Source organism: Danio aesculapii, chromosome 1 (assembly GCF_903798145.1).
Source record: "Danio aesculapii chromosome 1, fDanAes4.1, whole genome shotgun sequence".
NCBI classification, from domain to species: domain Eukaryota; kingdom Metazoa; phylum Chordata; class Actinopteri; order Cypriniformes; family Danionidae; genus Danio; species Danio aesculapii.
This window is the reverse complement of record NC_079435.1, coordinates 52,540,745-52,603,145: the sequence shown is the minus strand read 5'-3', so window position 1 is coordinate 52,603,145 and position 62,401 is coordinate 52,540,745. Positions and strand designations below refer to the sequence as shown.

Genomic DNA, 62,401 nt, shown 5'->3' with positions numbered 1-62,401 from the left:
TAAAAAATGTCACATTTTGCTTGTGGCTTTATATTGTGACAACTTAGAAGAGTATGAAGTACTTAATGTAATATTTAATTATTAAAAGAAATGCTTTGTTGCCTTATTGGAGATGAGAAAAATTTATTTCTTGTTTCTTCTTCGCCCTTCTCCATATGCTCGTATACTATTTCCCTCTGAATTCCCGCCACATCGACCTTGGAGATTTTCCAAGAGTTTTTACGCTGACAGTGTGGCTCTGGGTCTGAATGTAACTCAAGGAGACTGCACTACACACACACACACACACACACACACACGGAGATAATATCTAACAGATGTGACTATTTTATGTGGATATAACACAGAAATGTCTGCAGCTGCTTTCTGTGAGATGAAGACACACGAGCAAAAACGAGGACAAAGAACACGACAGATTTCACTTTAAAAGTTGAGCTGAAAGTTCAAGAGGCCTAAAGCCAGTATAAATGACTTCAGTTTGAATTTTGGAGTTATAATTTGAACTTGCTTGAATAGCATTTTCCTCAATGTGGAAATATACTGGTACATATGCTATAGGGCTCCTTTAATAGACATAAAAATATTATTTCAAGTCTCTTTCAAACTATGAACATGTCGAGGGACAATGTCATTGTTCAAACATCCAAAACGCAGACATAAATAGTTCATATTAGGGCAGAGGAAGACATTGGGGAGCATGCGCGATTCGTCACAGTAATTCAGTGATTCAGAGCGGTGCTGCCATCTAGCGGTTGCCCCTCATCATAACGCTGCAAATGTGTTCACGTTTTTCATTCATTTTCCTTCGGCTTAGTCCCTTAACTTAATCAGGGGTCGCCACAGCGGAATGAACCGCCAACTTATCAAGCATATGTTATACACAGCGGATGTACTTCTGGAACCTAATACTGGGAAACATCCATACACACTCATGCACACACATACATTTCAATTCATCTGTACTGCATGTCTTTGGAGGAAACCGAAGGAAACCCACGCGAACACGGGGAAAACATGCAAACCTCACACAGAAACGTCAACTGGCCCAGCCAGGGCTTGAACCAGCGACCTCCTTGCTATGAGGCGACAGTGCTAACCACGTTTTTGCCGCATTTTTTACTTTAATTTTAATACAATATCATAAATTAACCATTTTCATCTAAAATGATACCGTATGTGATAAGCAGCTCCTCAGTCAATGTGAAAATATTTTCACAGTTGTTTACTATGTTATTACTGTATTTCCCACATTTTTAAAATACAAAAATAGAGAAATAAGTTGCATTTAAAAAACAGATGAGTCCATTTATTTGATTATATAACTGTTTATCAGAACATATTATCTGAGAATTAAATAATAATCAATAATTAAAAGACATTTCTTCTAATTAACATTAACCCATAGCTCAAAACTGTTCATAAAAGTGTATATAATAATGTACATACTTATTTCTAACAAAATGACATGAAGATAACAAATATTAATCCGTAAAGTTTTTAAATAAAATACATCTATTTTTATAAGTTTATATATAAACTTTCACTTTCAGATGATAAAAATGTGCAATGGATGGTCAATACTAACAATACATGCAGTCATATGCATCCTTATCCAATTCAGTCCAAGATAGGTGAGATATAGGGAAAGGGCTAAACATATTTTACAAAAATAGTTTTGATACCCCGAGTGAAATGAGCTGAACTGAGAAATACGAAAACATTTTTTAAAGGTTAAGTCTCAAACATATTGTGCATTTGGAGGTGTTATAAAGCATTTGCATAATTTGTTTCTTTATTAAGGGATATACATTTTAAAGAAGCATTTATATATCATCTTTGACTCAAAATAGACCTCAATGGATTAATTTACTCACTAATAGGCGACACATTGTAATAACAAACAAACATATTGTTCATTATACACACACACACACACACACATATATATATATATATATATATATATATATATATATATACACACACACACACACACACACATATATATACATATATATATATATATATGTGTGTGTGTGTGTGTGTTCAAATTGTAATTAAGCTAGACAAAATGTATAACCATACATTTTTTTGCAGTGCATCATACATTCCCCATGAAGACTTGAGAACATTTATTTTTTACTTCACACTATATCTCAGTAACTTTTTTTTTTGCGTGAAAAAATTGTGATTTTGGCAGAAAAATAATAAAATAGTTATTTAACAATTAACTAATCATTCTTTCACTACTTCAATTTGGCATTAAACATTAAATAACTTAATGTAATAATTTTTTAAAAACAAAAATATATATAATTTAGTAATTGTAGTTTACAAAATAAGTCAAGAGTGGCTATTAAATTCAAGTATTAGAATGTACATAACAAACAGTGAATCAGAGATACAACAGAAATGGAGCAGGTTTACAAAAATAAACATTTGAGGAAATTACAGTGGATGAGTGTCGGTTATTGGCTTGGCTTGTTCGTTATTTCCAGCGATTGATCCTGCGTAACTGTATGTATGCAAATGTCATACACACCAGTATAATTCCCAGAAGCGCCACCTCATTCTGCCAGAAACCCCACACACTGTAGTCGATCCCCTGAGACTCTAGATACAGCTCTCCTGGCAGTCTGAACATGAACAGGAAGACAACAAACAAACAGACAAGCAAACAAACAAACCGAAGATGTAAACAATTATAGTAGTTGCTATAAATGTACACTACCTGACAAATATCTTGTCATATATCCAAGTTTTAGGAACAACAAATAATAACTTGACTTCTAGTTGATCATTTGGTATCAGAAGTGGCTTATATGAAAGGAGAAGGCCTCTAGATTATGCTTATTTTACCAAAATAAAATATGATCATGCCTTGATTTTTAATTATTTAATTAGGACAGTAAGATCTGACTTTACTTAGACAGAAGTCTTGTCACTTAACAGAAATAATGTCCAGTATAGAATATAAAGTCATGGTGCAGTGGAAACAGAATGAATATTGTGTATGACTCCCATGAGCTTGGAGGACTGCATCCATACATCTCTGCAATGACTCAAATAACTTATTAATAAAGTCATCTGGAATGGCAGATCTTTCATTCCAATCATTTAATTCAATAAAAACCCATCTCATACTAATGCCATGTTTTGATCAGTCGTGTGCTTATCTGTTATGATATGGAGAAGGTCATCCAGTTAAGTTATAAAACTCTGAACTTTCAGTGAACTGCCATTACGTTATCTTAATACAGTTTAACCAACTTACGTAGCATTGCCACTGTGGAGGACCAGCCCTTTCATTTCATTTATAGTCACAGCCTACACAAAAAAGCAGCACATAATCATGTTATAATCAGTGCTGCTTATGTAATCTCAGAATGTGTAAACATACATTAAAAAGCAAGCTCTGCACTCTTATTTATATCATGCATTGTACTTTATGCATTCACTTTGTAATGTCTCTTACATCGAGTCCATATTTGAAGATACTGATCCACTTGAGCCAGGACAGCCAGTTGAGCATGGAGTTCAGATTCACTAGAAACCCTCCGAACACCTGAAAGAGAGAAAGAAAGACTGTAAAAAAATTGGGACAACATAAAGAAATTAAGTTAACTCAAAGTTTTACAGATTTAAGTGGATTGAACATAAAACAATTAAGTTGTAGCAAAAAAATAAATAAATCAAGAATTGTGTTGTTTCAGCTCATTTTAAATAAGTAGTTTGAACAAACAGCAAACATTATTTTTGAGTGAAAAAGAAAGAAACACACTCAACACACTCAAAACAGTGAAGATAATAGTGGACTTCAAAAGAAACCCCCCTGCTCTCCCCCCACTGAGTATCATGGACAGCATTGTGGCAGCAGTGGAGTCATTCAAGTTCCTAGACACCACCATCTCTCAGGACCTGAAGTGGGACACTCACATTGACTCCATTGTCAAAAAAGCTCAACAGAGGCTGTACTTTCTTCATTAGCTGAGGAAATTCAACCTTCCAAAGGAGCTGCTGAAACAGTTCTACACCTCCATCATTGAATCAGTCATCTGTACATCAATAACTGTCTGGTTTAACTCAGCTACTAAATCCGACCTCCGAAGTCTACGTCGAATAGTTTGGACTACTGAGCGAATCATTGATACATCCCTCCCTACTCTCCAAGACTATACTTGTCCAGAGTGAGCAGGAGGGCTGCCAAAATCACTCTGGACCCCTCACACCCAGCACACTGCCTCTTTGAACTTTTACCTTCTGGTCGACGCTACAGAGCACTGCGCACCAGAACAGCCTGAGACAGAAACAGTTGCGTAAAACATATGCTGGATAAGTTGGCGGTTCATTCTGCTGTGGCAGCCCCAGATTAATAAAAGGGACTAAGTCGAAAAGGGAATGAATGAATGAATGAATACACTTGTCAATTTGTATATTTGCATTCACTACTTACTTCTATTATTAAAATATAATAAAATATAATATATTTATTATCTGCTTATTGTCCTGTCTCTGTAATTCTGTTGCACTGTAGAAGCTCTGTCACCAAAACAAATTCCTTGTATGTGTGAACATACCTGGCAATAAAGCTCTTTCAGATTCTGATTCTGATATTTAAGCAAGCATAAGTAACTGTATATAAATTACCTTAACCTGAAAAGTAATCCCTCACTTCACATTTACAATTTTCATTTTAAATTTTCAATGAATAAAGTAATTTGATAACAGTAACTAATTACTTTGTAACTAATTAAACACAAAACTGAACAGAATTAAAGGGACCTATTATGTAAAATTAATTTTATAAGGGGTTTAAACACAGTTGTGTGACAAAAGTCAGTGAATTTCACCGGTTTCTAATGGTAAATAAGTATTCATTTTATTTTTTATAATTAAACTTGATAAAAACAGACTGCAGAAACACTTTGATTGATATTTTCCCTTTGTATGTGTCATCAGAGGGGGAAAGCCCCGCCTATTAGTGACAATCTATCCCTCATTAGCATAGAACCTTGGTCTTGTTTTTGAATCTGTCACTATACTGACACACAGACATTTCTAGCTTTGCACTCTTTTGAAAGAAGCACAATCTTATTTGAATTTAAAGCGACAGTCACCAAAATCAAAAGAGATAAATAAAACATTATCGGTGTGGTATTTTGAGCTGAAACCTCACATACACACATCATAGACTTAAATGACATATTGTAAAAATGGGCATAATAAGTGCCCTTTAAAGAAAACACAAGCTTATGAGCAAGTGGGTGTTGAAATCTGACCATCATGAAGACGAAAGGCAAGGCGATGAGGATGTTGGCCATGGCGAAAGTGCTCACGCTGGCACTGACCAGAAAGGCCAAACTCACTCCTGCTAGACTGACTAGAGACATGGTCAACGCGAAGCAGAGGAAGGATGTGAATGCTGGATTCAACCCTGTATACAAATACATATATTCATTTACTGTGCATATTTGTTAAATTTAGAGTACAGCATGTGCTGATGTTGATGTTTATCACAGTATTATGTGAAACAGAGTGTGTTTTTACCCATCATGTAGTAGGAAATGCTGGAGAAGATTAAAATCGGTACAATGCGATTTGGTAACAGATCCACAAACACCTTGGAGAGGAAATACACAGATGTACGGTAATATCCTCCAGAGTTTTCATGCCTAAAACACACACACACAGAATTGTTTTTTTTTAAGTAAGGTAAATGAACAAGTGAAGTTTGTTTACATACATAACATGCACATATAATCCAGACACATAAATGTAAGTGTTATTATTACTATTCAATCTGTCATCCTGAAAAATATCTGAATTAATGCTTAAAATAAAATGCCCAAACGATCAAATATAAAATGAAAAGCTAATTCAGAAATATTCATATCTACTATAATGTTGTATCAATGAAATATCTGAAACATCAAATACAATTATAAGGAAGTTGATAATATCATACTCACACAAAAATTGCTCGCTCATTAATGAAGAGCTCTACTGCTGATAAGTTGCCAAAAACCATGTTGATGATGAGAAAGAAGAAAGCACCAATCCTGCAAACACACAGAAATGAAGAACGGATAGATAGATGAGTGATTTGATAAATGAATGGATGAGAAGATTGAACAATGAATACGGTTTTGCATGGTTATGTGGCTGGATAAATGGATGAGTGGATGGATTAATGACTCGATGAATGTACGAGTGAACGGGTGGATGGGCAGATGAGTGGATGAACGGATGAGTGGATAAGGGATGCACAGATGAATGGTGCCTAGATGGATGAATGAATGAATGTATACATGACCGGACCTATGGAGAAGTCATTGGATAAGTAGATGGACAAATGAATGGATGAGTGAACAACTGCATTGGTGAATGGATGGATAGATAAATGTTTGGTTGGATGAGTGGGGGTCTGAATGGACGGATTTGTGGCTGGATCTATGTATAAGTAATTGGATGAGCATATGGATAAATGAATGGATGAGTGAACACATGAATGGGTGGATGAACCGATGAGTAGATGGATGAATGAGTGGGTGTCTGGATGGATGAATGGATAGATGTGTGGCTGAACCCATGTATAAGTCATTGGATGAGTAGATGGATAAAAGGATGGATGAGTGAACAACTGATTTGGTGAATGGATGGATGAATGAATAAGTGGATGGATAGATGGATGAGTGGGAGTCTGAATGGATGATTGAATTCATTTGTGGCTGGATCTATGTATAAGTAATTGGGTGAGTCGATGGAAAAATGGATGGATGAGTGAACACATGAATTGGTGAATGGATGGATGAGTGGGTGTCTGGATGGATGAATGGATAGATGTGTGGCTGGATCCATGTCTAAATCATTGAATGAGTAGATGGATAAATGGATGGATGAGTGAACAACTGATTTGGTGAGTGGATGGATGAATGAATAGTTGGATGGATGGATGGATGGATGGATGGATGGATGAGTGGGAGTCTGAATGGATGAATGAATGTGTGGCTGGATCTATGTATAAGTAATTGGGTGAGTCGATGGATAAATGGATGGATGAGTGAACACATGAATGGGTGGATGAATGGATGAGTAGATGGATGGATGAGTGGGTGTCTGAATGGAATAATGGATAGATGTTTGGCTGGATCTATGTAGTTCATTAAATGAATAGATGGATAATTGGATGGATGAGTGAACAACTGCATTGGTGAATGGATGGATGGATTAATAGTTGGATGTATGGATGGATGGATGGATGGATGAGTGGGAGTATGAATGGATGAATGAATGTGTGGCTGGATCTATGTATAGGTAATTGGATGAGTAGATGGATAAATGAAAAGATGAGTGAACGCATGAATGGGTGAATGAACGAATGAGTAGATGGATGGATGAGTGGGCTGGAATGTGGCTGGATCTATGTAGGTCATTGGATGAGTAGATGGATAAATGGATGGATGAGTGAACAACTGCATTGGTGAATGGATGGATGAGTGGGAGTATGAATGGATGAATGTGTGGCTGGATCTATCTATAAGTAATTGGGTGAGTCGATGGATAAATGGATGGATGAGTGAACACATGAATGGATGGATGGACGGATGAGTAGATGGATGGATGAGTGGGTGTCTGGATGGATGAATGGATAGATGTGTGGCTGGATCCATGTATAAGTCACTGGATGAGTAGTTGGATAAATGGATGGATGAGTGAACAACTGATTTGGTGAATGGATGGATGGATGGATGGATGGATGGATTGATGGATGGAAGAATGGTTGGATGGACGGACGGATGAGTGGGAATCTGAATGAATGAATGGATAGGTGTGTGGCTGTATCTATGTATAAGTAATTTGATGAGTATGGATAAATGAATGGATGAGTGAACAACTGATTTGGTGAATGGATGAATGGAAGAATTGAATGAATAAATAGTTGAGTGGATGAATGGATAAGCGGGTGTCTGAATGGATGATGTCTGGCTAGATCCATGTTTAAGAAATGAATGGTTGGATGGATAAATTGATGAGTGGATGATGTTTGAACAGGTGAGTGGGTGAGTGGATGGATCGATAGATAAATAAAGGATGGCTAGACAGATTAGTGGATGGATGAATGGATTGATGAATGAATGATAGGGGTGGATGATGGACTGATGGATTGATGATGAGTAGAAGGATGAGTAGATGGATGGATTGATGGATGGATGGGAGAATGGGTGGATGGATAGATGGATGGATGGATTGATGTTTAGGTGGGAGAATTTAAAGACGCATGGGTGGATGGACGAGTGGGTGGGTGGACGGATGCATGGTGGATAAATCCTAATGTGTAAATGTATGAGTGGATGAATGTGTGGGTAAATGGATGGATGCATGGCTATATGGATGGATGTGTGTTTGTACAGCTAGATGAGTGTATGCATGGAGAGTCAGATGAATGGACAGATAGACAGTGAATGTGGCAGCACCTGTTCTGTAGGGCTTCAGGAAGAGTTAAAGGCATCTGATAGTAGATGAGTCCAATCAGCAGAGCAAAGAGGATGTTCATTCCAATCTGAGCATACGACGTCTGAGGATTCCTGACAACATTCAGGCCTGTCCTCCAACACACCACCTTTAACTACAAAAAATATTTAATTATATAATTTACACAAGCAGACACATGTAAAAAGGCATAAAAACAATTATAAAGGTTTATGACTCTCTGTTCGTTTCACCCATAGCTGACCTGATAACAGCAGTGAGCTGAAGGTGAACAGCGGGTCAAGTTAGCATACTGGTTAACCATTTACTTAGTAAGCAGACACGCTGAAGGGTTTTTTATGAAACAAACCTGGTAGCAAAAGGACGTGACATAGGATGGTGCTTTGCTCTTGGCTTCAGATGAAGAATCTGATGGTCCAGTGATGCACTTCAGCTCCTCGTCCACAGCGGTGCAGAACTGAGACTCTCTGTAAAGCTCAGCCAATGACTTCTCTGAGTGAGCAACAGAGACAAACTTTAATCTACGGCTGCGAGATATCGGAAAAATCTGACAGTGCGATATTTTACATAATATACAGTTGAAGTCAATATTATTAGCCATCATGTGATTTTTTTAAACTAAAATATTTCCCAAATGATGTTTAACAGAGCGAGGAATTTTTCACAGTATTTCTGATAATATTTTTTCTTCTGGAGAAAGTCTTATTTGTTTAATTTCAGCAATGATTTGCCTGACTACCTTAACTTGTATAGTTAAACTAATTACCCTACTTAAGCCTTTACGCTGAATAAAATATTATATCTAGTAAAATATTATGTCCTGTCATCAAGGCAGAGATTAAAGAAATGGGGTATCTGCACACGGACTATAGTCAGCCAGCCTCAGGGCTTCCTGTTTATTGTTGTCTCATTCAAAATCGCCGCATTTAAGATCTGATTTCTTTTAAAACAAGCGATCTTCACTGCCTGGCTGAGATACAATATAAAGTGGGTCTCAGACCAAACAAGAAGCACTTCATTCAATTATATTTTCTGCGCCATGTCTATAAAATATGCAAATTAATTTTACTCCAGTATTTTCAACGGAGTTTCTGTGCTGACCTGCGGCTAATGACGGCGCCTGCATTTTAACAGTCTTTACTCTCTTTTTACGCTTTAACAACTAAATGAATGCTTAAGTCTATTTATCTTATTATATTTGAATTACATTACAACATCGATGCTGTAAAAGTAACCATATGAAGCTGAAAATAGTCACATAAATCTCTCACTGGATGTTCATCATTGGCTGAAAAACACTAGCTGTGCATAGAGCCCATTAGTTATTAAACCTATTCTGATTAGAAATGTGTTGAAATCTTCTCTCCAAAAGCAAAGATAACTAAAACAGAGCAAAGATACAAGCTACAATAAATAATACACTGTGTACAAATATATAATAAACCATGCTTTATGGTTGTCTACAGAGCCTAACAGTATTCAGGTACAGAAATTAAATAATCAAATGTAAAATAACTGTAGAGTTTCAATCATAAATGATGATTTATAAATAATCAAATGAAAAAAAAAATCTTTATCCAAGCTACAAATGGTACAGCTTCTTTTATATGAAATGTATATTCTTGTATATAGTAACAATAGCACAGAACACTAATGAATCGACATACGCTGATGTCTCAGTCAGTGCATGAATATGAAATACAGTACCTGTTGGCATTGAAGTAGCTGTCTCTCCATTGGTTATGTCTAGAAAGAAATCTGCAGGGTTGTTGAAAGCATCACGCTCATAACCTGATGAACAGATGTGAAATTAATTAACGATGAATTTAATATTTGAAAAATTTTCCATTGTACAGCAAAAGGATGATAGAGATATTGTTCAATCCAATTCAGCATTAGTATAGCGCTATTCACAACAATTATTATTCATTCGTTCATTTTCAGCCTTATCCCTTTATTGATCAGGGGTCGCCACAGTGGAATGAACCACCAACTTATCCAGCATATGTATTACACAGCGGATGCCCTTCCAGCAGCAACCCAACACTGGGAAACACCCATTCACACACATACACTACGGACAATTTAGCTTACCCAATTCACCTATAGCGCATGTCTTTGGACTTGTTGGGGAAACCGGAGAACCCAGAGGAAATTCACGCAAACACGAGGAGAACATGCAAACTCTTCACAAAAATGCCAACTGACCCAGCTGAGGCTCGAACCAGCGACGTTCTTGTTGTGAGGTGATCGTGCTACCCACTGCGCCACCGTAACACCCAAAAATGATTGTATTTTATGTAATTAAAAATGTAGTAATGTTTTAAAATATATAATTACTTCAATTTTTATTATTCATACATTCATTCACTTTCTTCAGCTTAGTCCCTTATTCATCACAGCGGAATGAACTGCCAACTATTCCAACATATGTTTTACACAGCCGATGCTCTCTCAGCCGGAACCCATTACTGGGAAACACCCATACACAATCACACTAACACACACACACTCATACACTACAGCCAATTTAGTTTACTCAATTCACCTATAGCGCATGTCTTTGGACTGTGGTGGAAACCAAAGCACCCAGAGTTCTTCCCTCACGGGGAGAACATGCAAACTCCACTTTTATTATTATTTTATTATTAGAATTAAATTAATAAACTGTTTTATTGATTCTTTTTCTTCTATATCTTTTTTCTTTATCTTTTCTTCTATAAAATGTTGTGCATTGTAGAAAATAATGTATAAGTTCTCTTGTTCTTGGTCAAAGAAACCAACAATAAAATAAATAATTCATTATAAAAAATTGCACTTTGATGCCATCATAAGATTACTCTATTTATATATTAGTTAAAATAAAATATATTAAAAAACACTTTAGTATTTACCTAAGCTGGATGAGATTTGTCTTATATAAAATGTTAGTATTTCATTCATATTTATGTATAGCCAATCATTCCTTTTACCCAGACTCTGGAAGTAGTCCATGGCTTTTCCAGCAGGGCCAGCATAAACGGTTTCTCCTTTATGCAACAGCGTCAAGTGATCAAAGAGCCTAAAGATTGAATAACGTGGCTGGTGGATTGAGAAAATGATAGTTCTGCCACCCCGTGACAACCTGAGAATCAGAGTTGAAGAGATAAGATAAAAAAGACATAAACATAAAGATTTCTGCAGGTTACAGAGCAAGCAGAGGTTAAGCCAGGGCTATGTTGAAGTACAGTTGAAGTCAAAAGCCCTTCTGTGAATTTATTTTTCAAATATTTCCCAAACGATGTTTAACAGAGCAAGAAAATTTTCATAGTATTTTCCATAATATTTTTTCTTCTGGAGAAAGTCTTATTTGTTTTATTTCGGCTAGAATAAAAGCAGTTCTTAATTTTTTTTTTTTATTTTAGGGTCAAAATTATTAGCCCCCATAAGCAATATTTTTATCGATTGTCTACTGAACAAACCATCATTATACAATGACTTGCCAAATTATCCTAACTTGTCTAGTTAACCTAATTAACCCAGTTAAGCCTTTTAATAAGCAGAACACTTGTGTCTTAAAAAATATCTAGTAAAATATTGTTCTGTCATCAGGGCACAGATAAAAGAAATCAGTTATTAGAAATTAGTTATTAAAACTATTATGCTTAGAAATGTGTTGAAAAAAATCATGTTTCAGGAGGGCTAATAATTCAGGAGGGCTATTAATTCTGACTTCAACTGTATACCGTATTAACCCCTGTGAAGGAGTGTGTACCTGTGCAGTAGAGCAATGATGCTGTTGGCAGTGTTGGAGTCCAGGCCTGTGGTAGGTTCATCCAGAAACAGAAGAGTTGGAGACGTGATGAGCTCCATTCCTATACTACAGCGCTTTCTTTCTCCCCCTGACACACCTCTTATAAACTCAGTACCAATCTGGAAGAAAGACGATATCTACTTAACATATTTAACTGACATCTATTGTTCAGGGGGTATTTTTAAATCAATTGAAAATTTTACTTGAGTAAAAAGATATTTCTAAAACAGTTTTGTGGGTTTTCTTACTTAATTTTTTCTAATCAATTCAGATTACCTCAAAACATTAAAACAAAAACTAATTTTAGCTACTTTGCTCACATAACGGCATTCTTCCATGATGTTAGCAGAACTGTACAATTTCATTTTGTACTAAAACGACATGTTTGACAAGTGCATGGCGCATGTTTGTCTCTCATTAACAGTCACAATGTTTGTTAAATCTTTATTGAAATATCAAATAAATTAATTTGTGCAGCCTAAACATCACATAGACTCAAATCTTAATGATTAAGTGTTTGTCAATGGGCTACATGTGCACAGACTTTTAATTTTCAGCTAGGCAGCCCGAGGGCTTCCGGTGACCTGTCTTTCCATTGCAAAATTGTCATGTTTAAGATCTGATTTCTTTTAAAATCTGCGATCTTCACTGCGTTTTAGATATAGGATATTAAGTGAGTCTCAGATCGGTCAAGAAGCACTGCATTAAATTCCATTTCCCCAAGGCATGTCTTTAAATATGACGGTTTATTTTACCCCAGTATTTTCAATGTAGTTTCTGCGCTAGCCTGTTGCTACTGACGGCACTAGTGGTCTTTCATCTCGTTTTACGCTTGAACAACTTAATGAATGCTTAAGTTTAAGTGAATGTATTGTAATTACATTACAACATCGATGCTGTAAAAACAACCTTGTGAAATTGAAAATAGTCACATTAAGCGTTCACCGGACGTTTATCGTTAGCTTTAAAACTCTAGCTGTGCATATAGCTTGTGTTATTGCATCTATCAAAGAGAGCCATTTTTATAGTGTAGACTTGCATGCATTTAGTTAGGGATCATGCTTTACAATTTCAGTTCCGCCTAATGAATATTCTCAGAAATAATTCACTCATAAATAAAAATTATTGCTTATGTAATGTTTAAAAGTCATGTTTATGTAATGTTGGTCTATTAAATACAATGAACTTTCTTCAATATTAAAGTGAAATTAACTCATTTTATTAATTTTACTGTGTGGTTTTACAGCATTGACCAGATTTTTTTCAAATATTACTATTTTAAAAACAAATGTATTATTTCACTATTTATTCATTTTAATAAAAGTAAATAAATGTACATTTAAACATACTTAATTAAAAAGTAGATACATAATTACCATTATAATTACAGGACTGTTATGTTTATTAAACTAGCAAAATTGTTTTTTTTTTTGGACAAGGCAAAAATAAAATTAAGAACAAATAAAAATAATTATACTACAGTTGCAATCAGAATTATTAGCCCCCCTTTGAATTTATTTTCTTTTTTAAATATTTCCCTATTGCTGCTTAACAGAACAAGGGAATTTTCACAGTACGTCTGATCATATTTTTTCTTCTGGAGAAAGTCTTATTTGTTTTATTTCGGCTAGAATAAAAGCTGTTCTTAATTTCTTAAAAACCATTTTAAAGTCAATATTATTAGCCCATTTAAGCTTTATATTTCTTTCAATAGTCTACAGAACAAACCATCATTATACAATAACTTGCCTAATTACTAGGGCCAGACAGAATCTGTGGACGTTTTTTGCTATTTCTGCTGAGAATTTTGGTAATAATCTGTGGATTTCTGCGGAATTATTTTGAGAGCATCATAACTAAAACCTTAATATATGAAATAAAAAAACATATATATTATATAAATATTTATAATGTTTAAAATGCAAATCCAATTAGATTCACTTTATTTGGTAAATAAAGCAAGTCTCTCATATAATAAATCTACTAAAAGACAGAAAAGAAAATATTACTGTACAAACTGCATTGTACATAAATCAGATGAACATTTTCATATTAGTCAATAATATTACTGTAATTAATTTAAAAACTGAATAAATATAGATTTACACACATTTACTCAAGTAAATAAACAGAATTAATGATGGGCTAAAAATCTGTGTAAAATCTGCGCAATTCTGCGCGCACAGATTCTGTGTGGGCCTACTAATTACCCTAACCTGCCTAGTTAACCTAATTAACCTAGTTAAGCCTTAAAATGTCACTTTAAGCTGTGTAGAAGTGCCTTGAAAAATATCTAGTCAAATATTTACTGTCATCATGGCAAAGATCAAATAAATCAGTTATTAGAAATGAGTTATTAAAACTATTATGTTTAATAATGTGTTGAAAAAATCTTCTCTTCGTTAAACAGAAATTGAGGAAAAAAATGAACAAGGAGGGCTAATAATTCAGGGGGGTTAATAATTCTAATTGCAGCTGTATATCAATTTTAGTTTTGCGTCTTTGTAATGAGTGTTCTACCTGTAGATCTCAGTTTCTCAATAATCTAATATGCAATTGTCATAGCATTTACATTTCATTACTTTACTAGTTATTTGAGCTGCTGTCAGAAAAGGCTTTAAATGATCCACCAACTGCAGATTATGAGTCCTTTACGTATACTGATTTGACATAATGACACAAGGATAAACAGTATTACCAGCTTACTGCTGTGAATTAGGTTAAAGAGACACTTTTTAACAATGTCTGGCTGGTTGTTCAGAAAATGATCATTGATTGACTCATGATAGTCACAGTTTTTGAGCCCAAAATAAAGGAATAAAGTAATATTTGCACTTTTAAATTAGTTTCTACCCAAATTATATCTAGACATTAAAAAAAGATGCATAATAAACTGAATTCAACCTTGGTGTCTGCACAGTCCTCCAGTCCAAGCTCCTCGATGATGCTCTCCACCTTTTTTTTCTTATCAGCACTGGAAAACTGTTCTCTTGGTAAGCGCAGATTTCCAGAGAATAAAAGATTCTCCCGCACAGTCAGAGTACCCATCAGGACATCATCCTAGATAGACACACAAGCAGAGAGCAAAGAAAATGCTGGACATTAATCCAATCGTTTGATCATAAAGCAAAAGAATAGAAAATGATAATAATGCATTCTGGCAGCATGGTGGCTCAGTGGTTAGCACTGTCCCCTCACAGCAAGAAGGTTACTGGTTCGAGTCCCGGCCAGTTGGCATTTCTGTGTGGCGTTTGTATGTTCTTCCTGTGTTGACGTGGGTTTCCTCCGGGTGCAGTCCAAAGACATGCGCAATATGTGAATTGGGTAAACTAAATTGGCCATGGTGTAGGAGTGTGTGTGGGTGTTTCCCAGTACTGGGTTGCAGCTGGAAGGGCATGCGCTGCGTAAAACATATGCCGGAATAGTTGGTGGCTCATTCTGCTGTGGTGACCCCTGATGGATAAGGGACTAAGCCAAAGGAAAATGAATGAATAATGCATTCTCACCTGTACTACATAAGCAGACATGAGTCGGAGGTCAGAGGTCACAAGCTTGTTGTCAACCAGAACTTGACCTGAGCGCAAACCACGAGGATCCTTGCGACCAGCCATCACGTCTAACAGCCTTCGGATAGAAAAGGTTATAAATGGTGCACGTAGACATTTGTAACCTTTGTATGGTCTAATGATTTTGTGAGCATCTTACGATGTTTTGCCGCTTCCTGTTGCTCCCATGATTGCATTCAGTCCTGTTTTCATGATTCCACTATAAAACAAAAAGAAAAGGACAATAACAAAACATTCATTACTGTAGGTGCACTGTTAAACGGTTTATCAAATAAGAAATGTGCTTCATGTGGCAACATCTAAATTAAAAACTATATATTTTATGACCTGTTCACCAATTAAAGTTATTTGAAAGAGTATATACAACATATACACACACTAGTGTTTAAAAGATACAAAAAAAAGGCATGTTTATTAAGGAAAGATGCATCAAATTATGCAAAAGTGACATCAAAATGTGATTATAATGTTACAAAAGATTGCTATTTACATTTTAATTGCTGACTATATGATTTGTATTTATTAAAACACTCAAATAATAATAATAAGAAGAAACGGTTGAAGATTGTCACCATCAAATCGGCATATAAGGCTGATCATGTGACACTGAAGACAAGAGAAATCATGCTGAAAGTTCATGAATGTAGCAGTAAAAATATTGCAAACTTACTAGTTTATTACTGTATATTTGATCAAACAAATGCTGTATGGTCAGCAAATATAGATAAGCATATCTAAACTATATAAAAGCATGAAAAACTATACTGACAACAAACCTTTGTTAAAGTTTACAATTTATCATTATGCTTATTGTTAGACTTAAACACAAATGCTTAAACCAGTGGTCTCAAAATCAGTTCCTGGAGAGCCGCAGCTCTGCACAGTTAAGCTCCAACCAGATCCAGCTCACACCTGCTTAATAGTCTCTAGTAGTCTTGAACACCTTGATTAGGTGGATCAGCTGTGTTTGATTAGGGCTGGAACAAAACTGTGCAGAGCTGCAGCCCTCCAGGAAATGAGTTTGAGGCCTATGGTTTAAACATAAAACATTTTTATTATAAAATACGTGATAAAAATAACATTAATATTTCTTATGTTCTGGAATAAAAACATAATCCAAAATGTGGTGAAAATTATTTTAAAAATATAGTTTGGTTAAAGGAATTATGAAAATGTAAATAAAATTAAAAATATGTAAATAAATATGTAAATACAGTAAATATAATATAATTAAAAATGTAATAATGTAACTTAACAGAAGTTATTTTCCACATATCATATTTTAAAGTTAAACATCAGCGGTGTCATTTTAAATAAATAGATAAATAAATAAATAAATAAATAAATAAATAAATAAATAACATTTAAAAAATAATTGTTGAATAGAAGAATGCAAAAATAACACTTCTTTTGTGCACTCACTCTTTCTATTCTTATCTCTATAAACATTTAAAGTCAGCACAAATTTGGTGTAATATTTTCCATATCAGTCACTTTATTTCGCATATGAATCGCATATGAAGACTTTGATATCTCTGGAATGCACATCTTGAAGATAACAGTTATCGCAATCGAATTAATCTGCAATCAAAATCCAACAGCAAATTCCAGAACGTAAATTTCTTGTGTTCTGAAATAAAACACAATCCAAAACATCTTAAAAAATTATAAAAAAATATATAGTTTGGTTAAAGGAATTATGAAAATGTAAATAAAATTAAAAATAATTAAATAAATATGTAAATACAGTACATATAGTATAATTAGCAGGAAAAATTTAATAATGTAACTTAACAGAAGTTACATCCACATCATATTTGCGGGTCGAACATCAGCGGTGTTATATTCAGTAAAAAAATTATAATCAATTAATTAATTAACAAATAAATAAATAACATTTAAAATCAAATTGTTGAATAAGAATGCAAAAATAACACTTATCGCTCCTTCTATTCTTATCTCTATAAACATTTCAACAGATTTAGAGTCATATTTTCAATAACAATAGGTCAGTAACTTTATTTTGCATATGAAAAGCCCTGAAATGAACCGAAAGACTTTGATATGTCTGAAACGCACATCTTCAAGATAACAGTTATCGTTATTAAAATAATCTGCAATCAAAATCCGACAGCACAGCAGTGCATTTTGCTGCAAATACTCATGTGAGATGCAAATTATCATGTACAAAATCTGTTTCTACAGCACTTACCTGACATTTTTTAGGATGTCTCTCTCAGGTCCTCTCTTGCGGCACAGCCCACGGCTTTCTCTAATACAGTAGTGAATATTCTGGTATGTCAGAATTGGTCCTGGCACTTTTACATGCACTGTTGCGCCATCACTCTCCAAAGCAGGCAACATTTTTATCTCACACACCTCCATGGAGTTGAAGAGGAGAGACAAAGTGAGAAATATCCCAGTGAAATGAACAATCAAAAGACTGTTGATGCTCCACCCTTTCAGAACCTTTTATTCCAGATGACGACCTTTTAACCCATACAGAGCTCACTGCACGCCTCCTGCCAAAGTCCTCACATGCACAGGCTATATGTAACACCGCTTCTACTGTAAAACTCTTGTGCTTAGGTAACAAGATATAAAATGTTAAGGTTTGCACTTAACTTTCTTGAAGATGAAAGAATTATGATGTAATATCATGTGATGTACTCGTAATATTATTTTGGTTTAAATTACTTATATTTTATGGTTTAAAAATGTTTTCAGTGTCCATTTTTAAACATCTGTGGTGTCAAATTCAATAAATTACATTTTAAATCCTTTATCACATGGAGAGATGTTGATTATCCAACATCCATGTTGGTTATAAGCTTAATGTACCCTTAATGTATCAGTACTGCAACAAATTACTTGATTATCTTTTCTTTTTTTAAAGAAAAATCACTTTAAATGTGAGTATTAAATATGATATAACAGGTATTTGATGACCATTAACCATAAAAAAATGCAATTCTTTTATTATAAAACTAAACAAAATCAGCATTTAAGACTGGGACTTGTGATATTATATTAATATGATTTTTCATGAAAGTAGTGTGTTATGGGATTATAAATATCTCATTAACTTTATATCTTTCATAATTTTATCTTCATTTTAATATGAATTTCAGCAACTAGAACAAACATAACAGATATTTTAGCCTAGTTTGGACCTCTGAATAAAATCTTAAATGCTCCCATATAAAGGGTTTTCAGATCCCATGGACCCCCAAATATGATACTTGGAAAATACTTTCTGTTAAATTACATTATTACGTTTTCCTACTCATTATACTGTATATGCAGTCTTACATATTTATTTACTTTTATTGAAATTGTACCATAATTCATTTTAAACAAATGTATATAGTCTTTTAAAACTATATTTTAAAATATTATTTAAAATATAAAATATATATATAAAATATTTTTTAAAATCTTAGATAGCAATATTTTGTATTAATTATAATCACAAATATTAGATAACTTTAAGCCATAATTTGTTTTTATTTCTTATACTTTGCTGTTTTATACTTATAAATTGATATTAATAAACTGTTTGATTATTAATTGGCTATCCTATTTTTATTAAATTTAATTATTTATTAATTAGTTTGAAATTCGCTGCTTTCCAAAAGTAAAAATATGATTTAAATTATATAAATATGATCCGCAATAAATAAACAAATAAATAAATAATTTTTAAAAAGTTTTTTAAATGTTCCAACGTGAAACTATTTCCTACCTGTTAAAGTCTTTTGAATTCATTTTTCTTTGGCTGAGTCGCTTTATTTATCAGGGGTCGCCACAGCGGAATGAACCACCAACTTTTCCAGCATATGTTTTACACAGCGGATGCCCTTCCAGCTGCAACCCAGTTCTGGGAAACACCCATACACTCTCACATTCACACACAAACACTACGGCCACACAGAAATGCCAACTGGCCCAGCTGGGACTCGACCAGCGACCTTCTTGCTGTGAGGCGACAGTGCTAACACTGAGCCACCATGCCACCATTTGATGACCATTCACAATAAAAATTGCAATGCTTTTATGCAAGTGGTCTGCTGTGGTATTATAAATATCTCACTGACTTTATATCATTCAGAATTGTATCTTCATTTTAATATTGATTACAGGAAACTGCAACAAATATTTTTGCTCAACATGGACCCCCAAATATGATATTTGGAAAATACTTTATTTGTATTATTACATTTTTCCTACTTATTATACTGTATAGAGTATTTACATATTTATTTTAATTACATAAAACATAATTAATTTGTTTAATTACATCATAATTAATATTTGATAATTTGCTTATTTCTTTTAAAACTTATTTTTACATTTATTTTTATATTTTGGAAAATCCATTTATTTGTATTTTAGATAATATGTTTGCATTAATTATGATCACAAGTAATAGATAACTTTAAGCCATAATTTGCTTTTATTTTTAATAGTTTTATACTTAGGCATTGGGTTTATTTATTGATCCTAATATACTGTTTGATTATTTTTTGGCTATCTGATTTTTATTAAATTAAATATTCAATTAATTATTCCTTAAATATTATCTTTTTAAATAGTTTGAAATCCCGTTTCACAAAAGCCTAATATATAAAATATTATATGCAATAAATACATAGATAAATACATAACGTGGGCAACACAGTGACTCAGTGGTTAGCATTGTTGCCTCACAGCAAGAGGGTTTCTGGTTCGAGTCCTAGCTGGGTCAGTTGGTATTTGGCTCTGGTTTCCCCCAGTCCAAAAACATGCGCTATTGGTGAATTGAATAAACTAAATTGTAGTGTAGTGTATGAGTGTATGTGGATGTTTCCCAGAACTGAGTTGCAGCTAGAAGGGCATCCGCTGTGTAAAACATATGCTGGATAAGTTGGCGGTTCATTCCGCTGTGGCGGCCCTTGATGAATAACTAAAATGAATGACTAAAAAGCTGAAGGAAAATTAATGAATGAATGAATGATAAATAAATAACATGTCACTAGACTGTTTTTCAAATGCTTTACCGTGATTTAGTTTCCTACCTGTGAAAGTCTTTTGACTTTGCATTAACTTCAAACCTAAAAGACGCACCGTGAAGCTGCACAATGGCGCCATCTGTAGTCCGAAGATGCGGATCACAACAGGATGTATAATCAAAACCCGTTCTCTTTGTTTAACAGTCGCCTACTGTAATGAACAGAAGAGAAACAGGAAAACACCGTGTAAAGGACACTCTTCTGAATGAATAGCGACTCATTATGGGCTTGCGCAATCTCCTGTTCGTACTGAGGGTACTTGAGGCTCAAGTATTTGGTGTGGCAGCGCACATAAACAGGGGCGGTATCTTCATTCGTCGTCGCTGTATGACAGATGACTGACAGTTGACGCGTCTAATAAACAGTTCAGCCGTTGACGCCAGTCCACGCCTCAGAAATTCTTTAGCCAATGAGGATCGAGCATAACTCAAGAGGGCGGGGCTTGTGCCTCGGCAACGTTAAGTTGTTTTCATCGGCTGTGTGGCGGAGAAGTGCAAGCACCGTTCGCTATGCAGACGTAAACTAACAGCTGTCGATGAGGCCGCCGCCGACAATTCATTTCGGCCGGGTTTAAACGCCACGGAGAACTTTTCCAGCGAACGTTAGAGCATCACAGCAGCGGTTTACGTGTTTTTGTGGCCATGGAGGAGAAGAAGGAGGAGGGGGAAGCGGAGATTCAGGAACACGGACCCGAGCACTGGTTCTCCAAATGGGAGCGGCAGTGCCTAGCCGAGGCCGAGCAGGAGGAACCGGCCGAGGAGGAGACCGATCAGAGCCAACAAAAACTCTGGCATCTCTTCCAAAACTCCGCCACCGCCGTCGCACAACTGTATAAAGGTGTGAAATGTGTAATAAAAAGTCATCGCGAGCTAGCCAGCTAACTCTTGACACTGGCAAACAAAGGACACAAACTCTAAAGCTCAGCGAATAGCCACCAAATTAAACCTAACACGAATAAAATAGGCTGTCGAACGGTTGCTTTACAACAAAACACACACACTTGTGGTTAAAACAAGGTTATTTAGCCTGTTATTTGGTTGTTTTGAAGGTCGGTGGTGTTTACAGATTAGCATTGATGCTAAGTGGTAGACGAGCGACGTAAACTGACACACATCGTTTATATAAGGAAACAGCCCAGAAATGTTTCTGTTTATAAGTGTTTAGCTGTTAACATAGCTACCTACATAATGCGTAAACGTCTATTGTGATATTTTTAAAATATTTAAAGCGTCACCCAGCTGGTTGTCTGTGAGCGAAACAAAATGGCGAAGTGCAGGGAGGAGTTCGTCTGATGAAAATAATTCGATTTGGGATCGAAAACTCCTCTGTTGTGAACTCAGACGTCGTGTATATAAACGAAACGATCTAGAAATACAAACGACGTGGTGACCGGGTAAAGACGTGAGATTTTTCTTAAACAACAATAATAGTATGCGAAACAAAATGGCGAAGGCAGGATTAGCTGGCTAAGTTCAAAGATTGTGTGTTATTGTGTCAGAGTTGTTCTGCTCTTATTGGTGTCATTAAATATGCCAAACAGCACAAAGCTGGTTTGAATAACACAATGCTTTTACACGCAATGTTCTGTTGTGACAACGCTAGAATCAGATAAACTGAATCTGCTCAACAAAATGGCGTAGAGTGCTCTTGCTACATATCAAATTTAGACGTCGTGTAATTAATGGCTATGTCTCAAAACATAGAGCTGCTGATGTGGACCGCACTTTTGGTCATCACAGACGCTTTTAGAACATTCCAAGCGCGCTTACGGCCCCAAAAGTGCTGTTTAAGTAGGCAGCTCACTATCTCATAACACACAGTCAGTGTGAGAGGCTGTAAAGGTACTAAATATAAAGCTTAGGGTGGTTTAGTTGTCTTGGGTGTGCTTTTTTGGTATTCTTTCAACACAGTGGCTAAAAGTGTGTTATTTGAACGGGAAATGATGTATCTCCATTGCAACGTAAACATTTCCTGTCCTGTCTGTTACCTCCCCTCAGATAGAGTATGTCAACAACAACAGGGCCTTTCCTTGTGGGTTCCCTTTCAAAATGCTGCAACTGCCGTCACTAACCTATACAAAGGTAAGTTGAGAGAACTTTTGTGTATTCTGTTTCATTTTACATAACAAAAGCCTATGCATATAAGCTAATATACTTTATTTGCATAAGTAAGGGGATGTATACAGTTTGCTGTATCAATGCAGTATGTGCTCAAGGCCAAAAAAGAAACAAGGCTGCTTCTCTCACTGGAGAAGGTATTTGAACACTCAAGATGCAAAAACCTCTTAAGTACCGTGTGAAACTTCAATCAAAAATTAACATTTTTCTCAGACTGCTTTGTTTGTTGAGATATTTCACTTTAAATATCAGGCAAATGACTTATTCTTTGGCATAAAAGTGATATTGCTGAACATACACACTGGAGCCTGGTAAAAAATGATAATTTTAGAGGAATTTTTTTGACAGCATTTTGAGGTTTTTGCTTTTAAACCATGTGTCTCAAACTAGATTCCTAGAGGGCTGCAGCTCTGCACAGTTTTGCTCCAAATCTAATCAAACACAACTGATGCAACTAATCATGGTGTTCAAGACTACTAGAGACTATTAAGCAGGTGTGAGTTGGAGGTGGTTGGAACTATACTATGCAGAGCTGCAGCCCTCCAGGAATTGAGTTCAAGACCATTTATCTAAACTCTTCATTTGTTTTTAACAGGTCACTGAAAGTTTTTATATAGTATGAACCTGTTTTTTATACAGCTAATACTACATGATTCATTTATAATTTTGCCAATTATTAGCATCAGTTTTGCTGCTTTACTTCCAGACACAAGTTCTCCCAAGTCCTTGTGGTATTGTAAAATGTCCATATGCACATTTAAGATTTTCACCGGAAGATGTGGATCATTCAGGAACTTGAATCCTACACTTTTATGAGAATTATGCATTGGAATTCAGACTTTCTGCTTTTGTAGCACATGTTTTTTCCTACCTATTACGTATTAGTGAAGTATGTCAGATGCTGCCAAGGAGACAGAACAACAATAAACTACTAGAGACTGCAACAACAACAGGGGTTAAGGGATAGCCACTGTTTAAAGACATTTTTTTTATTAGTCATAACTTCTGGATTTTTAAAAAAAATATATATTATTTTGTTGATGAAAAACATTGTGACAAGAAATTTCTGAATTCACAGTCCTCATTACATACAATGGACATGAAATGTTTTAGTGTGTAATGTATACTGTGCATTTTTGCGCATGATTTACTAATCAAAGGGAGTGTGTGCTTGTCTGTACCTATATGCTGTGTATTTGTATCTAAAATAAATTACGCTTTACTGTTTATTATGTGTTCCACCATTGATTGGATTACATTTTTCTTGGAGTAGTAACTAGCGCAAACCAATATCGTTCAAGTGCAGGCTGTATGGAGAAATTCCATTGGTTGGTCCTTTACACAAACAGTCACTGGGTCAAGTGTTTTAAATCTAAACAAGGGTTTTAATTATAAAACACTATGATTAAGCAGCTACTGTCCAATTAAACTGTTAGATATTAAGGCAGTTTACATTTAGTCATTTAGCAGATGCTTTTGTCCAAAGCAACTAACAACTGAGGGAGGTATTCAGTGATTCAAAAAGAATAGGCAATACCCACAGGAAGTGCCATTTATGCAAAGTTATTTGTTTGAGCTCAGAGTTTAGTGCTAGAGTAGGAGTAAAAACCTAAGTTACAAAAAACAAAAGTTATTAATTATTATTTTGATGGATTGGTTAAATGTTCTATTTAATGATCAATTATAGTGTATTTTGTATAGTAATTAAGATGAGTCCATATCTCCACTATTTGTTTTGTACTGGAGAATACCTGCTTGCTCATTAAAATTCACCAGTAAACAGTGTCTAGTAGGTTTATATGTTGATTAATAGCAACAACATGGCTGACAGTGACTCTTAATGTTTAGAATGATTTCTTTTCCCAGACAGGATCTGTCTGCTTAAGAGTGGACGTCTGGTTCACACAGCCTGGAGTAGTTGTGTATCATTAGATTGCAGTTATGAGAACTTCATGGACATGTGTTCAGCATTGTTTGGTAATGTCTTCTAGCAAAAACCTGAGTCTTCATTTATAAGTTTGGTTGGGGTAATGAGAGATGATGTGGTGGGGAGGATGTTAGATGTCATGTGGACGATTTGAGTCATGCTATTAGGAACTGTCACGCATAGGGAGGTGTTTGTGTGTTCAGCTTACTGGAGATCACTTACATCATTGACTGATTTAGCAAGTTGACTTATGAGAATTTTTCAAAGCATGTAGGATGTAGTTGTTTTTATCATGCTGTGTTCTTTAGTGTGCAAGTTCAGATTTTGAACTGATCTGCCGATTAGTTTTGAAAAGTGTGTTCTCCAAAAGCTCCCATTTTTCACCAACACCTTGCTGAGATTTGATTATCTCTTGAACCATTTCATGCACACCATCTCAGGATTTTCTAAGCGTATAATTCATTTCAGTCTGGTTCCAGCCTGGCAGTGGAAACCCTGTCAATTGAAACAAATCTTCATGCCTGCCAGTTTTGGTTGAGGCGGTTTATTTGTTGCCCATTATGGAGAGAAAATAATATATTGAAGAACAGTGGCTGCCGGTCCTGGGGAGATAATGCTGCTGTTCTGGCAGGACAAAAATTTATGGTGTTACACAATTGCTTTGGAAGTTGATGATGTAAGATTTACATAATTACATTATTAAAAGCTTCTTGTTTTAACCATCAGCAATAATTTACCTGCTGTTCGTTTTCTTCCTTCATGTAAAATATTTGCTCTCTGCTTGATGCGGTTTAAAAATTCTAAGAGGGGCTTTTTGATTTCAGGAATTGTTAAATGAGACTGACATCATTGGGCATAAAACACTAGGAAATGTTGATGCAACTGTGCTGATTCCTGACACACATGCAAAAATGCTCATTTCAAGTTTTTTTTCTTTCTCCTTTCAGAGAGTGTTGATGCCCATCAGCGGAGTTATGAGCTGGGTATTCAGATAGGCCATCAGAGGAGAAATAAAGATGTCCTGGCGTGGGTGAAGAAACGGAGGCGGACTATTCGGCGTGAGGATCTTATCAGCTTCCTCTGTGGTAAAGCCCCACCGCCACGTAGCTCCAGGGCTCCGCCAAGACTTGCAATGGTGTCACCAAGCCGACCCACGTCCTCGGAGACAAGTTCATCTGTAGAAACAGACCTGCAGCCTTTCAGGGAGGCCATTGCCCTGCACGGTGAGTGTGCTCTGACAGATCCGTTTCATTGAGACTTCACGCAGAAACGATTGCAGAATATCATAATTTTGAAACCATAATAAAAAAGGAATAATATCTAATCGCATTGTGATGTTGATCAGTACCTGTGAATATTAAATGGGATAAAGACTATTGGAATATGAAGTCTGTGTGAATAAATTGTGTGGTATCATGCATTACACTCAAGCACAATATATGAGCACATGAATGTCATCTCCGGAGTATCATATATACACACACACACAATTTACAGCTTCTTTGCAAAAACAAAGTTATTTTGATCCTGTTGAAATTGTGAAATATGTATTGTTGAGAGTAAAATGTACTCTTTAGTGTAATGATAATATGAATGACAGTATTGTTCTTAAACATTTTAATTTCAACAGGAATAAAACAATTTTAAAATTTAAAGAATTCCTAAATATGTTGCGTTAAACCTTTTAATTTCTACACAATTTCATGATTTCTATAAATTGAGAAGGTTTTTGTTTACAAAAAACTGTCATTAAAATGAAGTCCAGGGGTCTGTCCGTAGTACCTCGCTTAAATGATCAAAGATGATTTGACAGATCCTGGATTTTTTAATCTTGATAACTGATCTCTGGCTAATTTTGCTTCAAGTTTGCAAATCAGGTTAAAATGTCTGGATAAACTGATTGGAGATTGCTGCATGTGTTGTGAAGGACTGATATATCAATCCTCGAAATCATGATCAGCAATGCAACGATTGGCTGATGGCAAAGCAGCGTAATGACATCATCTGATTAGTATTAAATTATCCATGTGAGAAAGTTACATAAATTAATAGTAAATAGTTAAATATGATACGCAATAACTTTCCACCGTTGTTGTGGGCTGCATGCTTTACACTTTCATGTGTCAAGAGTATTTAGCAATTTATTTAGTTTTACATTTAGAGCAAAAAATTTTATTAGGCCTATTCAAGTTTCTTAATTGGTGTAAGGAATAACGCTGTTAAAAATTAATTTTGCATCAAAAAGGCATTTTGATACCAGTAAAGGTGTCTGCAACTCTTGTGAAGCATTAAATCATCATCATATTAGCAGTCAAAACATGTTCATGATCGCGTAAATAATTTTTCCTTAAAAAAAAAAAAACTAAAAATTTTTTTTTTACTAAAGCTGGTACCTTAAAATAGTACGCGTTTGTGTCTAAAAAGTCTTTGTGCAGTCTTATTTCAGGGTGCAGATTGCATAACTTATATTTATGTATTATTTTTATTATTATTTATTTTAAAAGTATATACTTTTTTATATATATATTGTTTTTAAACTATTTACTATTTTACCAAGTGTATATAACTATACTGTAAGAAAATATCAGCATTCTGTTAATACTTTCTGTATTACCTTTGCTTGGAAAAGATCCAATCTAATCCTGTTTATATGAAATTAGCCTGCTCCCGACAAGTTTGATCTACCTGTACTGTTGCTATGACAACAACTCTCGGATGAGTTTTGAAGAATGAAACAATCCTGGATCATGTCAAATAACCAAATCCAGCTAATTGAGTAATCAACCTACGAAGAACAGACCCCAGGACCAGAAACGTAGAGAAAACAATTTAAAATGTCCCTGTAATTGCTTGACTGCTTTTAGAATGGGTCATTTGCAAAAGGAAATCCCTCTATTAAAATGAAACATTAGTACGCTGCACGTTCTGTACCTGAACAGCACAGACTGTCTTATGACATTCTTTGAAGCGGTATAATTTAAAGTGCTCCCTTGCTTTGGGCTTTTTCTTTTGTCGAACACTTTAACGCTGCATCTCTTTCTTTGTCCTCTGGTTATCTTCAAATGTGCTTCCATCCAAAATATTACCACACAATTCAGAAAAACATAACCGATGATGGGTTTTCGGAGCACAACACTGCGTAAACTGATGATAAAATAGCAATATTCGATCACTTCTTGATTAAATTGACCTTATTCTTCACGTACTTTTTGGCTCGAGACTTCCAGTCTCATTCACAAACTGATATTTTCTTATGAAATTATTCTACTTCTATGGAAAGTCATGCACACACTTGTTTGTAGAGCAAGTAGTTTGACCATTTTCTGCCGTTTATTGTTCCTAGTCATTTCTCCCGCTGAATCGGAAGTTCTAAAACAGTAGCAAAAACGAGTGCACTTCCGCATTGAAGAATAAGGTCAACAGTGGCAGCATGTTGCTTTGATGAAGGGAATATTTTATATATTGAATATATTTCTCTACCTCTGTGTTGAAGGTCTAAGTGGAGCCATGGCGAGTATCAGCATGCGCTCCGGAGCTCCAGGTTCACCTACACACCTGAGCGCCAGCTCCGCCCCCAGTCGCCGCAGAAATGGTCTCCATGATGTAGACCTCAACACTTTCATTGCCGAGGAGATGGCGCTCCACCTCGACAACGGAACTCGGAAACGAAGCTCCGCCCAGTGCAATGATGTCATAACAGACTCTCCCACTCACAAACGCAATAGGATGATCTGAGCTCTTAAGTAAACAGAAACAACACCATGCGTGAGAAAAACAAAATGCCACTCCTCAGTCATCCTCCCATCTTTATTCAGACCAGGAAATAAAAGCAGCCAATAACAGTGCTCACCACAGCCCAGCACATCTCTGATTGGTCTACAGAGCCCCCGTTGAGGTCATCGGTGGGAGACGGTGTTCAGTGCAGAGGCCTAAGTGCCCTTCCATAGGATCCTGTCGACAAACACACAACCCTCATTCACTATATTGCTGTGTGAGTTGATTGTGTGTGTGTGTGTGTGTGTGAGAGAGAGTGTGTGTTATTATGGCTGAACTGAGACGTGATCGAACGCAGGAACAATAAAACATTTTCGTGTGCATGTTCGCAACGTAATGAGCAACGTCTGTTTGATTGCGTGTGTATACAAGTACTTGGTGTGTATGTGTGTGTATGACTGATGAGTTTTGTGTTAGAGTGAGTTTGTGTGTGTGTGTGGTACCTGCCTCTTCCTCCAGCACCTGTCACTGCCCCAGCTCTCAGTTACCATGCTGCGGCTTTCAAAAGCAACAAATGTTTTATTTTAATATTATTGACAATGTTATTCATGATTTTTCTTTCTCTTTTGTTTTGCCTTCTCTTAATTCTGCTCGAGCAGCAGGCACAAATGCTGTGATGGCCATACATCCGCTGTCATGCACATCTCTCAATCATTTTTGAATATCTTCAATAATTTCCCTTCGTTCTTCCTGAGCATCCATCTTCTTTTCATTCATCCTCTTTTGTCATTCTTCCCCAGCACCTTTATCTCCAGTGTAACATTATGTCATGTAAATACCTGTAGGTGCTGACATAGACTTGTGGTACATATTGTAAAAAAAAAAAAGCTGTGCAGAGACCATTGAATTGTTAATGTACAATAATGATTCTTGCATTAAAGAAATCAAGCTTTTAACTACCTCCTTTTTTTCTGCTACATTTGTGTGTGTGTTTACCTTTGTGGGCAAATAGGGTTTTATCCTTAAATTAAAATGCTAATATATTGAATGCACGTTCTGTTGTGTCAAAAGTGCAATCTGTTACTGTTCTTTTGACAATCTGTGAACAACAGCTGTCAATACCGATGCTTTCAGAGTGATTGTCTGTGCCCATGTGTTCAGCTGGGTTTGAACACTTAGTGAATTTTTCCACGGGCTGGGCTAAACCCACACAATACTAGCTTAGAATCCACCACAGTTTCTTTTTTTTTAATATATTGATTTATCATTTCTAACATGATTATGATATTAAAGGCAGCAAAAAGGGTTCCAGTCAGATCTAAAAGTAAAGCAATGAATTGTGTGAAAAGGAGGAACCACAATGTCAAAACTCCATGCCAAACTGTCTATTAAACATGTACGTATTAAACATGTACGTTTGACACCCAGTGGTTAAACTAGGTATTGCACTCCTAAATTAAAACAAACGCAAGGACAGGTTGCCAGATTGAGGACGAGAGCAAGTGATTTCCACGCGATAGAAGTAATATTGTCCATATTAAAAGGAGTTTTTGTTCTAACCAACACCTCAAATTGATATATTATACACAGTATCTATATTTCTCACAGAAAACTATGAGAATCATCACCTCAGGTAAACCTCATGTGCTTTATTCAGTGTTAAATGCTAATAACGTGAGTTTGAACGTCATTTTAAATGACATGTATTGCCATATACTGAAAGCTGCAGCAGATATAGTATATTATCTAGTATATAGTAGTATATTATATAGTATATATAGTTCAACTCAGATCTTGAAAATAAAATAAACTGTCTGAAATTGAACTAGAACTAAGCACATATATCAGTGATTTGCCACGAATCACGAAAATAAGTGCTTTTAAGAATTTATCGTCAAATTTGAGAAAACACATTGAAGTAAGAGTCTATTTAATGTATCTAATTTAATGTCAATTTAGTGCTTTTAATACAGTTACTGATATGGCAAAAACCAATGCGACATGACATGACCATGTTTTAGCTTAATTTTTTTGTGCAACGGAGGTTAAACATTTTGCATCAGGTGCATTTAGGTGTGAGTTTGTGATTTATTTTTCATTGAATTTATATGTAGTTTACTAAGTTGAAAAATAACACTGCTCCTCTTTGTTTAATTTTAATACAGAGAAAACATCCTAATCAATTGAAAAATTACCCAAAATAAAAGTGTTGCCCCCCTCTGAGACTGAGGTGAATCACATGAAAGTTAGCTCTGAATTTTTTACTACACTTTACTATTTTTTATTTTTATTTTTAATTGTGCCTTTTTTGAACATTTGAGTTTGACTGATACTTTTTGTTCTATTTTTTAAAAATCTATTTTGTTCTGCCATTTTGAAACATTGAGGTGTTCAATTTAATTTCTATATTAGGAAATAAAACCTTTCTTGGTGTTCTTTGAGCCTATATTCAGTATGAGTAAAATACTTGAGTTCTTTTAAAATCGGATACTTTAATACTTTTACTCAAGTCTTATTGGAATTGGTGACTTGTAACTTATAATGGAGTAATTTTTACAGTAAGGTATCTGTACTTTTACTCAAGTATGGTTTTCGGGTACTCCACACCTCTGCCAAAGGAGATCCCATATTAATGTAGCATGGTAGAAACAATTGTGCTTTGAATTAAATGTTTAGTCATTTTTAAGGTTTTGCAATCAGTATCATAAATAGTCACGTTAAAAAGACAAAGATTTAAAAACTATTAGGATTTCTTGTCCATGCAGTGACAATGACAGAAAACTCCAACCACTCTGATTTACTTTTGCACATTGCTTTTCTAAGTAATTGTCTATAGGGCCAAAAGATTCTGACTCTTGATAAGGGACAGAAAATCAAAACACTTCTTGAGATGCAAAACTTAATCAGTTAAATTTATTAACAAATTAAAGGGTTACTTTACTCTCAATTGAAAATAAAAACAAAAACCACCAAGGCATCAAAAAATGTGAATTTTTTTCTTCAGTAGAAGATATTTATTTGAAATAATAATGAACTACAGGAAACTAACAGGAAGCTGCGGTTAACATCATTTTAGTTTTGTAGTTTTACAGTTTAAGAGTCATTCACAGATAACGTGTATAGGACTATTCTTCAGAAGTTTATGGAGGGTTTGCGAAAAAATGTCATGCTCCTTTGTAAAAGTATTTTGTAGTATTTTCAAAATACAGTATTTTATTTTGATCCCGGTTGTGGCTGCTGTATTTTGTAGTTTATTTTGAAACACTTAACGTTTCTGTATTTGGTATTTTATTTTAAAATATATTTCAAGGTAGGTTTGCCCATCCTTGCATATGATTAGTTTTGATTTCTTGGGGACTTTTAAATTACTTAAGAAACAATTACGGTTGCCCAAAGAACCACTGAGTGCTCGTTTAAAGAACATTTCTCTAAATACTCCCTTCCACAATAAAGAACATTTATTGGACTGAAATATATTTGTATAACCATCGATGCTATTGAAGAACCTTTGTTTTTACGAGCGTTAGATTTCCTTAAATTCAGCCCATCTTTCTTTACTGTTATTTCACCTTCATATATTCGGTTCTATCCGTTTAACCTTCTCACTCGCTCGCCCGAATTTATCCACGATGAATCCCCGTTATTCACGCGAAACCTGTTGTTCCATTGACAAAATTAGCGTTCACGCTTTACGTGCGCGCGCTTCAGGCGTCGAACGACCATCGCTTATTTCTATGGGAACAGTCCACCACTCTGCTACAATGTCACCGGAGCCGCATTGCTTTACGCCGGTGCTGCTGGTGTCCTCCGATCATCTCGGTAAAGAAGACCGTGAGTCCATCTCCATAGCAACACGTTACATATCTGGAAGTAATATTTATCCTTCCCAGTGAGTAGAAACTGATGCTGTTTTTATCTTTGGTCGCGTAATGTCGCGCAGTCACCACTAGGGGTCAGCAGCTAACAACACAAAACAGCGTGACGACGGAGCGAGAGCGTGGAAAATCAAAACCGTCACAAACAACATTGCTCTTGCAGATCGCGTCTCGTCGACATGATAGTGTGTGGATGAGGTAAAAGCCTCCTTTGAAAGTAGTTTTGGCGGAAAAGGGTCAAAACAAGGTGGCTTTCTGTCTCTTTGATGAGAAATGAGCGAGGGAGGGGGACTTGGAGCGATAAATTTCTGTAAAGATGAGCTCAGTGGTGTTGGGCTGAATGAGAAAAATCACAAACAAAGCTTCATGAGTGGGTAGAGGGAGAAAGAGAGAGAGGAGAGAGAGAAAGTAGAAAATAAATGTGTATTGTGGAAGGTTGTCTATAATACACATCAAACACTTTAACAATGGGCACAAAAAAAAGGAAAATTGTGTCATCTACTCACCCTCAAGTCTGTCTAAACCTGAATGATTGCCTTCTGTTGAACACAAAAGAAAGTTGTTAAGATCTCCTGGTTTGTGCTGGAAAGTACGGCTATTGTCATTATTATTTTACAATGAACGTGAATAGGGACTGAGGCTGTCAAGCTCGGTATTTAAATAAGTTTGAAGTGTCTGCTTATCACACAAATAAAGCATATCATGGCGAATGAATCATACAAGCTTGATGAGCTACATTCAATTTTGGAAGCTCCAATCTATAATATTTTCTAATAGAAAACATCAGGTGTAAAATATCTTATCTAAAACCAGAGAAATTGGAGTATTTTGTGTGTATGGGTAGGTGTCAAATAGACAGTAAAATGTTTTTTTTTTGTAAAAACACAATTTTTGAAGATTTTATATATATATTGTAGTTTAAAGTGTGAGAAAACTAAAAAAAAGATTTGTAAATGTGTCCTAAGGCGTGACAGCAAAGATGAAGAAAACAACTCTTCATTGTTGAACATTTATCTTGAAGGTGCAGTATGTGATCTGCCAAAATGCTATCCATTAGCATAATATCTTTGAAGCACAGTCCCTCCCCTGATGTCAAAACCACACCTCCTGAAATCACGAACGTGCGCCGTAAGGATGACAGTAGACAACCCACTAGGTCATGTCATTCACCAGTTAGAAAACTTTAAAGTACTATATAATACTAAAATTCTAAATGAAAAACCGTATTATATCTAGCACGTTTTCAGTTGTGTTGCAAGCAAAACTTGCCATAATGTGCAATATTTCAGCATGCAAGGATCGCTGGTCTCCTTCTGTCACACTCTTTGTCCTAAAGCGACTACTGTATGCTTAGTGCTTGGCCAGCGGCGTGTAGGAATTACACTTATTACTAAGCCATATGTACATGCTATTTCAGACTGAATATTCAGAGTAGCGTGGTAAACAATATAGGGACAAGTCACAGGTTGTCTTTGTTAAAAAATGAACCAATGTGAATATAAAACCAACTTCACCTAAAGCACGCTAGGCAGAATAGCGCTATTTACTTCTGTTTTACTAATGCTGTAAAAGGACTCTTATGAAATTGAAAATAGCCACATCAATCATTTGCCGTGAAATTTCAGTGGCTGAACAACACTTCTGTGCATATAACACATTTATAACAACAAAATCTACATCAGCTTTGTGTGACTAAAAGAGTTTTAAAACAGAACATGACCTTTCTGAAAGAAATACTTCAGCCATGGTGTCATCTTTCCTCCAGTGTGCAAAAGTAACTCTAATATTGATTCAGGATTTTAAAAAGTTTTGATTCAGCATTTGTTTTTACCGCTGTCTCTCTCTTGTCCACGTGACCGTGGCGCACATGCAAATGGCGGATCTACATGAACGGGTGTGCAGATGTACAAATCTACATTTGTTGATAGACAGTTTGGGCTACTTATCAGAATTATGGGAAATGTCGGCCCGACAATAGCTAATTGGATAAACATTTTTTAGTCTTATGCTTTATCCAGAATTAAAATACATATAAATACATTTAGATCATTTACTTTAATCATTACTTGTGGAATGTGAAGAGAATTTTAACCAGCACAACAAAAATGTTTCTGAAGACAATCACCTACTGCGCTTTTAATATAGTGCTATTCATTTTATATAAATTGTTAATAATAATATATATATATATATATATATATATATATATATATATATATATATATATATATATATATATATATATATATATATATATATATATATATACTCTCACACCAAAGGCCAACAAAACTTGATTTTATAGTGGTTTCAAAAAAAGTTATTATTCCAAGACAAAAACTGAACATGTGCATGTTATGGGCTTCAGACACATGATCTTGAATGGAGTCCATCAACTATTTAAAGTTTTCCTTGAAATTTGCCATTTAATATTAGCATAACGCATAGTCTCACACCAGAGGACATGATTTTTAGTGAGAAAATGTATCAAGTTCCTATATTTTTAGAATTATATGGATGAAAAAATGATCGCCATTTACTAAAAAAAGCCTCTTTTAAAATGAAGCCTGAGGTATTTACGATTTTATTAAGAGCTATCATTTATTGAGCTACACTTGATACAGTCACACCATAGGACAGTTTTAAGATTCGGCTCAAAAATGTAAAAAATGTAATAACACAGCAGGTTTTACTCCGACTGAAGAAATGTTAAACAATTTACTGCATTTGAAATGATGGCAATACCAATTACACTCAAAATTGTGCTTGTTCAAACTACTTATTTAAAATGAGCTGAAACAACACAAATCTTGAGGTTTTTTGGGGACAACTTAATTGTTTTATATTCAATCCACTTAAATTTGTGAAAATTAATGATTTAATCGATTTGTGTAGGGACAACATGAAGGAATTGTGTGGAACCATGCATTTTTTACATTGTATATTAGTTTTTGTCATTTGTGATAGTGAAAATGCAATGTCACATCAACAACCCCAATATTTCTTTAACCCAAATTCACCCCATTTGACCCCATAACTAATCTTAAACATGTTTCTCCCCTTTTCGCTCTCCTACCCAGATTTCCCTCGTCCACCTTGGCTGAGTTCCCATTGCAAACACACAAACACTTCAGTCCCCCTCTCATGTATTGAATGGTCAGCCCCGGAGCGCCTACGAAATATTATTACTTCTGTCTAAGGGCAACTCTGTCTGCGGCTCTATCTCTGCCACACACACACAAAGTGAGAGACCCTGAGGCTGGTTCTCTGAAATTACTTGCATCTCAGAAACACCTCAGAGTGAACAAAGGCCTATTTTTATCACCAGAATCTGTGTGCGCCGATGTCCTTATATGTATGAGGGATGCACTCTCAGACAGCATCTTGTATAGGTCTACGTCATGTTTTTAGCACTGCTGATAATGCAAATATAAAACACATGAAATCAAAATATTACTTCTGCACCTTTGAAATGATGTTGCTGTTTAGGTGAGGTCAACTAGGAGCTGTGAGGGGGGCTAGTCATTTTAACCAATAGCAAGATAGCATAATAAAATTTAAATGCTTTAGAAAATTATTAATACTTTACTTATTTTTTTCTCTTTAAAGTTTCATGTATTTTCAAGAAAACATCAAAGAGAGTCTCTATTTAATTAAAAATATTATATTTATCAGATTATTCAATTAAACAACTGGATTATTTTCTATGAAGGACCAGCATCTTGATCCTGCTTAGGAAGCCTAATTCTAATTTTGATTTTGATTTCTAGAGACCGCAATGAGTTAATTAAATCTTAATGGGCATTTTTATTATTGTTCAGAATATATTTCTGTCTCTTAAAACAGTGTTTTCCAGCCATGTTTCCTGAAGGCACACCAACAGTACACATTTTCAACCTCTTCCAATTCAAACACACCTGAGTCAGCTCATCAGAACATTAGAAAAGACTTGAAAAACCTGAAATGAATGGTTCAGATAAGGGAGACATCCAAAATATGTACTGTTGGTGTGCCTCCAGGAACGGGGTTGGGGAATTTGAGCTTAAAATATGACACTGGAGAATAACCAATTATAAATGTAATTTTTTTAAAAATGGACATTGATACATCAACTTTCTATTGATCTATAAACATTATTAGGACTAGACAATATTTGGTCGAGATACGACTATCTTGAATTTTGAATATGTGAATTTTAAATATATGAAAAATATTAGGAAAATCACTTTTAAACTGTCTAAATTAAGCGCTTAGTAATGCATGTTACTAATTTAAAATCTATTTTTCAATTTATAAATAAAAATTAAAACATTATTTCATTGAACATGACATTTTCTTAAAATTGTAATACTTTTTGGCATAAGATAAAAAAAATCTACATTTTTTCTCAATTAAATGTATTTTAGCTATTTGCCAAAAAATACAGTGAGGTAAATAAGTATTGAACACGTCAACATTTTTCTCAGAAAACATATTTCCAAAGGTGCTGTCGACTCGAAATTTTCACCAGATGTTGATAACCAAAGAAATCCATAAAAGAAAACAAAACTAATTAGTTTACAAATGAAGTTATGTGTAATAAAATGAAATGACGCAGGGAAAAAGTATCGAACACATGAAGAAAGAGAAGTGTAGAAAGGCAGTGAAAGCCCAGACAGCAGCTGATATCTCTCAGTAGTTCTTCAGAAACCCTCTGCCCTTCGTCATTGTAAATGAATATTAACTGCTTCAGTTCAACATCTACATTAGTAGGAGGATGAAGATGAAACCAGAATGGACATTTCAGCAAGACAATGATCCAAAACACAGCCAAGCAAACTCTCAGATGTTTTCAGAGAAAGAAAATCAAGCTGTAGAATGGCCCAGCCAATCGCCTGACCTGAATCCAATAGAAAATACAGAATAAAGATCAGATTTGACAGACGAGACCCACAGAACCATCAAGATTTTTAAACTCTGTTGAAGTCTGTGAATAAATCACACCTGAGCAATGCATGTGACTTCATTCTCCATATAAGAGTCATCTTTAAGATGTGTTGAATACTTATTTCCCCCACTGTACCAGTGCAAATGAAGATCACATATTTTATTAGGGTAAAAATTATGAATAACTCAATTATTGTCTGTTAAATCACAAAAATGCTTGGAAAATAATTTGGATTTTGAACATTTTGGCAAACAATGAGTCAAAAAAGTGAAGTGCTGTTTTAGGTTTTTATATATCCAGATATAGATATCTAGTTTCAGTCTTAAATCTTACTTGTTTTTCTTACAGAGCATCTTGTTTTTGTCTAAAACACATTTCCTAAGATTTAGGATTTGTGATACATTGCAAATGCATTTTCCCCACTGTCCTATGACCATATTTGATAAAAACACCATCTGTTCTGTGCTATATATTTAGGCATATTCCAGTCTGAACCCAGCTTCCTATGCTTTCCTCACATCCTTGTCAGATTTGACTACTTTTACAGTCACAAAGACGGCTTTCCATACACACAAGCAGATGATGAGAATCTCAGATTTGTCTGTTGTGGAGAGCAAAGACTAGCTAAGCCCTTTCATGCACAGACTTCAATTACGCCGCGTCCCATAAAGTGGTTCTGATGAGCGCTTCTTTATCGATCCAAACATCCCTTTTTGTTTTTTAAACTATGAAAATGTACATCTTTTGCAAAATCTGCTTAATACTTTCAGGCCACTCAGCGATGTTCCATCAGACACCAAGTTCTCCAATCTGGGTTCTTCAATCTGGGTTAGACCAGCTGGCCAAGTCAAACACACATACGCACACACACACACACAATAGAACGATGAGCACTTATCAGAACGGACAGAAAATATGCTAACTTTAGTTCAAGTTTTGCATTCCCCAGACGCTCTCAGTCTTTTACTCTCTCTCTCTCTCTCTCTCTCTCTCTCTCTCTCTCTTTATCTCCCGCAGGGTGTGCTGTCTGGGATGAGAGCTTTCACAGCAAGAACATTTTCTCTCCCTCATACACACACACACACACACACACACACATGCAGTCACAGTCACAGGACTCAGCATGGACCTATGCACTGTTTTGAATAATATATGGTGACCGCAGGAGCAGCTCAAGAGAATCATCCCGTCTTTACTAGGGTAGTAAATTTAGTAAGTCTGATCTCATACGCTTTCGGGGCCACTGTACGATTCAAGCTGACGCTCGTATGGTGTCACCCGTTCACTGCAACTTTGAAGCCAGATTTAAATACAGATTAATCTGGAGAGCGTTTATGGTCTTTAGAAGCCAGCTGTCTGATTCAGGAAATGCCGTAGGTGTATGTGGAGTGGAAGAAGAGAAATATATTAAGGAGAAAGTTGTTTGAGTCATAAAACTGTGTGTGTGTATATATGGCGCAGGCTGAAGGCTAGCGCTGATTTACAAAGGGTGATCCTGAGATCCTGTGACTCAGAATGATGTGTTTTGCTTCGTGGAGATATTTCGCACACAAGAATTCAAAATCTGTCATTTTATGTGCTCTCCCTCATGTTGAGTTGAACACACATGCTGTCAAACAAAATAAGAGGTTATCATTTATTAACTAATAATAGTGTATCCTCTGACTATCAATATTGTACATTGAGTATTGGTAGACTGTTAGGGTCTGGTTAGGGTTACTTGACAGTGAGTATGTTTACATGAACACCTCAATCATATTGTCTTATTCAGATTAAAGCAAATGATTTGATTACTAATGTCCATGAAAATGTAGTCAGTATTGACACACTTAAAAGTTAGTAGAATGTCTTTGTTTTAGCAGATATTAACTGTAATTGTACATTAATTAAAATCCTATATATAGAGGACAAAAAAGTGTTAAAAAGCCTATCATATAATAAATCTTTTTACATATTCACGGTCACATATTTATTTACTGGTATCAGTCCTGATAATTATGAAAATGTTTTATATACGAGACCCTGGACCACAAAACGAGTCTTATGTTGCACAGGTATATTTTTGGCAAATAGGCAAAATACACCGATTAGGCTACAATCATCGATTTTTCTTTGATGCCAAAAATCATTAAAATATTAGATTTGGAGCTTGAAATTATTTTGTACATTTCCTACGGTAAATACATTAAAAAACCCAATATTTGATTAGTAATGTGCATTGCTAAGTACTTCATATGTTCAACCTTAAAGGCAGTTTTTTTTAAGTATTTTGACTTTTTAAACCCTCAGATTTTCAAATAGTTCTCATATAGTATCTCGACCAAATACTGTCCTGTCCTAGGAATGTATACATCAGTGGTATTTATTCAACTGTCAGGTGATGAACTAATCTCAGTTGAAAAAAAAAGTACACTTATAACTAGGTCCACATGGAATCTGCACTCGCAGATTTCTGCAGATTTTTTTGGCCCAACATTGAGTCTATTTACGTATGTAAGTGTAAATTTGTATTCATTCTGTTTTAATATTAATTTCAGTAGTATTACTGAACCATATACACATTTTTATGCAAGGTTTTTATGATTTACTTACAATACATTTTTTAAAGTTTTATGTTCTGTTATATGTTCTTATAAGTTATATGTTTTAGTAGATATATTAAATGAGAGATTGCTTTGCTTACCACAATAAGTGGATCTAATTGGATTTGCATTGTAAACCCTAAAAAAAGTGTTTTATGTTTTAGGTTTTTAGTTACTATCAAAATCATTCCACATAAAACTGCAGATTTTTAACAAAATTCTGTCCAGAAATAGCAAAAATTGTCTGCAGATTTTGTCCAGCCCTGCTAGTTTTGTGGTCCAGGGCAACATTAATGTTTGGAAAAATAGAGGTCATGGAGGATTTTATATTGACCTTTTATCATTGACCCAATATTGACCCACACCATAACTGGTGTTTGAAGTGAGTTACCATAGGCTTTGAAGTGGTAATGAAAAGCCTTTTTTTATTTCTGTGTTACGTTCGTTTAAGATTACTTTATGATTGCAGCCAAAAAAAGACCAATATTATGCATCCCCATTTTCAGTCTCTGCAAGAAACAGTCAATGTCAAGGGCATTAAACCTCCTGCAGAAACTGAAGTTAACGCATACTGTGGTTTAATCTCACTACATCCACACCCTCCTGTGCAGCAGGTCATATGTTTCTACACTCAAGATGCCTGAAACAGCACAACCACAATGATTTTTTATATTTCTGATCCTATTTATACTGCCTTAATCACCAACACTCACACCTGCATCTGAATTCACCTACATCCATACTATAGATTCTAGAATAAAGAGTAGGGTGTGCATTAGATGGATGCTTTACTATCCCACGAATAAATAACATTTTTTGAAGCAAGAATTAATTGTTATGTTCCTACCCCTAGTGTGGAATTTAAGATGCAATTGTGGTTTGATGTTTATTACAAATACACTCATGGATTAAAAATAAATGCATGTACATGCATTGCCTCAGAATACGAAATGCTTGGCACTGCCGTACATTTCAATAAAAAAAAAAGATGCATGGTAAGAATACTTCACAGAAGGGTTCAGCGCGAGATGTGAAGAATAAACAAAGAGTTTCTTTCAGTCACTCGGGCGCATTATTAAAATAAACTTCAGCCATGCACATTTTAATATTCGGATTTTTGGGAAGGCTATAAAGTTCTGGAAGCACACTTTCTTTACATCCACCGACAGAACAAAGTCTTTGTTTGAGTTTGACGGCCTTACTCGACATTTGCTACAACGGATCTGACAGATGGACTGGAACAAACGCAAATCTGGGCAACTCAGATACAAGGTACAAAAGAATTATTCATATTTTTAAACTGCAGAGTTAATTCTAAAAGCTGAATAAGTTACCTTTTACAGTTGAAGTCAGAATTATTAGCCCTCCTGAATTATTAGCCCCCCTGTATATTTTTTCTCCAATTTCTGTTTAACAGAGTGAAGATTTTTTTTCAACACATTTCAAAACATAATAGTTTTAATAACTGCCATGATGACAGTACATAATATTTTACTAGATATTTTTCAAGATAATAGTATTCAGCTTAAAGTGACATTTAAGGGCTAAAATGTTTAAATTTTAATGGTTTGTTATGTAGACCATCGAAAAAATATAGCTTTAGAGGGCTAATAACAACCCAGGCTCATTCTCAATATGTACCAATATGTACACCTACATACGTTTCGGGAGAGCGCCAAATGTGTCCCAGGAGGTAAGTTTTTTGCAGTTTTTGTTTTCGTGAATCCACCGAAGGCCGCTGTGTAGACTTTTTGATATCTCAAATTTCTATCGCGAATGCCGCTGTCGACTGACTGACCAACTGACTGACCGACCGACCGATACCTCCACCCACCCCTTCCCTAAAACCCAACCGATAGTGTTTTCAAAAGCACTGATTGACCCGCCCCCCCACTTCCCTAAAACCAACCGACAGATAAAACAAACAAAAAAAAGAAAAGTTCTTGCGGCAGCCTGATTTTTACCATGTTTTTAGATTTTACTACATTCTCACCTTGTTATTAACTAGTTTATTTTCATTTTTGGCTTTTGTTTTTGACTTACCTGCTTTCTGGAACTGTTCTTCGACGGACTCAATCCCCGTCATCGTGGTCAACTCCGCTCCATGTCACAAGTCTGCTGATGTACATGGTGAGCTACTGGGCAAACTAAACAGCGGAAAAGCCGTCCATATGAAGGTCTTAGTCAGCTGGTAAGCGTGTAAAGGAATGGCGTCATACCGCCCTGTAGCGTTCATTTTAATGATGAAGTGCACCCATAAGGACCTCTGGCTACATAATTAGCAATTTCCAGAAATGTATATAGGGGTACGTTTTTAGAATGAGCTTATGTTGGCTAATAATTTTGACCTTGAAATCTTAAAAAAAAAAAAATCTGCTTTTAATCTAGCCGAAATAAAACAAATAAGACTTTCTCCAGAAGAAAAAATATTATAGGAAATACTGTAAAAAATTCCTTGCTCTGTTAAACATCATTTGGGAAATATTTAAAAAAAGAAGAAAATTCACAAGCGAGCTAATCATTTTTACTTTAACTGTGTGTCTAAATACCAAGAGAGTTGTTTGAGATTCTGTCTTTTTTTTTTTCCTCCCACAGATTTGGAACGACACAAGGGTGAACAAACAAAGCCACGATTTCAATTTTAAACTGAAGTATCCCTTTAACCGAATAAGCTTTACTGTTTATAAGTCTAATGACTAGTAAGAGGAAGAAATGACCCGTGAAATAAGATGCCGATGTTTCAGTAAACACAAACGATCACATAATCACCAATTGTAAGGGTACTGACAGCTAAATTCATCACTGATTAGATGAAAGACAAGGGTCCCAAACCCCCCCTTAAATTGGGCCTGTAATTGCCTATGTGATGCATTATCAAACAAAGGCCCTTGTGCAAACTCAGGTGCCCTTATTAGAGCAGAAATTCCCAGATCAGAAGTAATCACAAAGGCACACACATAAGGGACTGTGCCATGTTTGATCTGTTCTAATCAAACTCAAATCCAAATGGTCGGAAATTAGGAATTCTGACTCCTGAATAATTAGGGCGCACTTTGAAAGAAGAGAAAAGGCCTGTGATTGCGCAGCACCAACATTGTCTATTCTGATTCTCCTATTACGAGTGAGTTGATGGACAGAATAAAAAACGCAGATTCGAGAAGCGGAGGGGAGACACATCAAAGCGTGAATCTTTGAAACGTAATGATTATCTACCCAAAAGCACTGACGAAGAACGTTCTCCGTTTCTAAATGTGAGGGGACGCTTATAATGACTGCCAAAGCCTGCAATCTGGAGGAAACAGGAAAAACTCTGCTGCATTCGGAAGATTTCCTACCCTTAGAAGTAGACGGGGCGCTACGTGGCTAATTTGCATATCTTTTTTGGCATTTCTGCTCCTCATTTGGTATGAATGGGAGAGATTGGGATGTTTTTGAAATGGGCTTGTGAAATTGAGCCAAACAGCTGGTCGTGGTGAGATGCTGGTGATACTCAGCGTGAAGGACTGCAGCTTCTGGAAGCATACTCTCTGCTGGAGTCGTGACGCAGCAGGTTGAGCACGTGTTCGCTGAGAGCCAGGTTTGAGTTTGCCCTGCGTCGCGTGTCCTGAATGAATTCCCACCGGCGCTGCCTTCATGTTGCCGTCTGGCTCCTGCATATTAAAGGAAATAAATAGATCAATAAACTATAGGGGGTGTGAAGATGAGGGTTTAATGAAAGCACACACTGAACATTTGGAAGTTAAAAACGCATATGCTATGGAAATGCAAACCTCAAAGTCATTCTGATTTCAGTTTTTTGACAAATCTTTCTGGAAGTTTAGCTTTTTTGCAGCTAATAACTAAGAGAAAATGAATAGGTATTAATGTTTGTATAAATAGCACAAATTAACCTCATCACAATCAAAACTGATTCTCATTTTAATACGAGAGAATATGCTCAAAAAAGTTGCAAAGAGGTAGCTAACACATGTTACTATGAGCTATAGTTATTTACAAGCACACACATGATCTGCCATCCTTTTTGTCTGCCTGTGAATGATCTAACAAGTCACAACTTATGACATTTCTGTAAGTATTGCAGTGCAAAGAGCAAAACTAGATTTAACTTGTCCATAACTTGACAAATGAGCATGGAATCGCACTGCAAGCCATTGATTATCCCTTACATTTTTTTGTTGTTTTATTTTCACAAAAGTTACTTGAAATATTAAGAAACTTCACTTGTTTCTATGTATATAATATCACTTTTGTTAATGTCATCTGATGCGGACATCAAAATAGGACGTCTCCTCTTTGACCGATAGCCTACAAATGTACAGTCAAACCCGAAATTATTCATACCCCTGGCAAATTCTGACCTAAAATTGCTTTTATTAAATTTTGTTTTGAAATATTTTTTTTCTCCCAATAATAAGATGATGTATATGAGGAAAAAAGTATTTCTCAGCTTTTATTTACATTTGAACAAAAAACGTTAAGTTAAACTTTGCCTGGGGTATAAATAATTTCAGAAATATTTCAAAAATAATAAGCAGATGTATATGAGGCATTATTGTGGATAAAAAATATGTTTTATTTATATTTGAACAAAAACGTTAAGTCAGATTTTGCCTGGGGATAAATGATTTAGGCTTAACTGTATATACTGTATATAGTTCCACCAAATATTGATTTCTTAACTCTTCTGAAGTAAAAACATCAGTATTATGTGCATGCATGAATTTAAACTGTATATAATCACCCTTTTCTTTATTTTGACTAGATAAATGACAATAAATCGTTGATGTAACTTAAATTAATTACACATTCCCACTTATTTTAATTGCAATGTTTCAACTTATTTTAGGCAAAAGGAACCCAAGAGCAAAATTAATTACGAATCACGTTCAATTGAATTAAACTTCCCTGGACCCCAGTTTAATCTTGTGGAGCCAATTAATCTTAATCACTTCATTTAGACAACCAGAATTTGTTGTTATTTATTGCAGTTCAGATTGAAGAGCTACATTAATAATGCTTATTGTTGACTGATATTTATGTCAGAGCTACAGCACAGTTATGGCTCTCTGAGTGAAGCAGCAAACCTTAATGTTGTTAATAAAACTGCCAACACACAAATCACCAGTGTTACTTTTTCTGTAAAAAGGTAACCTCAAAACCTTACTAAAAACTCTTCTAAATCTTCAAACCATGTGAAGATTACATTTGAACAAGTATTTCTCTTAACAAATTTAAGATTAGAACATAAGTAGAACATAAAACGAATAAATTGTCTTTGGTTTGAGGAAGAATAGTGTAGTTTCAGCTCATTTTAAATGAGTAGTTTGAACATATGTTTGAGGATACACTCAAAAATGATTTTTTGCTGCTTGTTTAAACTTCTTATTTAAAATGAGCTGAAACAACACTATTCTAGATGTTTTTGGGGGACAGATTTATTGTTTTAAGTTCAATCTACTTAATTTTTTACGCTTGTCACGATGTAACAAAAAAAAGTCAACAAGGATGAATCCAAGTGCAAGTAAAGATGAATGTCAGGTGCAACAGGTGCAAGAAAGTACAACTCCCCCCAACAAACGAAAAACTTAAATTGCCAAACGCCATCGCCGGAATGAGTGCCGCAATATGACACGTAGACAGCTGAGACCAGGAAGAGCAGCACATAGGAAAAAGTCCAGAGCCCAAGTTGCCACAGAGCTGCCTCATTGTTAGAGCAATCGACTCCCATGCAAAGAATTGCCAGTTTGATCCCAGCTCGGAGCAGGTTGGGTGGTGTCCTCTGACCTCTAAAGGTGCTCTAGCGACAGACGCAAGAGGCCATGGTCTTTAGCCTACTTTTTGGAGCAACTGACTCTTATACAAAGGATTGCTGGTTCGATCCCAGCTCGGAGCAGGTTGGGTGGTGTAGGATTGGTGAGGTTACATTGGTGCCGTGACCCAGATGGGAGTGAGGTTTAAGGGGGTGAATGTAGCGGAGGGCAGCTAGTGAAGTGCTGTGCAGGTGAACCTCACTCCTCTGACCTCTAAAGGTGCTCTTGCGACAGACGCTAGAAGCCAAGGTCTTTAGCCTCCTTGTTAGAGCAACTGACTCCCATGCTAATAACCACTTACTTTGGAGCCGTGACCCGGATGGGAGTGAGGTTCAGGGGAGGGGGGTGTTGAGAGTTGCGGAGGTCAGCTAGTGAAGTGCTGTGCAGATAAATCTCACTCCATTGACCTCTAAAGGTGCTCTAGCTAGAGGTCCTGGTCTTTAGCCTCCTTGTAAGAGCAAAGAATTGATGGTTCGATTCCAGATCGGAGCAGGTTTGGTGGTGTAGGACTAGCATGGCTACATTGGTGCCGTGACCCGGATGGAAGTAAGTTTTAGGTTTAGGGAGATGAGTGTCGCGGAGGCCAGCTAGTGAAGTGATGTGCAGGTATCTCACTCCTCTGACTTCTAAAGATGCCCTAGCTAGATGCCATGGTCTTTAGCCTCCTTGTTAGAGCAACTAACTCCATGCAAACTCCTGGAAAACTAACTCCAAACTAACTCCATGGTTCGATCCCAGCTCGGAGCGGGTTGGGTGGTATAGGACTGGAGGGGTAACATGAAGCAATAATGAGCATAACCACATGGAGGTAAGGAAAACATAACCACGTGACAACAACACAGATATGCAAAAAATGACATAAAAACAAATACAGAAAGTGCACACAAACTTCAATTGGGCTTCACACAATTCCTTCATGTTGTCTTAACACAAATCCATTTATTTAACTTGATAAGTTGATTGAACACAGAACAATTAAGTTGTCCCACAAAAATCCTCAAGAATTGTGTTGTTTGGGCTCATTGTAAATGAGTAGTTTGAACACACATAACAAATGTCATTTTTTTGTGTGAGCGCAGATTTATAGTAATGTAATTTTTGATTTGTTCTGCAAAGAAAAATGATCAAAATCAAAGGATCAAATTGTATTCATTTTTAAAAAACATTTTAAATATAAAGTAAACAACAAATACGGTAAAATAGTACTAATTAATTAATAGCAACATGAACTAGAGTCAGTATAGAGGCTAATGGACAGGATGAAGAAATAAATGTTCATGACGCTGCACATGCTGGAATCAGCTGATGAGATCTTATGAGTGTACCTTTCATAAATGCATTCATGAAGCCTCAGATGAAAGCATGTAGGTGTGGGAATTTGTGTGTGTGTCTTTCATAAATATATAATTACGTGTCAGAGTGTGTATGTTCATGTATGTGCATGGGGAGTAGGGGCTTGGTCATAAATATGTGAATATACGCCTGAAATGAGTGTGTATGGCATGATGAATTATGTACTTAGTGGGTGTCCGACTGAATAAATATCATTCTGTTAACAGTTCGTGAACTCTGCGTCGGTTTGTATGAGTGGGTGTTGTGTGTGTGTCTGTGTTAATGGGATGTTAGATAAGACTTCTAGAAGCCCAAAGAGAATTTCACAAGATGTTTTATTGAAATTTAAGGCAAGACGATGCAGCTTAATATGGGTTTAAAAACAAAACAAAAATAAATAGTAATAGTTATGACTAAACATATATAGACAGATTTCCACCGATTTTTAGACCAACGTTAAGTCTATTTATTAATTGTGTAAATGTGTGTCCATTTATATTTATTCAGTTTTTTAATTAGTTTCAGTATTATTACTGACTAATATGAAAATGTTCATATGATTTATTTATAATGCAGCTTGTAAAGTGATATGTTCTGTCTTTTAGAAGATATTTTATATAGACGAGGGCGACGCAGTGGCGCAGTAGGTAGAGCTGTCGTCTCACAGCAAGAAAGTCGCTGGTTCGAGCCTTGGCTGGGTCAGCTGGCGTTTCTGTGTGAAGTTTGCACGTTCTCCCCGCGTTCGCGTAGGTTTCCTCCGGGTGCTCCGGTTTCCCCCACAGTCCAAAGACATGCGGTACAGGTAAATTGGGTATGCTAAATTGTCCATAGTGTGTGAGTGTGTATAGATGTTTCCCAGTGATGGGTTGCAGCTGGAAGGGCACCCGTTGCGTAAAACATGTGCTGGATAAGTTGGCGATTCATTCCGCTGTGGCGACCCTGGATTAATAAAGGGACTAAGCTGAAAAGAAAATAAATGGATTATAGACGAGACTTGCTTTGTTTACGAAATAAGAGGATCTGATTTGCATTGTAAACATTAAATAAAAGTTAAAAACGTATTCTTTTTTATTTCATATATTATGTTTTTAGTTATGATACTCCCAAAATCCCTCTCAAAAGATTTTTTTTTCACAAAATTCAAAAATAGCAAAAAATATCCGCAGATTCTGTCTGACCCTAGTAATGACCATACTTCCCCAGTTAAATGATTACATTAGAAATTGCAAAGATTTAATGTAGGAATACAAGTTTTCTAAAATGTTGTTTAAATATGCATATGCACTAATTTGCAAACACAGTTGAAGTCAGAATAATTAAACCCCCCGTTTATTTTTTTCTCCAATTTCTGTTTAACGGAGAGCTGATTTTTTTCACCACATTTCTAAACATAATAGTTTTAATAACTCATTTCTAATAACTGATTTCTTTTATCTTTGCCATGATGACAGTAAATAATATTTAACTAGATATTTTTCAAGACACTTCTACACAGCTTAAAGTGGCATTTAAAGGCGTAACTAGGTTAATTAGGTTAATTAGGCAGGTTAGGGTAATTAGGCGAGTTATTGTATAATGATGGCTTGTTCTGTGGACATAAAAAAAAAAAATTGCTTAAAGGGGCAAATAATTTTGACCTTAAAATGGTTCATAAAAAAATTTAACTGCTTTTATTCTAGTCAAAATAAAACAAATAAGACTTTCTCCAGAAGAAAAAATATTATCAGACATACTGTGAACATTTACTTGCTCTGTTAAACATCATTTGGGAAATATTTAAAAAAGAAAACAATTCAAAGGGGGGCAAATAATTCTGACTTCAACTGTATATGTAGCACACAAATCTGAACACGAGACAAAGTCAGGATCAACATTTAATTATTTATTTTTTGACATTAAAATTAAAGGGTTTTAGAGAGGAGATTTTGGACATCTCTATTTATTATCACTCTAAAATTCAGAAAATTAATAAATAAATAATAATAAAAATATTCTCAGTACTGGGTTGCGACTGGAAGGGCATACATCCACTGCGTTAAAACATATGCTGGAATAGTTGGCGGTTCATTCATTTTCATTAATAAAAATAAAATAAATAATGACTATTAATTTGTTCACTCAAAAAATGACCGTTGCTGCTTGTTCAAACTACTTATTTAAAATGAGCTGAAACTTCACAATTCCTGAGTTTTTTTGAGATAACTTTATTGTTTTATGTCCAATCCTCTTAAATTTGTAAAATCTAATAAGTTAATTCCTTCATGTTGTCTCAACACAAATCGATTGTGTGGAACCCAGCATTTTTTTTAGTGTTTGTGAAATTTTGTATATAATTAGGAAATAATCAAGAAATTACAACACAATCTCACAGCAATTGGTAACTTTTTGATTTAGTGGCTAATTCATATGAATTTGCGCAATCTCATTCGTACAAATTCAATTTGTATGATTTGCTGATCCTCCAATGACGGTTAGGTTTAGGGACGGGGTTTGGTGCCGTGCCTCCTTTATAAAATTATACAAATTAGCCACGTAAGTAACAAAACGTAAAATACTTACGTTTCCTCATAAGATCAGGCTCGAAATTACAATATCATTTTGTAAAGAATGCAGATATAAATAAAACTGAAGTTTGGTGTGTACTGTATATGAGCTTCAGAAAGAGAGATCTATATAAAACAAAAGAAACTAATTTGTGACAACACTCTTACACTCAAATAAATAGTTTACTGTTTGTTTAAGCTACTTATTTAAAAATGTGCTGAAACAGCAATTCTTAAGGCTTGGGACAACTTAATTGTTTTATGTTCAATCCACTTAAATTTAAGCTTTAAAAACTAATGAATTAACTTAATTCCTTTATGTTGCCACAAATCGACTGTGTGATACCCAGCATTTGTTGACAGCGCTTGTAAAATGTTGAATATAATCAGGCAAATTACAATATCTTTTTGTAAAGTCCTCCAGAATGTAATTATGAATGGAACAAAAGTTTGGTGTATGTATGAGCTCCAGAAAGGGAGATTTATGAAAGAAAAAACTCATTTTGAGAAAACAGGCTACACTCAAAAAAAGATGTTTACAAATAACTTATTTAAAATTAGCCGAAACAACACAATTCTTGAGATTGTTTGGGACAACTTAATTGGGACACTTTATATAAGTGGCAATAACTAATGCATATACATTGAAATGAATAAATCGTTACAATGTACTTATTGTGTAAATACATGTTTTTACATTGTACTTAATGATTGATTTAATACCTGCATGTAATTAAATCTGTAATTAATTTCTGTAATTACATTTATAATTACACTGTTGATGATCCCTCACACCTTAACCCACGCTTAAACCTATCCAAACTGACCCCTAACCTTACCCTTATCTACCTTAATATCACCAGAAGAGTTCTGCAATACATTATGAACACATTAAGTACATTGTATTTATATTTTGAAGTACATAGTAGTTAAGGACACTTCATATAAAGTAGGACCCTTAACTGTTTTATGTTCAATCCACTTAAATTTGTAAATAAGTTACTAATAATATAACTTACTTCCTTCATTTTGACCCAACACAAATCGATTGTGTGGAACCCAGCATTTTGTATAGTGTTTTAAAATTTTGAATATAATCAGGAAAATTACAATATCCCTCTGTAAAATCCTTCAGAATATTGACACGAGCTTCTGAAATGGAGATTAATTAAATAAAAGAACTCAAGGAAACTCTTTTAATACATTATTAATATGGTATTGTAAGTGATCTATATCTGATGTATATATAACTAATCTATAGCCACGAATTGATAAAGTAAACAAAAGTAACACTTAAGAATGCATGTTGGATGTTTTCTTAACATTCAACTGATAAAATACTGATAAAAAAAAAACCACAAAAAGCTCAACATTAGTCAAGTAATAAATTCTGCAAATATCATGAGATTGAAAACGAAGAGTTGGAAGTCTGAGTTGGCACTTATTCCAGAGAAAGAGAAAACAGATTAAAAAATTATATTGATTAAATTAAATCTGCCATTTTACTATTAAATGTAGGTTTTTTAAAGCTTGTGGCCCGGAGGGTAGAAAGTGCCTGGTTATTCAGGTCATGTCTTGACCCCTACCGCAACGTACAATCCAACTTACAGCAAAGAAAATGCTTAAGAAACTTGTATTGTTGAATTGTTCTGGCTTGTGTCATAATGGCATAGCTTGGAGTCTAGTAGCTGTCAAGACTGTGGCAAATGTTCATTTTATTTCTATACTAACTAGCGGCACAGATGCTGTTTTCTCGGAGTGCTAGAGATCCCAGCATGCACTGGGGCATGAATAAATAATACACTTGCATTGTTTGACCGTTTGCCAGTTTTATTTACCCAGTCGCTGTGTCTAGTAAGTTGTTCTTTGGAGATGTCTGGAAGAGTTTGCTCCTCTATTAAAATGATCAGTTAGCTGATTGTGTTGAACGTCTGTGTGTGTGTGTGGTTTTGCATGAGTGTTGTTTTCTTTCATGAGTGCAGATGTGACTTTGTTAATAATTTAATACTGTGAGCACTTCCTTCTGCATGTGCATTCATCACAGACAGCATTATGGTAGATTTTATGTTAAGTGAACACACGCATCTCGAATAATGAAGTAAGTTCACTTAAAAACATAATGGAGTTATTGGTTGTGTTTTAAGTATTAACTTTGTTCCAGATTTTTGTAGAGAAGTAAAAAATAAACAACGTCAATACAATAGCTATGTTTCCATCCACCTATTTTTATGCGCATTTTGGATATACGCATAAAATAAATGGTTGATGGATACGTCAAGATGGCCATCAATTCTGAAAATGCGCATAATAAACGTATCTTAATAAGACAAACTTTTTATTCGAAAAGAAAAGATGCACATAAACTATGATGGAAACTTCTTTACCGAACAAATTCCAGTATGCGCATTAAAAGTCATGTGATTTTGTTATAAGAGATCATGTGATGATAAAAATGTGTGTGAATGGACAAATCAGCAGCTTGAGCACATTATAAAACATCTGAAATGTTGCTTTGGTCAACCTAAAATTAGTGTTATTATATTATTGATTATTTCCAGAATTGTCAAGAGCGTCTTGTTGCATTCGCATACTTTCCATCCTAAATAGTATTTGAAAATAGAATTAGTATGTCCCAAAAAGTATGTTGAAAAGAGTATGCCAAAGGTTCCCGCATGTTTTACTATTTCCAGTAAAAATTTTAAGTGTCCATACTCTAACCGCTGACATTGCCCATAGTACATTGCGTGTTGGACGTGAATTCCATTAGAACTACAAACATGGGTGAAAAGTGTAAATAAACTACAAAAATGATGGACACGCGAGAGCAACCGTCAAGTAGAGAGACTTCGGTAGATGTTTATGACTGTTAATTAATATCTAGCCCACTGGAGAATATTTAAATCATGTTTTCTGTGTTATATTTCATCTGCAACAACAATGCTGAACTTATATAAAGATGTGTTTGGACATTAACGTCTGAATGCAGAATTATCCAAACACCTGAGAAGACTCTCTGCATAAAAGACTTGTGAATGGGAGATTAACCTGCTGCTGCTTCTCCAATAAGGTAGGACATTAAATATTATGTTATCTCGTTATTTACGTTCCGCTTCGGGGCTCACCTTTTTTCAGCCTCATTGCAAACTTAGCACCATGGGAGGTAGAGCATTCTCCTACCGTGCACCTAAAATGTGGAATGCTCTTCCCACAAATATCAGGAACGCCAGTTCAATGGACTGTTTTAAGAAACTTCTTAAAACTCACCTTTTTAGTATTACTTACAATTTATGAGGCTTTCTTTTAATTTGTATATTTTGTATTTCATGTTTTATTGTGTTCTGATGCTATTGTTAGTGCTTTGAGTCTGAGAAAAGCGCACTATAAATAAAACAACCCAGGCTCATTCTGAAAACGTAGTCCCGAGGACGTTTCTGGAGACCGCGAATTATGTAGCTGGAGGTACGTATGGCTGCAGTTCATTTTTTAAGCGAACGCTGCATGGCGATATGACGCCGTTCCTTTTAGCGCTCGCCGGCTGACCGCTTACCTTCGTGTGGAGGGCTTTCCCACCACAATCAGTTTGTCCGGTTAGCTTGTCCTGTACGTCAGTGGACTCGAGACGCAGCGAGGAGCTGACCATGACAACGATGACCGGGTTCGAGTCCGGGGAAGAGCGGTTCCAGAAATCAGGTAAGACTAAAACAGAATATAAGAAATAAAGCGAAGAGGTTCATAACAGGGTGAGAATGTGGTAAAATCCGAAAACATGGTAAAAAAAAAAAATCGGACAAGGGCTTTTATTTTTCCGGACGGCTTTTGCAAATCGTTGGTTGGGTTTAGGGCGGGCGGGTCAATCGGTAAAATCGGTTGGGTTCGGGGAAGGAGGAGGGTGGGTCGGCCAGCCGATTGGCCGGTCGTCCAGTCAATCATTCAGCCAGTTGGACAGACGTTCGTTCGACAGCGGCCTCTGGTGGGTTCACGCGAGAACAGCGCGGGCACGAACGGCACTCGCGGGAGACGTCCGAGAAGCCAAAAAGGCGCACACAGCGGCCTCCCGCGGATTCGCGAAAACCAAAAACTGCAAAAAATACGTATCTCCCGGGACGTATTTCGCGGTCTCCAGAAACATCCTCGGGACTACGTTTTCAGAATGAGCCTGGGTTGAAATAAAATGTATTATTATTATTATTATTATTATTAAACATGACAGAAATGTTGATGATGTGTCGAGATGAATGACAGGGCTTATAATAAGCAACATAACTATCTGTTAACGAGCAAGTAGTATGTGCCAAAGCTTGCGTACTCTTCTGTTACACACTCAAAAGTATATATTTTTCCTTCACAAAAAATACCTACATGTACATGTACGTATAAGTACATACTTTTAGGTCATAGTATAAATATGCGAATTGGGAAACAGCAACGGTGCTCCGTGTCTCAAGCCTTCAAACACCACCACACGTTCATTGCGTGTCGGCATCGTTAACTGAGGTGCACATAATATATTAAATGAAGAAAAGATTCACGCAGCTTCTCCTATGTCAGTAAATTAAGTTTTACTGTTAATATTTGATGCCAGTTAATCAGGAAGAGACAATTTTGTTCTCTTGGACTTGTTGGATGGAAACGCTGCTTTATTAGTACTTCTTTTATGCGATATTTCAGGTTTGCACATAAATTTAATTAGCATTTTTGGATGTAAACAGGGTTGAGGGTGAAATGATTAGTCCTCCTGTGAAATATTTACACTTTTTCAAACATTTCTCAAGTGATATTTAATGGAGCAAGGAAATCTTCACAGTATTTCCTACAATATTTTTTCTTCTGGAGAAAGTCTTATTTGATTTATTTCGGCTAGAATAAAAGCTGTTTTTAAATTTTTTTTTTAAACATTTTAAGGTCAACACCTTAAACAATATTTTTTTCTGATTGTCTACAGAACAAACCATCATGATACGACAACTTGTCTAATTACCTTAACTTGCCTAATTAGCCTAGTTAAGCCTTTAAATGTCACTGTAAGCTGAATACTAGTATCTTGAAAAATATCTAGTGAAATATTATGCACTCTCATCATGCCAAAGACAAAAGAACACAGTTATTATACATTAGGAATTTAATCTATTATGTTTAGAAATGTGTTGAAAAGTCTTCTCTCCGTTAAATATTACTTGTGGAAGAACTATAGGAGGGCTAATAATTCTGACTCCAACTGTATATGTATTTCAGATTAAAGTGTTTTAATACTTTCTTCATTTAGTGTATAATGTATATATTTTATTCATGTTTAAAATCTGCAAAGCTCATAATCTCCAATATAAGAACTCCATGAATTACATAAAAGTCTACATCACATTTAAGGATGATGCTTAGGGTAATTTTTAGGAAATTGCATATGCAAATTAGGAAGGGAGGCTTCAGTGTGAAGAGGCTGTGGGTTTCTAGAGAGTTAAAAACTTCACACTCCACATTATTCTCCTTGATCATCTGCATTGTCAGAATCTGACATGGTCTTAAAGGAATATGATAAACCTGACGCCATTATTAACAGTGGGTTTATGAAGTTTTGGGAGTTGAAATTGGGATTTTTTTATTAGGGCCGCTACATTTCTGACCAAAGATCAAAGTGTTTGTCCAATCCCAGCGCACTTCAGATGGCCAATCAGAGCACTTTTCAGAAAGAGAGGCTTGTAGAAAACAGTTTTCATTTCATTTAAATTAGTTACGTTTAAATTAGTGAGTTAAATTAGGGGCCTCATACTGCTAATATTTGTCAATATGCATTTATATGTTTATCGGCTGTGCTAAATATGGGTAAGGGGGTGAATACATTTTAAATATAAAATGAAGAGTTCAGAAAAGCCTCTAATTGCCACCTGAAATGTTCTTCTAATATTAGTATTTTTTATCTATATTGACTTTATTCTTCAATGGAGAAGTGATCTCTTTTTTGTGATTGTTTTAAAACTTTCAGTAGTCTATAGGAGAAATGACTAAGAAAAATAAACAATCAAGTGTGTTCATGACCACATATAAAGTAGAATAATATAAGAAGAAAATATTAGTTTGCAACATCAAGCAGCATGACAAGCTGTTTTAACATCTAAAAACCAATGGAAGTGAATGAGACTGGAAGTCTTACGCCAAAAAGATTCCAATGGCTGTATTCACTTGTACACAAAGAATAAGGTCAATAAGGTTCAGTAAATTGACATTTATGGCAAAGAATATGTGATTTTCATTGCATTTAAAGTGAAAAATGTGAAAATATACACATTTATTTTTAGACAGTATTTTTTATATCATTCATTCATTTTCTTTTCGGCTTAGTCTGTTTATTAATCATGGATCACCACAGCGAAATGAACCTCCAACTTATTCAGCCTATGTTTTAAGCAGCGTATGCCCTTTCAGCTACAACCTATCAACAGGATACACCCATACACACACACATACACTATGGACAATTTAGTTAATCCAATTCACCTATAGCGCATGTCTTTGGACTTTTGGGGAAAAACGGAGCACCCGGAGGAAATCCACACGAACATGGGGAGAACATGCAAACTCCACACAGAAATGCCAACTGACCCAACTGAGGCTCGAACCAGCAACCTTCTTGTTGTGAGGCAGCAGCTCTACCCACTGCGCCACCGGTTTTTATATCTGAACTCTTCAAATATTAAAAATGTATTCATGTTTTTGACACTGGTTTAACTTTATATATACCCTTTCAAGATACCAGACACAAACACAAATGTGTTATTCTTTAGCTGAACAATTAATCCATGCAGGTTAATATACTGGAAAGAAAATAGTTTGGAGTCCTTCTTTAGTGGCGTCAATTTGATGATTCAGTCAAAATATTCTCAACCACGCCCCTCTTACCATTAGTTTGCCATCAGGTAATGATTGGCCCCACCCCCTAATTATCTTTTTTGTTTGGAAGTACATCAACACATTGAAATAAAGTCTCAGCAACTGCCGGTTCACGCAGACATTAAAAACAGGAAATAATGATAAACAGATGCCAATTTTGATGGTCTTAAAGCATTTGCAAAGTTTTATTCTCACATTATTCTAAATGTGTGTATATACAGTTGAAGTCAGAATTATTAGCCCCCCTGTTTATTTTTTCCCCAATTTCTGTTTAACGGAGAGAAGATTTTTCAACACATTTCTTAAACATTATAGTTTTAATAGCTCATTTCTAATAACTGATTTATTTTATCTTTGCCATCATGACAGTAAATAATATTTGACTAGATATTCTTCAAGACACTTCTATACAGCTTAAAGTGACATTTAAAGGCTTAACTAGGTTAATTAGGTTAACTAGGCAGGTTAGGGTAATTAGGCAAATTATTGTATAATGATGGTTTGTTCTGTAGACTATGGAAAAAATATAGCTTAAAGGGGCTAATAATTTTGACCCTAAAATGGCTTTTAAAAATTAAAAACTGCTTTTATTCTAGCCGAGATAAAACAAATAAGACTTTCCCCAGAAGAAAAAATATTATCAGACATACTGTGAAAATTTCCTTGCTCTGTTGAACATCATTTGGGAAATATTTAAAAAGGAAAAAAAAATTCAAAGGGGGGCAAATAATTCTGACTTCAACATTCATCTCTTCTGAGTCAAAACAGACCTAAGTTTGAACTTATTTTAAATTGTTTATAAGGTAATAGTCCTAATTTTACCTAAGTTCAAGTCTAAATGTTTCATCTAATGTTTATATGTTGTTTACTTATTCTTAATCCTTTTAGTTGGCAATAAGAACAATGAACTTAAACCAAATCTCATCAACATCCTTTCTGCTACACAATTTTAAACTAGCTCAACTTTTCTGCTCATCATAGATTAATTTAGCTGAAGTGGTCTTCCATAATGGTGCGTTGTTTGGGATTGGCAGTAGTCTTTTTTTTCAGCTAGCGACAGAAGAAGCCTGCTGGTCTTAACACCCTCTTCCAACTGCCGTCAACTTGCATATTACTCCCACGCTTTCTCCAGCTCTTTGTTTTTTTTCTGTTCTTTTTTCCATCCGAATGTCTCCAAAACCCCAAAGTAATCCCAAACCCCTTAATATATGTTTAATGAGTTAGCAAGACCGAACAACCCCTAACTATAGAACAGTAATTGCCCACTGCCAATTAAAGCAGGACAGGCTCCCCTCGGGTCTGATTCCTCACTAGGCTTCTGCTCGTTGCTCTTCTCTAAGGGATTCATTCCTCCCACAGGTCGCTTAAAGGTACCCTACGGCATTCTCAGAGGGTTTCAGACCCAGCATTCTGTGAAGTTGCTCTCTGACAAGACCCATTTGAAGATGCATCGCAGTAGGAAGAAATTTAATAATGCATGCAGTTGAATTGTTGGAAACCATCAGTGTAAGCCGTTGTATAGGAGCAGACATCCGGCTGAGAAGGTGAAAGATCTATGATGGAGAGCTGCTCATCTAGTGCTGGAGATACTGACTAAAGCCGGCGCCTCCAAACAATCGGATTCATGATAACTGATGTCAGACTTCTCAAATGGTTTTGCTCAAATTCTGTCGTAATAACCAAATGACAGTTTTTTTTTCCACATTTGCAAAGCTCACCGAAAATCTGAGCGGGGACATAAACAACAGCACAATTCATGGGGTAACTTTATGCTGTGAAAGTGTGTGATTATGTGTTTGTCCCTTCAGGGCTGTTAAATGGGTATGCAAGGCTTCAGCGGGAAGATGATTTACATTTAATAAACAGACTGTTCTGCCTCCACTTTCTTATTTTATTAGTCATTTAAATGCAGGAAAAAGGCTTACCGCTGTTAAGGTTTCTGTGTTTTGTGATTTATGGATTTGAGTTGAATATAAGGAAATTATTTCAATTAGATTACAGCATGAGTCAGCACAGCAACAGTAGCTCGACTAATGAGGAGAATTGGGGGCGGAGCCAACTGTTTACTGACCAATGGCAGATGAGGAAAGTGTTCTGGAAAACTTTTGGGAAACAGTCATTATTATATATACTATTATATATACTATATATATATATATATATATAAAAATATCTCTCTCTCTCTCTCTCTCTCTCTCTCTCTCTCTCTATATATATATATATATATATATATATATATATATATATATATATATATATACACACACATATACAATATATATAATATATAATATATATAAAATATATTTATTTATATTTTGGTGATGTGAACGGAGATCCATTTAGTCTTTTTTGGAAACTAAATGGTGATCTTACTGTGTCCAAAAGGAGAGAGGTAACATTATATATATTTTATAATGTTTTAGTGTACACCAACACAGACACACACTCTTGTTCCTGGTGGGCACTATAGACCAGTGGTCCCCAACCCCCAGGTTGCGGGCTGGTACTGGTCCGTGGATAAATTGGTACTGGGCTGCACAAGAAATCATTATTTATTTCCGTTTTAATTATTATCTAAGTCACAACAATCTTGACATTTTTTTTATTTTGAAAAATGACCGTATTCTATCGCTTACATCTCAGTCACTTGAGCACCAAAATTTAACCCACAAGCTAACAAAATGATTAAGAAACACGTCTTTGGAAAGTTTCTTTGCGAAGAGCAAAAAGCACAGTGAAGGACTGATGAACTGCCAAGGAATGGATCTGAAACACATTTGTCAACAAATTAGTTGAATCCACCATGGCTGTGCAAGAACAAGATCAACTGCTGGAGATCGCAAATGATGGCGGCCTTTTAGGGGCAATTTGCATATCACATCTTTTCAGCACACAAGTTCGTTATTTCCAATAGAGGCACATGGATTGCGCACGCATATCAAGAGTGGTATGCTTATGTCTTCCAGGCGCACCATGTTGAAAACATCTTAATAACTTTTCAGAATCCTGCATGTGCTCCACCAGTCACGTGACAATAACTGAGAGATCAGCTTCATACTTTGTATTGAATATACATATTTTGGTAAACTAATTATATCAGAAACACAGAACACCCAAACACATTTTCTCCATAAATAAAACTTCTATCTGAGTTGAAGCAATGTTTTGTCAGCTTGTCATCGTCTGAGAAAATGGTTGATGGTCACCAAGCAATCTATGTACACCTACACCCAGCCCCTTCCATTGTCCTGGCTTCCACTGTGAGGACCACTGCTATAGACGTAGTCATGTTTCTACTAAACACACCATATATTCTAACCCACTACCCCTAAACCCAACCCTCACAGGAAACAATCTTCATTTTTACATTTTCAAAATGCTTCATTCTGTGTGATTAAGCATGTTTACCTATGGGGACCTCCATTTTGCTCCGCACAGTGACACAAGTTCCCATGAGTTAGTGTGCATTCATGTTTAATCCCATTTGGATATAAATCTAAATTTTATACTGTTCAAAATGACATTTCTTTTGCCATACAACAACCCTACACCAAACTTTACAGGAAAAAAGAGTGCTCATTCACTCATTCTGGATGATTTATACGTTTTTCTGATATGAACATGGGCAATGTCCTCATAAGTCACTTTCTCCTTTCAATACCAGTGTCATACCCATGCACATATGTGGAAATTTTAAAATACAAATAGAATGAATGTATCACGTTCAGTTAATGATGCTATTTCTCCAAAATTTAATACAAAATCTGTGCTATTTAAAGAATAAAACAAATTGCATGCTTTTAGAAATGCTTATAATCATTTTTGGACAACACAATGCCAAACTTTTAGATTCAAAAGAGCCAAGAAATCAATATAACTCTTGGAATAAACTTTTCAATCACAACAAATGAAAACATTTATTATTCTCACAAATGGTCATTTTCTGAAAAACATGCTTGAAATGCCAATTTTTGTGCATTTTTACACTTGTAAATGAGCTTCTCCAAGAGCACATTAAGCATGTTCAACATTAATGAGCTTCTTCGAAAACAAACTCTTCATGAAACTGCCATGGAAAGCAAATTCTCAAAATTACAGACCCAAATACACAAAAAACACACACACTCCCATTAGGGTCAACACCTGCCAAACTCACAAAAAAGACTGTAAAACTACCGCAGGTTAGCAGCTTGAGTTGCAAGTGTGTGTGTGTTCTCATTTTGGGGCTGTCTTCAGGTTGCCCTACTTAAGTGTGTCTATGCGTGTGTGTTTACGGGCTAATATTACAGACCAACTGGAAACTTTGGTCCATCTGTTACTAAAATGTGTTCTCTCCACAATTAGGTCTAATGGAGACTCCCTGGTAGAGAAGTTCGAAGTGCCGACCTCGTCCCCAGCCTATTAAAGCCTGCTACAACACACACACACGCGCGCACACGCACAGGGGTAATTAACTGTGACCAGTGCTTCACACTCTTCAAATTACTGATGGACCTTTATTTCGTCCTGAGCCCGAGGAATAGATCCACATGCAGTAGGTAAGTCTACTAAGTGAACTAAAAGTAAGAATTATTCAAGGGTTGGATTTCCACCCCCCTAGAGAGCAATTAGTGAGACTTATAGGGTATTTTAAGAGGAAATCACAGGGTGGGTATTGGAGAAGGATATAATCTGGATCAAAAGTGAATTACTTGACTGAATATGTCCAATTTACGGTGGCATTTAAGGAAGTTGGAAAGTTACTTTCTTGCTTCCCACACAGAGGACAAGCAGTGGTTCAGCACGGATGCATGTTCACTTTCTCATGAAAAACAGTCCTTATTATTTCAATTTATTCATTGAAGTAAAACAACTGTTTTATACACGAGATCGTTTCACTTTGTACCGTTTTGTTGAAACAATTAGTGGTGAAACATGTGGTGTGGTGTCTTCACTCACTTTAATTCTTGTATTTAACCACTCGTATACTCACGTACAGAAAAGTGCATCCAGAATAATTCATATACAGTGGTCTCTTGTTAATCTAGGGAGTTACGCTCTAAAAAAAATAAATGTTCATTTTCCTGCAGTCACTGATCCACACAGCAAAAGCAGACTCCATCCTTAAAGAGGGTTGCACACTGGATGTGCTGTGCGCATGACAGTTGGAAGTAACACACACCGAACGCGCACATTCGCATGTTATTTAAAATTAAGTTATTCAGATGGTGCTCTGTGGTGCACTAAAAATATGAACAGTGTCCTGAGTAGCTGGGCACCACAGACAACCGCTGATTTGCGGCGTCGGTGTGAGTACCTTCAAATACTATAGAATACACAAGACGTGTCACTCGTATAGTTTTGAATGGGGAAAAGTGTAACGGTTAATATGGTGAATGAAGCCCCACCTACTAGTACAGGAGCCAATCATCGATCGCTATAGACTGAGGATTCTCCGGGAGAGAGGCTTGGACCAGGCCTGAGTTTCTGCAGATGTTGTGTGATATAAACATTTAGAGATGAATCTAAAGAGACAGTTGTATCTTAATTTTATTAGTGATTCCTCATATTAAATTTAATCGTAAGCTTGGTAAGCAATTTAGGAGAATTTGATGTTTCCCCATTCAAACAGAATGCCCGAGCACACTGCCTGAGGGGCGTTTCAAAGAAAGGCTGCTGGGTGAAATGACTTGCCTTAGAGGACTTTGGTACCTTGATATAAACCTATGTTTACAAGCGTGGCGCAACGCATATGGTGTGCGACCCCCTTTACAATAGTCTTTCTGCGGACAGTTACAACCCCTTTTTGC

General features: G+C 35.6%; 2 protein-coding genes across 2 annotated transcripts; one reads left to right on the top strand and one right to left on the bottom strand.

Moving 5' to 3' along the window:
- Positions 1-2,333: 2,333 nt before the first annotated feature.
- On the bottom strand, positions 2,334-18,307 carry abcg2b (ATP-binding cassette, sub-family G (WHITE), member 2b). The gene is made up of 15 exons (XM_056452770.1): positions 18,062-18,307; positions 15,989-16,048; positions 15,790-15,907; positions 15,188-15,343; positions 12,245-12,402; positions 11,463-11,614; positions 10,198-10,281; positions 8,840-8,982; positions 8,475-8,626; positions 5,970-6,059; positions 5,548-5,672; positions 5,280-5,434; positions 3,476-3,565; positions 3,275-3,327; positions 2,334-2,636 (listed from the first exon to the last, which is right to left on the bottom strand). Exons 1-15 carry the CDS (start codon positions 18,232-18,234, stop codon positions 2,489-2,491), a joined length of 1,857 nt encoding a protein of 618 aa, XP_056308745.1. The 5' UTR covers positions 18,235-18,307; the 3' UTR covers positions 2,334-2,488.
- A 3,054-nt stretch (positions 18,308-21,361) lies between these two features.
- Positions 21,362-29,619, top strand: hapstr1b (HUWE1 associated protein modifying stress responses b). The gene is made up of 4 exons (XM_056462666.1): positions 21,362-21,737; positions 22,898-22,981; positions 25,892-26,167; positions 28,438-29,619. The coding sequence occupies exons 1-4, from the start codon at positions 21,542-21,544 to the stop codon at positions 28,677-28,679; spliced, it is 798 nt and encodes a 265-aa protein (XP_056318641.1). The 5' UTR covers positions 21,362-21,541; the 3' UTR covers positions 28,680-29,619.
- The last annotated feature ends 32,782 nt before the right edge of the window (positions 29,620-62,401 follow it).

Excerpts from the sequence above, each read along its gene's own strand:
- abcg2b (XM_056452770.1), bottom strand. The coding sequence starts at position 18,234 with ATGGAGGTGTGTGAGATAAAAATGTTGCCTGCTTTGGAGAGTGATGGC. Across the intron at positions 16,049-18,061 it reads GACATCCTAAAAAATGTCAG|TGGAATCATGAAAACAGGAC; the intron begins GTAAGTGCTGTA and ends TTTGTTTTATAG. Across the intron at positions 15,344-15,789 it reads TGTCTGCTTATGTAGTACAG|GATGATGTCCTGATGGGTAC; the intron begins GTGAGAATGCAT and ends GTGTCTATCTAG.
- hapstr1b (XM_056462666.1), top strand. The coding sequence starts at position 21,542 with ATGGAGGAGAAGAAGGAGGAGGGGGAAGCGGAGATTCAGGAACACGGA. Across the intron at positions 21,738-22,897 it reads CGTCGCACAACTGTATAAAG|ATAGAGTATGTCAACAACAA; the intron begins GTGTGAAATGTG and ends ACCTCCCCTCAG. Across the intron at positions 26,168-28,437 it reads GGAGGCCATTGCCCTGCACG|GTCTAAGTGGAGCCATGGCG; the intron begins GTGAGTGTGCTC and ends TCTGTGTTGAAG.